At 44.7% G+C, this 72,089-nt stretch overlaps 1 protein-coding gene, 1 long non-coding RNA gene and 3 other non-coding genes across 7 annotated transcripts; 4 read left to right on the plus strand and 1 right to left on the minus strand.

The window, feature by feature from the left end:
• The first annotated feature begins 29,585 nt into the window (after positions 1–29,585).
• On the plus strand, positions 29,586–29,671 carry LOC127297700 (small nucleolar RNA Z195/SNORD33/SNORD32 family). The gene has a single exon (XR_011744482.1). It is a non-coding gene; the product is annotated as a small nucleolar RNA Z195/SNORD33/SNORD32 family (small nucleolar RNA).
• Positions 29,672–29,729: 58 nt separating this feature from the next.
• Positions 29,730–29,817, plus strand: LOC127297704 (small nucleolar RNA Z196/R39/R59 family). Its single transcript, XR_007849395.1, has one exon. It is a non-coding gene; the product is annotated as a small nucleolar RNA Z196/R39/R59 family (small nucleolar RNA).
• A 35-nt stretch (positions 29,818–29,852) lies between these two features.
• Positions 29,853–29,998, plus strand: LOC127297779 (small nucleolar RNA F1/F2/snoR5a). Its single transcript, XR_007849468.1, has one exon. It is a non-coding gene; the product is annotated as a small nucleolar RNA F1/F2/snoR5a (small nucleolar RNA).
• Positions 29,999–33,536: 3,538 nt separating this feature from the next.
• Positions 33,537–36,038, minus strand: LOC127293710 (uncharacterized). 2 transcript variants are annotated; one of them, XM_051323351.1, is made up of 10 exons: positions 35,783–36,038; positions 35,638–35,712; positions 35,474–35,532; positions 35,257–35,392; positions 35,051–35,147; positions 34,901–34,967; positions 34,652–34,750; positions 34,357–34,446; positions 34,098–34,252; positions 33,537–33,945 (listed from the first exon to the last, which is right to left on the minus strand). In XM_051323351.1, exons 1-10 carry the CDS (start codon positions 36,036–36,038, stop codon positions 33,735–33,737), a joined length of 1,245 nt encoding a protein of 414 aa, XP_051179311.1. In that variant the 3' UTR covers positions 33,537–33,734. The 2 variants fall into 2 exon arrangements, with proteins under 2 accessions (XP_051179311.1, XP_051179310.1); XM_051323350.1 differs by having other exon boundaries at positions 35,257–35,532.
• On the plus strand, positions 34,345–36,734 carry LOC127293711 (uncharacterized). 2 transcript variants are annotated; one of them, XR_007846059.2, is made up of 3 exons: positions 34,345–34,465; positions 34,703–34,841; positions 34,923–36,734. It is a non-coding gene; the product is annotated as an uncharacterized lncRNA (long non-coding RNA). The 2 variants fall into 2 exon arrangements; XR_011742764.1 differs by lacking the exon at positions 34,345–34,465 and adding an exon at positions 34,513–34,625.
• Positions 36,735–72,089: the final 35,355 nt, after the last annotated feature.

A 72,089-nucleotide genomic window follows, 5' to 3' on the forward strand; every position in this document is an offset into this window, starting at 1 on the left:
GGTCTGCGCCTCGATTATTCCTTCGCAAGAGTTCCTTATGGTGTTCCACCGGGCCAGATAATCCCGGTATGTTTCGTTCGGGCGCTGCAGACACAGAGCAAGTTGCTGCGGCCTGTTTGGCCTCTGATAGGTACTGCTGAAATTGCTCACAAAAGCCTCCTCAAAATCCAGCCAGCCATTTATGCTTCCTACCGGCAAGTTGTTTAGCCAGATTCTTGCCGGTCCAACCAGAAACGACGGTATGATCCTTACAGCCCAACGCCGGTTTCCTCCTCCGGCTACGGTTCCTCCGCCTCCTGCGACGTATACCGCGGTCACGTAATCCGCGAGCCAATCTTCCGGCTTCGTAGTGCCATCGTATGTTTTTGTGTCGCGGGGCAACGTGAAGTTGCGAACCGGTGGCTTTTCTCTCATGATTCTTGGGCCAAAGCACTTTGGACCTGGAGGACCTTCCTCCTCGATCATTTCCGACAAGTATACTCTGTCCAGACGGTGCCTCGCATCCCATTCCGGTAAGTATCTCTCTCCCAAGCGTTCTCCCAGAGGGTTCCGGTATGCTGCCGGTCGGTTAGAATCAGCTTCATCGTAACGTTCTGGTGCCGCGGCCCTTGCCTGCCGGTACCTTGGTGGAGGCATCTCCTCCTCATCATCATCATACGCTGCTCTTGCAGCCGGATAGTTTTGCCCGGCTTCATGTCCACCGGCATGATTGTTTCCGGCATAGCCTCTGGCGTAGCCTCGCTCTGCCCCTTGGCTTTTTCTACCGGCATCGTGTTGCCCGGCTTTCTGCTTACCGGCAAGGACCGGATCATACACAGTCATCTGCCGTGCGTTCACTTCTTTTTCTCTTCTCCTGTCCGGGTGGGGGGACGAAGCCTGCCCATGGGACTTGCTACCGGCATTCTTTGTTAAACGCGCGGATTTTGAGGCCGCGGCCTTGTTCAGCTTAGCCAGCTGCTCAGCGTTCTGCTGCTCGATGGTTTCCAACAGCTCTCTAACACGCTCTTGTTGCCTTGCCAGAGCCTCTCCGGTAAGCGAGTCACACAGATCTACAGCGGCCTTAGCAGCTTTTATGGTTTTATCCGGGCTACTGTACTTAGGCTTTTCCACGATGCTAACAGATGCAGAGGCACTCTTGCCGGTAAGAATCTCTTTGCGCAAATCTTGATCTAGGTTGCGAGCTTTTAGCCGGTTTTCCGGCATCCTAGCAGCATGCGCGCTAACAGAAGCAAAGCCATGGGCAGCGTTGTACTCACGTAGGGTTAGGTTCAGCTCACGCTGCGCCCGGAGAATGTCCTTGCCGCTCTCGAGCACCTTTTGGCGCTGCGCCTCCAGCTCCGCCTGAGCCGCTGTCGGATCGACGTTCTGTGCGATGGGGGTGGCGAGGACGTTCATTGCCGCCTGGAGCGGCGTTTCCGGTGGCGCGGATGATGCTCCCGCTGCGCCTGCGTCGCGCTCCAGCGGTGGCTTAGCCGCACGGGTCGAAACCGCGCGACCAGCACCTTCAGCCGCAACCTCCTTTCCTGCACCAGCCACACCGGTCATCATTACCTCGACGCTACCGGCGGCGCGACCAGCACAGAGCCATCTTGGCGGGTCCGGTGCCACCAGCACCGGCGAAAGGCGCTGGCGCACAGGGACGGTGCCGAAGTAGATGCGGTGGCTGCCAAACTCGATGATGCGGCCGTTCTTGGGGAAGACGCCGCCGTTGGCGAAGCAGCCCGCGTTGTCGTTGATGAAGTCCATGGAGTAGAAGCTCTGCACAAGCGCAGACACCGTCCGCTCGCCGGCGAACTCGAGGAGGCCCGCCCGAATGTGTACTCCAGCATGCGCCACTTCACGCCCCACGGTGGGCGCCAACTGTCGTCGTGGTGAACAGACAGATGCCATAGGATGGCTTAAGTTGGGGCCGAATGGACGTATGAGGATTCGGGGGAGGGTTTGCGATTAGATGGGAAGAACTTCCGGATGCTTTCCTCAAGAACACAACCAAAGGCCGGTATGCAAGAAGAGAGACAAGAGGAAGAACTCTTTACTAGATCGCTAGCTTTATTGAACTCAACATGGTTACAAGTTTCTCAGTACACGGATCTCTCTATGGTCTCGTTGCCTCCTCGTCAAGAAGGGCTGCCCCCTCTCCTTATATAGGGGAGAGGGTGGCTTACACTGGAAGAAACCCTAATGGCATCTTTGACTAGACAAACTACTTTACAAAGCTACTTTAATCATAGATGACACCGGAGTCCTCTTTAATCAGAGGCGCTGACGTCCTCCGGCTTCTTTGACCGTCACCCTTCTCTTTATCGTCAGCCCTTGGTCAAAAGTCACTTTGCTTAGCTCATCTTTGTCCTCTAGCTCTGGGGAGAATCTTTGACCAGTCCTACCAACAGGCTCTCCTTACCGGTATCTTCTTTACCGGGTTCCGGTATACCCCTCTTGGGAATACCGGCTTAGCTCCACTTAGCTAAACTCTTATCCTCAGGTTCCGGTATAAACATTAAACCGGTATCTTGATGGCACAGGCCATCCGGTTTGGCATGCCTTTGGCATACCGGGGGTTATCCCCCCAACAAGTCTGGTTGTAACTCGAGCTCATCAGGTGATATTGGTTCATCTGGGGTCTTCAAACACTTTCTGAGTTGCGACACATGGAATACATTGTGAACTTGTGCTAGCCTTCCCGGTAGATCCAATTCAAAGGCTAAACCTCGATTCTGACTCAGTATCTTGAAAGGTCCGATATATCTAGGACTGAGTTTTCCTTTTACTCCAAACCTCTGGAGTCCTTTCATCGGGCTCACCTTAAGGTATACCATGTCTCCAACTTGTGGCTCCCATGTTCTTCTCTTCTGATCTGCGTGACTCTTTTGCCGGCTCTGGGCTATCTTCAGTCTATCTCTTATAATGTCAATGATTTGTTGTTTTTCCTTGACATAATCAGGGTTAAACTCCTTGCTTGCTCCAGCTTCATACCAACATATCGGTGATCTACACTTTCTTCCATAGAGAGCTTCAAATGGTGCCATCTTGATGATGCTTTGATAACTATTATTGTATGAAAACTCTGCTAGTGGTAAGTGCTCCTCCCATGATCCTCCAAAGTCTAGGGCACAAGCCCTAAGCATATCCTCTAAGATCTGGTTGGTTCTCTCGGTTTGTCCACCTGTCTGGGGATGATAAGCGGTACTATAGTCTAACTTGGATCCTAAAGCTTCGTGTAGTTGCTTCCAGAATGCTGATGTGAACACGGATCCTCGATCCGATACTATCTTCTTAGGCACTCCATGCTTACTCACGATCTCTTTGATGTAAAGATCGATAAGTTTCTCTCCTTTATCCTGCTGGTTTACCGCTAAAAAGTGTGCACTTTTCGTCAACCGGTCCACGATTACCCATATCATGTCCTTCTTTTTGTTAGTCATGGGTAGTCCGGTGATGAAATCCATCCCTATTTCTTCCCATTTCCACTCTGGAATAGGTAAAGGTTGTAACTTCCCTGCCGGACTCTGGTGTTCAGCCTTCACTCTCTAGCAGGTATGGCATTCTGCCACATATTGTGCTATCTCCCTCTTCATGTTATTCCACCAGAATAGTTCTTTTAAGTCCATGTACATCTTTGTACTTCCCGGATGTATGGAATATGGTGTTTGATGAGCTTCCCGGAGTATTACTTCCTTAATTTCAGCAATATCCGGAACGCAAATCCTTCTCTGGAACCATAATGATCCAGATTCTCCGCGGTGAAATTCTGATGGTCTTCCCTCATCTATTCTTCTCATCTCCTCCACGATGAATGGATCGTCCATTTGACCCATCATTATCTCATTCTTCAGGTTGACATTCAACTCATCGGCTACTTGCAACGCCGATAATCCTTCATGGGCTTCCTTCTCCCAAAGTTGTATTTGGGCTTGGCTTATTTCCTTCCTCAACTCCGGTGATATTTCTTGTTCTAGTCCTCCGGTGCTCTTCCTACTCAGGGCATCTGCTACAACATTAGCCTTCCCTGGAGTGTAATTGATTGTCAGGTCATAATCCTTAATCAATTCTAGCCATCTTTTCTGTCTCATGTTGAGTTCCTTCTGAGTGAAGAAATATTTGAGGCTTTTATGATCTGTATAGAGCTTACACTTGGCTCCATAGAGAAAATGTCTCCAAGTTTTGAGTGCAAATACAACTGCTGCTAATTCCAAGTCATGTGTTGGATAGTTCACTTCATGAGGTCTGAGTTGCCTCGATCCATAAGATATCACTTTCCGATCTTGCATGAGTACACAACCCAATCCATGTTTGGATGCGTCACAGTACACGGTGTAGTCCTTGCCAACTTCTGGAACTGCTAACACCGGTGTTGTGGTAAGTTTCTCTTTTAGAGTCTGGAAACTTTTCTCACACTCATCAGACCATACAAATGGTGTATTCTTCCTTAACAGCTTCGTCATTGGTCCTGCTATTTTGGAGAATCCTTCAATGAACCTCCGGTAATATCCTGCCATTCCGAGGAATCCTCGGATTTCCTTGACAGTCTTGGGTGCTTCCCATTCTAGAACTGCTGCTACCTTACTCGGGTTGACAGCGATTCCATCTTTGCTAATGACATGACCAAGAAATTCCACTTGATCTAGCCAAAATTCACACTTACTAAGTTTGGCATAAAGTTGATGTTCCCTTAGTGTTTGCAACACTAACCTCAAATGTTCGGCATGTTCTGCCTTGTTCTTGGAATATATCAGAATATCATCGATAAATACGATGACAAACTTGTCTAGATATGGCATGAAGATCTTATTCATGAGATTCATGAATATTGCTGGGGCATTGGTTAATCCAAATGGCACTACAAGATATTCATGATGTCCATATCTTGAAACAAAGGCAGTTTTCGGAACGTCTTCCTTCTTGATCTTTATCTGGTGATAACCGGATCTTAGATCAATCTTGGAAAAGACTCCCGCTCCTCTAACTTGATCAAATAGATCTTGTATTCTTGGAAGTGGATACTTGTTCTTGATTGTGACGTTGTTCAGATTCATGTAGTCTCCGCACATCCTTCTTCCTCCATCCCTTTTATCTACGAAGATCATAGGTGATCCCCATGGTGAAACACTTTCTTGAATGAATCCTTTCTGTTCCAAATCATCCAGTTCCTCCTTAAGTTCTTTCAACTCCTTGGGCCCCATCTTGTATGGTGCCTTAGCAATTGGAGTTGTTCCTGGGATTAGGTCGATAGTGAATTCTATCTCCCTATCTGGTGGCATACCAGGTAATTCCGCAGGAAATACATCCTGGAATTCATTTACTACAGGTATATCCTCTAACTTCACCTCTTTCATACTGTTTAGCTGTAGCTCAACTTCGATCTGGGTATGTTTGTCTCCTTGGTAGAGCATTCTACTTCCATCGGGGCTTTTCAAAGACACCGTCTTGCTCACACAGTCGATCAATGCTCCATTAGCTTCCAACCAGTTCATACCAAGAATGACATCAATGTCCTTCATTGGTAGAATGAACAGGTCCGCGTCAAACGCGCACTTATTGATCATGATGACTTGTTTTTGTTTGGTATGGGTTACTACTATCGTTCCCCCCGCAGAAAGTATGGTTATGGGTGTATCTAACTTAGTGCAACTAATCCCATGTTTGATGATGAATTGTTGAGAAATGAATGATGTAGTTGCACCAGTATCAAAAAGTACTTTGCCAGGATGAGTGAGTATCTGGAGCGTACCTATCACCGCCTGATCGGAGTTGACCACCTCCTCCAGACTAGTGCAGTTCAGCTTGCCGAAGGGCTTCTTATTCTTCCAGCTCCCTCCGGTGTTTCCTCGATTTCCTCCTCCTCCAGATTGACCTCCTCCAGTGTTTCTCTTGGGACAGTCCTTCAGCATGTGCCCCTCCTGGCGACAACCAAAGCATATAATCTTTGGCTTCTTACAATCTTTCGCGACATGTCCTTTGAATCCACAGGAATGGCATATAATCTGATTTGCAGACTGATATCCTTGGTTCCTCCTCTGGTTGTTGTTGTTATTGTTGTTGTACCGTGGCTTGAAACTCAAGCTGGTATTGGGCTTGTTACTAACAAACCTCTTAGGCTCAAACTTGGCCTTCTTCCTCTTCTCTTCTTGCAGTTGTTTGAAGTCATCCTCAAGAGTGATGGCTGCATCCACCAACTCTTGGAATTCCGTTGCTCTCATCATACGTAGATGTACCTTGAACTGGGGACTTAACCCCTTCAGAAACCTCTTCTTTTTCTTGTCCTCGGTGTTGACTTCTTCAACAGCGTACCGGGACAGTTTAGAGAACTCCCTGACATAGGTCAGGATTGCCTTGTCCTTCTGCTCGAGACTTTCAAATTCTCGACGCTTCAGCTCCACTATACTTTCAGGGACATTAGATTCCCTGAAATTCCTTGCGAACTCCTCCCAGGTGAATACCTTTCCCGCCGGATAAACGGCTACAATATTATCCAACCATGGTGCGGCGGGTCCACACAACAGATGTGTAGCATAACGGACCTTCTCCTGGTCATTACATCCAACGGTATTGAGCTTTCGCTCAGTATCCATAAGCCAATCTTCCGCGTCCATCGGCTCGGGCGCGTATGCAAAAGATATGGGCTTGGTGTTCTGGAAGTCTGCTAAGGTGACTCCCTGATTCTCGGGTCTCTCTACCCGGTTCTACTGCAGCAAATCTTGGAAGAATTTGTTCTGCTGCTCCAGTGTTACACGCCGTCTCTCCTCTACCAGCTGCATGTACTGAATAAAATTTTGCTGCGTCATGGGTGGTGGTGGTGGTGGAAACTTATTCCTGGCTGCTTCGTCAGCCTCCTCCTTTTGTTTTGCTTCGCGCTCCATGCGTTGCGCTTCGGTCTCCTCTCCTAACGCTCCCGACATAACCCCCTAGTTCTGCAACACAAGATGGTACTCATAGTTACTCCATGCGCAAGTTTTCTGAGCTCAACATTGTGCACAGAACTAGTCACGCAATGGAAATCAAGAAGCAAATCCAAATCATACAAAACATATACCATATATATTTACATACTTAAGTAGTCTTATTACAATACTCAAGTCGATGTGAGTATGCAAACTCACTTATTAAAGTATATATACAAATTTCTACAAAATATTACACTCTACAATACATGTGGTACTTGTGTATTGTAGCTTGACTTCTCTTGGTAGACTCTAGTCGATCTTCACTCCCGATACATTCCAGGCTTCCATCCGGTCGAACGTGTCGTTCTCCTTACAAAACCTGGAACATAAGGTCTCCCCGTTGGCTGATAGTCGGAATCCGATGATGATCCTAGGGCGAAATCAGTGTTCACAAACTGATCATTCAGTGCATCGTAATCCACCCAACAGGTGTACTCCCCTGTACCTACACCATAGGTATTTCCTATATTCGTATCCGACCCAACCTGTGTCGGATACCCTCCAACTTCCTCCTCATTCCACGGATAACTCTGGTGCTGGGACGTGGCATCTTCATTCATCTCCCCATCATAATACGCTGTGGTACTATGAGTTCCAGTATCCGATCCCCAACGCCAACCCCTGGAATTCTCGATAGGAGTCTGGTGTCTACGGGAGCTTCTATTCTTGTAGACAGTGTTGGGCCTCCAAGAGAAGAGGTTTGTAGAACAGCAGCAAGTTTCCCTTAAGTGGATACCCAAGGTTTATCGAACTCAGGGAGGAAGAGGTCAAAGATATCCCTCTCATGCAACCCTGCAACCACAAAGCAAGAAGTCTCTTGTGTCCCCAACACACCTAATAGGTGCACTAGTTCGGCGAAGAGATAGTGAAATACAGGTGGTATGAATAAGTAGTAGCAACGGCACCAGAAAAGTGTTTTGCCCAGGACAGTAAACAAGCGGCGATAATGCAAAGAGTAACGCAAAGAAACAAAGAAACAAGCAGCGATAGCAGTATTTAGGAACAAGGCCTAGGGATTACACTTTCACTAGTGGACACTCAAAACATTGATCACATAACAGAATAGATAAATGCATACTCTACACTTTTGTTGGATGATGAACACATTGCGTAGGATTACACGAACCCTCAATGCCGGAGTTAACAAGCTCCACAATAATGCTCATATTTTAGTAACCTTTAGTGTAAGATAAATCAAAAGAATAAACCAAGTACTAGCATAGCATGCACACTGTCACCTTCATGCATATGTAGGAGGAATAGATCACATCAATATTATCATAGCAATAGTTAACTTCGCAATCTACAAGAGATCATGATCATAGCATAAACCAAGTACTAACACGGTGCACACACTGTCACCTTTGCACACGTGCAGGAGGAATAAAACTACTTTAATAACATTGCTAGAGTAGCACATAGATAAATTGTGATACAAGCACATTGCAATCATAAAGAGATATAAATAAGCACCTCACTATGCCATTCAACAGTGAATAAGTATTCTGTGAAATATAGCCTAAGAGACCCACACGGTGCACACACTGTCACCTTTACACACGTGGGACAAGGAGTCTCCGGAGATCACATAAGTAAAACTCACTTGACTAGCATAATGACATCTAGATTACAAGCATCATCATATGAATCTCAATCATGTAAGGCAGCTCATGAGATTATTGTATTGAAGCACATAGGAGAGAGATGAACCACATAGCTACCGGTACAGCCCCGAGCCTTGATGGATAACTACTCCCTCCTCATGGGAGCAGCAGCGGTGATGAAGATGGCGGTGGAGATGGCAGCGGTGTCGATGGAGAAGCCTTCCGGGGGCACTTCCCCGCTCCGGCAGGGTGCCGGAACAGAGACTCCTGTCCCCCAGATCTTGGCTTCGCGATGGCGGCGGCTCTGGAAGGTTTTCCGTATCGTGGTTCTTCGTATCAGGGTTTTCGCGACAGAGGCTTTATATAGGCGAAGAGGCGGCGCAGGAGGGTCGAAGGGGTGGCCACACCATAGGCTGGTGCGGCCAGGGCCCAGGCCGCGCCACCCTATCATCTGGGGCCCACAGGGCCCCCCTCTGGCGGCTCTCGGGTGTTCTGGATGCTTCCGGTGAAAATAGGGACCTGGGTCTTGATTTCGTCCGATTCCGAGAATATTTCGTTACTAGGATTTCTGAAACCAAAAACAGCAGAAAACAGGAACTGGCACTTCGGCATCTTGTTAATAGGTTAGTTCCAGAAAATGCACAAATATGACATAAAGTGTGCATAAAACATGTAGGTATCATCAATAATGTGGCATGGAACACAAGAAATTATCGATACGTCGGAGACGTATCAGAGTCTCGGAACGCTGGTTGTTTCCGGATTCCTCTCCGCCTTCGTATCCCCCATAGGAAGTACCCAGATAGTTCCCAGGTGTAACAGGTGTAGGTTCACGTGCAAGTGGATCAATACTGATGTAGTCACCAGCTGAATAAACTGGTGTGTGCACCACATTCTCCATAGGTTCTTTCCCCCTACTCTCCTCCTTGGGTTCAGTGAATTCCTCAAGCATTGTATCAATTGCTCCTATCAGATGATGATTCAACTGAAAGAGTAATGATATGAAGTTACGGCTATTGTCCATGTATTTGGCTGCTTCGGCTGGTTTGCTTTTGGCATATTTGAAATGGTTCAACATGGGATCATTGTCCTCCTCCATATGAGGAATGTGTGTAAATTCGGAACCCATAAGCTCTTTCGTCTTATGCTCCCGAATATCGGTTATGGCTCTCATAACAGCTATATGGTAAGCTGTGTTGGTTGTCCTTGCTTCCCCAGCTGGCATGACTACGCTCATTCCCAAAGATTCGGGAAGTCGCAGTCCTACCCTGCACTTGGCCAATACCGGACCATCATAGAACATGTATTTCTTTACTGGAATCTGGGGATCGCACCCAAATTCCAGTAACATGGCTCGTAGGATATCTGCAAGTCCTCCTTGGTACTCGTTCAGTGTGGAATCCATAACTTTCACGTTTCTTCCCGGTCGTGAACTTGCCATGTTGGCTGTAGAAATAGAAAGATTTATAAGATTAGTAATAATCCATCATAATAGAGATAATAAAGAATTATCGCACTAAAAGATATGATTGTTGTATTCTCAATTGAATATACACCATATTTTTAGAGAATTCTTTATTAGTCCTATTTGAATCCTAACGTTTGGTCCCATTTACTAGGTTCCAACCTAAGGTCAAAGCTTTTGCTCTGATACCAACTGTGGTGACCCTGCATACCACTGCATGTTGTAGTATGCCAGTCGTTGATATAACATTCACGAAGTACCATTCCGCAAATATTACACCCCTCAGAGTAGTACAACAGAACATAGCAGGGTCCATAACTCATTCATTGATTATTACAACTATCATACACATGTCATCTTGGAGCTCCTCTTGGGTCCTAAGAGGAATACTCCTGGGTTCGAGGTGAACCCAACTTAACTTACAATACAAGAGTCTCATTAAACTAAACATTTATTTCATCGAGCAGCTAAATACTAAGAGTTCGGGCTGCTCGGTTACTACTATTATCGGATATCTCTAGGCTTGATCTCCTCCGGAAGCCTCCCCGGATCCGTAGACGATGATGTAGTCTACTCCTTCAACACCTCCTGAGAGGTCTGGTTCCTCGTAGCCAATGATCTCGGCTCCTTCATTGTTGTCGTAGTCCTCTTCCAGATGATTCAGACAATCTAAGCATGGGATTTAAGAGTGGTATGAGTACGAGCGTACTCAACAAGTTCATTATAGATAAGAGGTGTTTAATGCACTAGCTACGATATTAGACCAGAAAGTCTAATATCAATGCAAGTTTTGATAAACATTTCTTCAAGAGATTTCTTTTATTTCAAAGAGCTATGTCCGTCAGCCTTCACCGGTTTACTAGAACTTCATGGAGCTCCTTTCCGGCCGCGTTTGCAGTTCCTTATCCCGGAACAGGGAGTGACAGGTCACAGTTCTTTACACTCTGCAGAGGTGTGTTGCTTTACCCATAAGAGATCTTAACCTTGGTGCCAACCGGGCAGCTTTCCCGTCCACACTTCCTTCGGTGTGAGGCCCGGTATAAGGTCTAGCCAATCATGTTCCTCCGCTACCTCACACACCCACCCTTTGTTGCATACCCCGACCCTGGGTCCTCGTCGGTCCTCTTATACCAATTAAGGATGGACCCCGACCACGACAACAGTTTGGGACTCGTTAACCAAACTCCTTCGCCGGTAGCTGCAACCCATCATAGACCACTTACCGTGGGGAATTAGAATGGGATCCCCACCCCACCGCTTGCCCAACCTGGGTCAAGTGTCTACGGTAAGCGCATCCGTTGATGTACGAGAGGTGGAAACACTTTTGACTACTCCGTCCCACTCCAGATCTTATGGTTAACACGGGTATTACGACACAAGAATCACTGGCGACATTTGTTGTTTAATCCTAGATGGATATTAACCCTTGCAATGGAACCTCCACCATATCAACACAATCCATGGTTCCATTGCCCACCACATAGTCATATTCATAGTTATGAAAGTAGTGGTTTTGGTTTTTATGCAATAGTGATAACCATAATACTTTGCAAGTAATTTGCTAGAAATACTCAAATGACATGAGCAAGTGATGAACTTGCCTGAACACTGCAAAGTTTTGCAGTTGGAAGGTGTGGACTGACCCTTGTCCTCTGGTTCTGAAAAATAGTATCATTGTCTGATAAGGGCAATGGTTAAAGAAGCAATTATGCATGATTCCATTTTTAGGGTTTGTTCCCCCCTTCCGATGTCGTTATTATTTCATGTAAGAGGTTAATACTAAGAGTAATTTAGGGATACTTGATTTAAAGTAAAATACAACCTTGAAATGTTGTCAAGGTGTTTTTAAAGTCCAAATGCATTAATGGACTTATTTTCATTATTGAAAATAATATGTGTGATTTCAATCATTATTTAAATCATCAAATTAAGACTTATTCTTCTTTGTCTTCAAAAATTCTCTTTGATATTTTATTTAAATAGAGAATTTTATGCTGATTAATTTTCATATTTTTACTTATTTTTTTAGAGCTGTATTTTATTTTCTAAAATTCTTGGAAATTCTCATGTAAATGGGTATTTTGGAAATGTCCAAAATACCCCTCGGGCCCACCTGTCAGGCGGCCGAGCTGGTTAGGTTGGACCAGCCCACTGGGCTCGGTCCAACCGACCCAGTCGCGTCGTTTTCTCGCTGTGTCCTAACCCTAATTCCCCTTTCGGCTCCCGTGACGCCGAAATCGCCTCCGCCGTCGCCGCCTTAATCTGGCCGTCTCCGGCCATCGCCAGCGACGAGATGGTGCGGATCTGGACCGCCTCTCGACGGCCGACATGGTGGTCCGCGTCGATCTGACGCTTGCGTCCTCGTTCGCTCGCCATCGACTCTCCCGTGCGCCTGGCTTGTGGCGTCCGCCGCCACCGCGCGTTGGAGATGTCGTGGACCTTCCTCCTGGCGCTCCCCTGGGCGCGTGGTGCTGCGCTGGGTTGCTGTGGTGGTCGCCGTGGCTTGGCTTGGCCAGGCCTGGTGCCGTCGTGTGCACAGGCGTGCGCCGCCATGGCCGCCGTGGTCGTGTCGACCACCTCCTCCCCGGTATGTGCTCCTCCTTCTCCTCTGCTACCTGTTCTACCTCTTCTCCTTCCTCTGGATGCCCTGGCATCCACCTGATTGTGCTGCTACTTCTACACCTATGTGCTCTGCTGCTGTGCTTGCTGTGAATGCGTGTATGCTGCTGTGCTCTCCGCTGTTGCCATGGATCCTAGCTGATGTGATATGCTGCTGCCATGCGTATGCTGCTGTTGTGCATATGCTGCTTCTGTGTGTGCTGCTCTTCCCTATATCTTGCTGTTGTAACTCTCGAGCTCTTGCTCAAGAGAAAATTGTGATGCTTATGCTCTATTAAATTGTTCCTGCTGTTGCTATGTGGATCCTGCCTCTCCTGTGTGTGCATTTCCTTGCCCCTGGCTTGATCATGATGCATGATCCTTACATTATGCAAGTGCCAGTGCCCTGGGTGTGATGTGTATAGGGCTGTGAATCTTGGAAATGCTCAATTGAGCATGGCTGTTGACTAAATAACACCATCCCTTAATGGTGTGCTTCTGGATACAATTGTATTTAATTTTTATTATCTGTGATGCAATTATTTATGAGATGTGGCTATATAGTTGATCTGGTTAAATGTGTGGTTGCTAGGCTTGGCTCTAGCATGTCTTAGCATGCTCTAGCAAGCTTCTGATGATCATATGATCATCAGTTGCTTGTAAAAGCTGATGTGTTACGACTGTGCCTCTCTACTGCTCATCTTTGTGTCTGTGTGACACCAAAATCTGTACTGATGCATGCTTTTGCTTGCTCAAGCAGTTGCTGATGCTTGCAATGATCCATTGGATCAGCTGCAAGGCTCTGGTGCTTTGATTACTTGTATGATTCACTTATCTGTATTACCTGGATTTGCTAAAATGGATAAGTGATGTGATCTGCCTTGCAGTGATGATCATATTAATTAAATTAACTAGGGCTAGTTGGATGACAACCATTGGTTGGTACCCTAGCCCTCTACTGAGCCCTACTGGGTGATGATGTGGTGGCTTAAGGTTTTGGTTATGGGTTGAGGTGGCCCTGGCAGCTCCTTGATGCTGTCATGGGTACCTCCCCCTCCTTTGTGGCTTGTTGTGGCTTTGTGAATATATCTCTGGGCAATCCATGTTGAATTTCCAGTGCTCTTGGTTGTTGACAAACTAGAATAGGCACAAGTGCCTATCTACCTGATGGTTAGCAAACCATGTAGTGCTAGGTGAGTTGGGTAGGCTAGCTGTGAATCTTTTCCTTGCTGGATGCTTTAGTTTACCACAGTGTTAATACAGTGGGTTTGACCATTTCTTCCCTGGGATGATTTCTTTTGGCTTAATTCCCTCTTTGCCAGCATCAAATGGTTTGATCACCAAATGATGATGCACACAGGGTAACCATACCCTCTGGCTTGTGTATATTTATGCACATGCTTATTTATGAGCAAAACAGAGTTTTGCTCAGGTTGATCTTGTTTATACCTCACTCCAGCTCCTAGATGATTTGTTGATGTAGAGGTTTTGCTTCTGTGATGATCTTGTGGTTGGTTTACTTGCCCTGCTCCTCCTGGTGATCTGGTGGGGCTTGATTCGATCTTTGTGGTGAGTTAGCAGATTGAACAACGATGCATTTGTTCTTGTGTTCTTGTGTTCTTACCAGTGAAGCCTGTCGATGGCTGAATCAAATGGCTAGGGTTTGGCTTGGAAAAGCTTTTATATGCCCAGCCATTGCATCTCTGATCGACAGCTTGGCCTGGTCATCTTGGTGACTCTCCCTGGCTGTGTATGTGCTGGTGGACATGCACACTGCCTTGTGAGCTGCCTGTGTGGTTCCTGGTTGGAACTTGGTCCATTTGGTGGATCAGCTCGGCTGATCTTGATCATATCCTCTCAACTTCTCATTTTATTGCTAACCTGCCAAGTGGCAATGCCACTTGGCATAACACTTGTCTTTGGTCTTTGTTTGTGTGATTACAGGGATCAACAATTGATAAAAATGAACATGGATTTCATCAAATCCAAGATCAAGTGAAGATGATCTTGTAGTATTTAGACTAGGTCATTACTTGTACTTTTCTTTTTATTCTCTTTTATTTATCAATTTCCCAATTCTTGTAATGTGTTGTAATATTCATTTATTTCCATTATGAATATTGTAATGACAATGTAAATTGTGTGATGATCAATAAAGCTCAAAGTTTTCTCTAATGAGCTTTACTTTACTTTAATTGCTTATATTGTTTATAATTTATATTTTACTTAATGAATTTCCTCACAATTCAATATTTAGGGTAATTGTTTAATATTTGAATTTGGAATTCAAATTCATCATTGGTTTGAATTCAACCATGTCACTTTATTTAGAATTCAATCATGCAAACTCTCCCCTCTCTTCTCGAAACCCTAAACTAGTGGAGTGAGTTGCAAGTTTGTCGCACTCTCGAAACCCTAACCCCGTAAGGTGTCGAGAGAGAAACTTGTCCCCCTTCGATGCAGTTTTTGTTTAAAAGCGCGAAATTTCCCCAGAATTTACTATGCAATGCACATCCCTTTCTAAAATCTACCCCTCGATCGTCTCTAAACCTGGGACATTACAACTTATTACCTTGACCTCCCGATGGGAGTATATGAAGAGTTATATTATAACTTGAAATATACTCAATTTGACTCCTTCAGTTTCATCGGGTACGCAACCAGCGTTCCTGATGGGAGTAGCCCCCGAAGCTACATCCAAGTACTTGTACTTGGATGTAGGCTCACCTTTTTACCATCTTGTTGCTATATTGTCAACTTTCCTCTTTTTTTCATCTTTATCGGGTGGGCGACCAGCGCTCCCGATGGGAGTAGCCCCCGAGGCTACAGTCGAGTATTTATACTTGACTATAGGCTCACCTTTTTCTGTTTGAATCAATCTCCATATCAAACTTCCTATAAAAATTAGCCCCCGAGCACTTGAACAAAAACTTGTATTTGATCAAAGGCTCTCGAAGTTATTTTGTCTGCATCATTAATACTCCTCTGTCGCTAATTTTCAAAGAACTGCAGTCGAAATTTCCCTTACAGTGACATCAGCGCTGACGATGGCCATGAACGTTGTATTGGGAAGGTGCGGGTTCTGTCCTGTCATTGACCTGTGGGTCCCTAATACTGCGTCGCTTGACACGTTACGCAAGTGGGGGCACATGTCCTCCGCTTTTCCTGTCACGCGCGCTGTAGCGCCTGTTTAGTTACCTCACAGTAAAAAGACCCTTGTGCCCCTGTAGACACGTGTAAGGCATCGAATCCATTTCCTTTCCATGTAACGGTGCGATGAATCAATTCTTTCCTATAAACCATCTTCTTCTCCCTTACTCTTTCCCCTTCGCTGCGCCGTTGAAATCTCCTCTCTCTCCTTCGCCATTGCCATCCTCAAGCTCTGCTCACTTGTGCCGCCAAGCACTCTCCTTCTCCACCAAAGCTCGCTTCATGCCTCCGCGCACGAGGCTAGCCAAACACTCTGCCCCAAAAACCAACGCTGCCATGGATGATGTGGAGATCTCCGGATGGGAGAGATCCAAACTCTCCAACCAGGACAAGAGGGGCCTCAAGAAGCTTGGCCTATTGAAGAAGGAGAACTCCCTCATCTTCCCCGGCGACGAGAGCGCTCCAAAGCCTCGAATCAGATATCGGGTAACCTTCATTGACCATCTTATCCGGAGTCCTTCCACCCCCGTCCATGAATTTCTTCGTGGACTTCTGTTTGTTTATGGGATTCAGCTGCACCAGCTGACCCCAAATTCCATCCTCCATATCTCCCTTTTTATCACCCTCTGCAAATGCTTCTCGGGACCCATTCCCATTGGGGCCTGTGGAAGCCTATCTTCTATCTTCGGCGCAACAACTCTCGCAGCGTTATCTATAATGTAGGCGGCGTGTGCATTTGTGTCCGACCCGGCGTAGATTATTTTGATGTCAAGTTTCCCGATTCCGTCCAAGGATGGCGCAAGAGGTGGTTGTACATCAAAGACGTATATGTCGGCAACCAGGAGTACGACATTGCTCCTTTTGACGGTGCCACGAAAATCATCAAACGCCGGTCTTGGGACGCCGAAGCTTCTACCGAAGAAAAAACGGTTACCGAGGCTCCGATGAAACACATCCACCAACTCCAGAATACCCATGGTAAAGAGCTGTCGGGTATTCAGATTACCGCTTACTTCTTAGGATCAAGGTGCAGCCTCTGCAGGCTCGCAAAAATCCCCTTTGGATGTATGCTGGCGAGTGTTGTTGGCGTGGTAGTGGTTAACACACGCCCGTTGGGAACCCCAAGAGGAAGGTGTGATGCGTACAACAGCGAGTTTTCCCTCAGTATGAAACCAAGGTTATCGAACCAGTAGGAGTCAAGGAACACGTGAAGGTTGTTGGTGACGGAGTGTAGTGCGGCGCAACACCAGGGATTCTGGCGCCAACGTGGAACCTGCACAACACAATCAAAGTACTTTGCCCCAACGTAACAGTGAGGTTGTCAATCTCACCGGCTTGCTGTAAACAAAGGATTAGATGTATAGTGTGGATGATGATGTTTTTTTTGCGAAGAACAGTAAAGAACAAGTATTGTAGTAGATTGTATTTCAGATGTAAAGAATGGACCGGGGTCCACAGTTCACTAGTGGTGTCTCTCCCATAAGATAAATAGCATGTTGGGTGAACAAATTACAGTTGGGCAATTGACAAATAAAGAAGGCATAAGAATGCACATACATATATCATGATGAGTACTATGAGATTTAATCAGGGCATTACGACAAAGTACATAGACCGCTATCCAGCATGCATCTATGCCTTAAAATTCCACCTTCAGGTTATCATCCGAACCCCTTCCAGTATTAAGTTGCAAACAACAGACAATTGCATTAAGTATGGTGCGTAATGTAATCAACACAAATATCCTTAGACAAAGCATTGATGTTTTATCCCTAGTGGCAACAGCACATCCAGAACCTTAGAACTTTTTGTCACTGTCCCAGATTCAATGGAGGCATGAACCCACTATCGAGCATAAATGCTCCCTCTTGGAGTCACAAGTATCAACTTGGCCAGAGCCTCTACTAGCAACCGAGAGCATGCAAGAACATAAACAACATATATGATAGATTGATAATAAACTTGACATAGTATTCAATATTCATCGGATCCCAACAAACACAACATGTAGCATTACAAATAGATGATCTTGATCATGATAGGCAGCTCACAAGATCTAACATGATAGCACAATGAGGAGAAGACAACCATCTAGCTACTGCTATGGACCCATAGTCCAGGGGTGAACTACTCACACATCGATCCGGAGGCGATCATGGCGATGAAGAGCCCTCCGGGAGATGATTCCCCTCTCCGGCAGGGTGCCGGAGGCGATCTCCTGAATCCCCCGAGATGGGATTGGCAGCGGCGGCGTCTCTGGAAGGTTTTCCGTATCGTGGCTCTCGGTACTGGGGGTTTCGCGATGGAGACTTTAAGTAGGCGGAAGGGTAGGTTTAGGGGCGGCACGAGGGCCCCACACGCCAGGGCCGCGCAGCCAAGGCCTGGGCCGCGCCGCCCTGTTGTGTCGGTGCCTCGTCGCCCCACTTCGTTTCCCTTTCGGTCTTCTGGAAGCTTTGTGAAAAAATAAGACCTTGGGCGTTGATTTCGTCCAATTCCGAGAATATTTCCTTTGTAGGATTTCTGAAACCAAAAACAGCAGAAAACAACAACTGGCTCTTCGGCATCTCGTCAATAGGTTAGTGCCGGAAAATGCATAATAATGACATATAATGTGTATAAAACATGTGAGTATCATCATAAAAGTAGCATGGAACATAAGAAATTATAGATACGTTTGAGACATATCAGCGAGGATGACGTCGATCGCATTTCCAAGGACCTTGTTGTGAAGGACTTGGAAAAACGTTTTTCTTCACTGAGCAAGAAATATGAGGTTCCAACCTCTTGTCGGGTGGAGCCATACAGCGGCAGCCACCCCCTTCCCAAGGTAAATGATATTTCCTTCGAGTTGCTCTTTGCTTTTTTTTCGACTGCCTTATTTTTATTTTATATTTTGCATATTCATCTATAAACTTGTCCCTGCAGAATCACCAAGTCCTGACTTCTCTTCCTCCCCTTCCCGAAGGCGGACAGGTAGAGGAGCGAGCCATTGTCCACGATGACCCGCCAGAATCTGCTCACATCGAGAGCAAAGTCGCCGCATCAAACAAATCCGCGGCTTCCTCCGAAAAAGAGACTGACTCAGAGGCTTCTGAATCAGTGCGCTCTCCTTCTTACGCTGCTTCTCCAAAGGACAAAAGGAAAAGGGGTGAAGTCGAAGATTCCGGCACCTCCAAACCCAGTGGGTCACCTGTCGAGGAAACTTCCCCTGAGGAGGAGGGCGGCTTCTGCCCTTACGACGATGCTATCATTAGCTCGTAAGTTAAGCTGTTTCTCATGTTTGCATATTTCTTGTCAATATTCTCACGTTTCTTTCTTGACAGTGGCGAAGAAGAAGAGCCCGCTGCTAATATGACGGCTCCAACGAGCACGTCGAATACCTTGGTTCTTTCTGAAGCACGCCGTGCTACTGAAGAACCTTCATCTCGTCGCCAACAAGATGTGGAAGCATCGACTCCTCTCGCCAACCCCCGAGCTCCTTCGCCGAAAAGACCAAGGATTGAACTTGCCGAGAGCTACGACTATTTGGCTGGAAGTTCGATGACTCCTCCCTTGGATGACGTAAGTACTCCTGCAGCTATTTTTATTTTGTCAGTATCATTTTTTGTACCATTTGTCGAGTTTTCCCTTCTGGACCTGTGTCTCGACTTTACTTTTGTAGCCTCTGATGAAACATTTCATCAATCTTGGTACCCAATTTATTGGGTATCGTGATACTGTCGAAGGTTTGAAAGGTAAACCTTGCTTTCTGCGGATAAGATATTTTTGTTTTTCCTCGGCTAAACTGTGTTGTATTTTGACTTCATCATCTCTTTCCTTCAGAGGCTCTCGGCAAAGCCAACAAACACCCTGATGATCTTGCTATTAAGCTTGAGCAAAGCGAAAAGGTTCGAGAGAAAGCTGAGCAAGACGCTGCATCTATTGGAGATCTTCGCAAGAGGCTCCATCATGCTAAGAATACTTTAAGCGAGAAGAAGACCCAACAGATTGCGCGTGAAGAGGCCACCATAGGTCGCTTAGAATCTCAGAACCGGCGCTTTGTTAATAAGTTCCTTGATCTTACTTTCTAAGCTTCTTCTAAGATTGACTCTCTGCATATTTTGATGAACTCGAATTTTGCTCCAGCAGGAAAAATGGGCGAAGATTTTACCCTTCACGAAGCTGAGGAGGATCATCTTCTCGACTCCCTCTCAATCCTCGAGCTTCATGGGGATCTGGCGCGCAGCAGCATTGCCGATGCGCGGGCCCCGTTCACGCGCCTCTTCCCTTACTTCTTCCCTAAGCAAACACAACCAAGTACTTTCTCTGAGCTTGCCAGGCACTTCCTTCCCCAGGAGGATCTTGGATTGGCTTTTCGGCAGGAAAACTTAAAGGTTGGAGTCGAAGGAACCATAGCCTTGGTTGCCGAAAGTCACCAAAATGTCGACTAGGCGAAAGCTGGTGAAATGAAGGGAATAAACAAGGAGAACTAGAAGTCCTTGGTGAAGGCTGCCAAGCCGCACTCGAAGAAAATTATCTCCTTCGTGGGCTACAAACCAGCTGCTTCCTCTAGTACCGCCAAGCCGGAGGTCAAGTAGACCAACTTTCCCCTCCGTTCTTTTCTCTCTTTTGGTAATTGTCGATGTCCTTATAATGTGCGACTACCTTTGTCGACTCACTAGGAGTCGACCTTTTGTAATGGATCCCCACTTATGTAAATATTTCGACTTATGAATGAAAAAGAAAGGAATCCTTGTTTAGTAATTGATGTCGACCTTTTCTTTCTTCCAGTTGGTGTTTGATAATTACTCTAAGACTGCTGGACCATCAGCTGCTTCCCCTGCTACGTCTCGCTCTAAACGGATATCTGACAACGTTTCCTTGGACAATTCTTCATGTCTTAACTCAAATCAACTAGAATTAGCTGAACTTCGACAGCAACTCCAAGCCATGAAGATACAATCCATTATTGCCATGGATAAATCCCACAAATCATCCGAGCGGGAGAAGATAGCTCTGCAGCAGGCTCAAGAAGCCTTAGAGTTGAAAGAAACTGCGGTTGCCGAGGCCCTACAGGCAACCTCTCGAGAAAATTATATGCTTGAACTACTGACTGACGCAAGTCTAGATATGGCGGGTAAGTTTCGCCCTTTGTGTTCTCCTTTTATGTATCCGTGTATGATTTTGCAATCTTCATTGTATTTCCTGATATGGTTAGGCTCCTTCTTGGATGCTACTGCCGAGGATCAGCGTTTTGATGCAAGATCCTAGGTTCTTATTCGACTTGCTCAGCAAAACAACGCCAGCTTTTGGTCCACTCCGGACAGACCCGACAAATTGTACGATTCCACGATCGTGCTGCTCAGGTTCGGGAGTATCTAGAGTTCTGCACAACTACTCTAGCCATGGTTTATAGCGCATGTTTCCTCGGAATCTTTAACCCAAAACCCTTCCTGAATTGATGGACAAATTCAAGAGCGTTCATCGAGTCCATGGATTTGTGAAGGCCCAATTAATGGCTGGTGCCAGGTTCTCCTTAATTATGTTGCAAATCTTCTATCCGAAGTTAGACGTGTCCAACGTTGTTGATCTTTGCCACTCTCGATTAAGAAAAAGGAGAAGGAACGTCGACAAGATCAATGAAGCGGTAACGCCTGTAGGTGAAAAACTGATTGAAGACCTTCCTCGGATGGACGCAAATTTCTTCACTGAATGCTACTATGCTGATTCCATGGGTGCTCCTGCGGAAGGTGACAGGGTGAACATAGATGACCTGATAGGAGATGATTGAAGGTTTTTTCCTTCTGTCGAGTTTTTCCTGTAATAAAGAAATATCTTATATATTGCGTGAGCTATGTATATTGCGAGAACTATGTATACTTATTTTTCCTCCTGTAGCCCCCCGAGTGTTTTGATAGGCATATGTATATTTACTGCTTGCGAGGTGTTGTAACCAAGGCAAATAATTTGTGTGTTATATATTGTAAAGATTGAGTCTATTTTGATGAATCTGCGAGTTGCAAGCCCTCGAGCCTGACGAAGAAAATACATATCATCAATATTTTTACTATATTGCAGCACCACGAGCCCGCCTCATTAAAAACCTTTCAGCCCCAATCGGTGTCCTGAAAGGAAAAGAGTGCGTCTGAAAACTCGCGAGCCTTTCACTACATTGTATGTTTACATGCATCTCTATTCTGACTTCTAAGCATAAAAATGCCGAAGCTACGCCACGTTCCATGGATTTGGCTCTGCAACCCCTGTCTTCTTGTCCTTTATTCTGTACGCTCCTCCTACGATCACCTCCGTGACGATGTACGGTCCTACCCACGGTGACTCGATTTTTTCATGGCTATCTTGGGTAAGCCAAAGAACTAGGTCACCAACTTGGAAAGACCTTGGAAGCAAACATCGACTATGGTAGTTTTTCAGGTCCTGCTGGTACTTGGCAACTCTTGACAGCACCTCATCTCTAGCTTCGTCGAGTGCATCGACATCATCCTCTAGTGCCTTTCTCGAATTTTATTCATCATATTCCGCCACTCTCAGAGAATTGTGTTCTATTTCTATCGGGAGCACCGCCTGAGCTCCATGGACCAGGAAGAACGAAGTTTCATATGTTGTTGTATTAGGTGTTGTCCGTATGCTCCATAACATGCTAGGCAAATCTTCTGGCCAAGTATGTCGAGCTTTCTCTAGAGGTGTTAGCAGTCGTTTCTTGATACCATTGCAAATGATGTCGTTTGCTTTCTGGACTTGATCATTGGTTTGCGGGTGCGCAACTGATGCAAAGTGTGGTTTGATGCCTACCTCTGTGCAATATGCCGTGAATTCCTTGGAAGTGAAATTGTTGCCATTGTCCGTGACAATGTTGTGAGGGACACCAAATAGATATGCCCTTGATGAAGCTTACCACCGATGCTGCATCTGCCGAAGTTACTGGTACTGCCTCAATCCATTTAGTAAACTTGTCGACAGCCACGAGCATATACACATATCCTCATGGCCAAGCTTTATGTAATTTCCCTACCATGTCGAGACCCCATTGTGCGAAAGGCCACGACAAAGGTATTGGCATCAGCTCTGCTGCTGGAGAATGAGGTTTTGCCGCAAATCTTTGGCACACATCGCAAGTGCGAACTATCTCTTTTGCATCTTATACTGTGGTTAGCCAATAAAACCCTGCCCTGAAAACCTTGGCTGCTATTGCTCGGCTGCTTGCGTGGTGCCCGCATATTCCCTCGTGCACATCCTTCAATATGACTCTTCCTTCTTCGGGTGTAACGCATCACTGCAATACTCCTGATATACTTCGCTTGTACAACTCTCCCTTGACCACGGTAAATGCTTTAGATCGTCGAATAACTCGCCTTGCTTCTACCGAATCTTCGGGCATCTCTTTCCTTAGGATATATGCTACGTAAACTTGCATCCAAGGAACTTGCACCATCAAAACCTCGTGTATTCTTCTTCCTCCGATGTGTTTGCCTCTAAATCTGCCGGAGCCCCCGAGTCCTTCTCAGAATTCTCTTTCTTCTTTGGCTTTTTTGGTGCTTTCTTCGCCTTAGTTGATCTTTCACTTATGTCTTCCCAGAATACGCCAGGTGGTATTGCTAAACATTGTGACCCGATATTTGCCAAAACATCGGATTCATCATTGCTGAGTTTGCTGATGTGATTCACTTCACATCCATCAAAGAGTTTCTCGAGTTCATTGTATACCTCCTTGTATGCTATCATGCTATCATTGACTACATCGCATTGGTTCATCACCTGTTGAGCCACCAATTGGGAGTCGCCAAAGATTTTCAGTCGAGTTACTCCACACGCTTTCGTCATCTTCATCCCGTGTATGAGCGCCTCATACTCCGCCTCATTATTGGATGCGTTGGGGAACGTCATCCGCAGTACGTATTTCATCTTATTTCCTTGGGGTGACACTAATATCACTCCTGCTCCAGCTCCTTCTACTCTCTTGGGCCCGTCGAAGTTCGTGGTCCAAGTCCTCGACAAATCTAGGGGTCATGTATTTTGCAGCTCCATCCACTCTGTGACGAAATCTGGCAGGATTTGAGACTTTATTGCTTTCCGTTTTTCGTATGTGATGTCCCGAGGGGAAAGCTCAATTCCCCAAAGGGAGACACGACATGTAGCTTCTGGATTGTTCAAGATGTTTGATAAAGGCACCTCATTGACCACTATTGTCGGATGTGCCGAAAAATAGTGTCGCAATTTTCTTGCGATTGTAAACACCCCATACACTAACTTCTGATACTGCGGGTACCACTGTTTTGAAGGCGATAAAACTTCACTGATGAAATATACCAGCCTCTGGACTCCATGAAGTTTCCCTTCTTCTTCTCTTTCTACCACAAGTACCGTGCTGACCACCTGAGGTGTGGCCACGATATATAACAGGAGAGGTTCTTTTTCCTTGAGCGCCACCAGTATTGGTGGTGTCGAGATTGTACGCTTGAGGTGCTCAAAAGCCCTATATGCTTCTTCGTTCCACTCGAACTTTTATCCTTGTTTGATGAGCGCATAAAAGGGTAGAGCTTTTTCTCCTAGCCTGGCGACGAATCTGCTGAGAGCTGTGACACGCCCTGTCAGCTGTTGTATCTCTTTGAGCTTTGTTGGCTTCCTCATCGTTATGATGGCCTAAATTTTTTCCGGGTTAGCCTCGATTCCTCTTGCTGACACCAAGTATCTAATTGACAAGGTATTAACTTGTCAATGCCTACAAGTTGTAGACTAGGGTTTTCATGGAAGTATAGGGCAAGTAGTTCTCGAGGGTTTCAGCCGGAAAAGTAGGGTTATGTTGACAATGACATCGATCCTTTCTTCGTCCCTCGACTCCCCCTTATATAAGAGGCGGAGCCGAGGGTTTCCTATTACACAAGTTATAAATTCCGGGAGACTCTTTGAGTTCGACCCGTAAAGTTACAAATTTCTTTATTCCTAATCTATCTCTTCTTGCCATAGTCAATGCTTTAATAGGATTCTGGGATTCGTATTCTTCGGGTTATGGGCCTTCAGTAAGCCCTGGGTACCATCTTCGGCAGGCCCATTGGGGATGCCTATTTCACCACCGAAGGTGATTCCGACAGCGTTTCCACCCTCCGATCTGCGCCGACGGTGGCCTGCTGACTCTCTGTTTCTGTGTTTTTGATCTACATCGACGTAGCCTCGACGAAACCCACCAGGGTCGTATATATAGTTGTTTTTAGGAAAAAACAAGTCGGTTCTCGAAAAGATGAGGCGAAACGGACGTTCGAGGGCCGACAGAGGCCAAGTGGCGCGCCCAAAGGGGAGGGTGCGTGATACGTTGCAAACGTATCTATAATTTTTGATGCTCCATGCTTGTTTTACACCAATTGCTATATGTTTTTTTACACTTCATTGCACTTTTATACATTTTCGGAACTAATGTATTGACAAGACGCCACAGTGTCAGTTCCCTGTTTTCTGCTGTTTTGTTTTTCACAAAGTTGTACAAGAAATATTCTCGGAATTGGACGAAACAAAAGCTGAAGTTCCTATTTTGTTGAAACAAAGATGGAGACCACAGGGCAGACGAATGAGGGCCTGGAGGCGGCCAGACCAGGCCTAGGCGCGACCGAGGCCCTAGCCGCGCCTAGGGGTGGTCTGGGGCCACCTAGCCTCCACCGACCTCGCCCTTCCGCCTATAAGAAGCCTCCCGACGCGTGAACCCTAAATCAATAAGCCTCCATCCACGAAAAGTTCCGTAGCTCCACCGTCGTCGTAGACAAGTTTCGGGGGACAGAAGTCTCTGTTCCGGCACCCTATCGGGACGGGGAATTTCCCCCGGAGCCATCTCCATCGACTCCACTGCCATCTTCATCGCCTTTGCTGAATCCCACGATGAGGAGTGAGTAGTTCTCCCCCGAGGCTGAGGGCTTTACCGGTAGTTATGTGGTCTATCTATCTCTCCATGTATGATCGTTATGTGATCATGAGCTTTGTAATCTAATTGAATAAGTAGATGTTATTCTTCAACTATTGTGCTACTCAAGTAGTTTTATTATGTGATCTCCGGGGACACCTTGTCCAACGGTGTAAAGGTGACAGTGTGCACACCGTATTTGTTTTTTAAGCTTAATTTACATAAATACTTATGAATTGTGGTGTCTAGTTAGTACCATCTTTGTATGCTCAAGGTGATAGTGTGTGGCGTCCATAGATTGGGAATGCGAACTTTAAGGAGTGCTTATGCATCCCTACGCAGTGAATTTGTGTTTATTATCAAACCGGAGAGTGGTTAAGAGTAGCGTAGTGAAGTGATAATATATATGTATTAAACTATAGTATCATTGTTGAGAGTGTCCACTAGTGAAAGTATGATCCCTAGGCCTTGTTTCCAAATATTGAAACACCGTTTACAACCAGTTCTGCTACATGTTTGCTTGCTGCTATTTTTTATTTCAGATTGCAATTACCACTCATAATCATCCATATTACTTGCATTTCACTATCTCTTCATCGAACTAGTGCACCTATACACCTGACAAGTGTATTGGGTGTGTTGGGGACACAAAAGACTTCTTGTATCATAATTGCAGGGTTGCTTGAGAGGGATATCTTTGACCTCTATCTCCCTAAGTTCGATAAACTTTGGGTGATCCACTTAAGGGAAACTTGTTGCTATTCTACAAACATCTACACTTGGAGGCCCAACACTGTCTACAAGAATAGAAGCGTGCGTAGAGTGCGCCACCCCCTCTTTTTCCCAGCCTGTTAACCTCCTAGTGGCCCACTTTAGCTCATTTTGTTCGTCTCGAAAATTCCTAAGCATGGCCCCTGACCTTGCCCTTTTTGGAGTCACGTAGCTCGTGTAATGTCAAAAACACTAAAAAGTGGCGTTTTCTACCAGATATAATTAGAACCGTAGGAGGGAAGATTGTTTATATAATCTTCTAAAACATCATAAAACATGAGAATAACATTATATAAGATGCAAATATGTAGTAATATGCTGCAATAAAGTGCAAAGTTCATGTATGCATTTTACATGCATCACACATCTATAAGTACTAGCATGTTTTATTCCAATCAGTTAGCCGTTATGGATTTGCATATTAATGATTCTAATCAACAAGTCTATAAGGCTGCAATCGAGTATGTTAATTCTGGTAAAAACACAACTAATGATCAGGGTGCTAACGCGGGAAATCTCGGTCTAGGACCATTGGCTTCACCGATGAATCCTTTGCCGAGTCAAAATTGGCAAATAGTTGTTAATCCGCCTTATGTAGAAGTAGAACCTATAAGGAGCATCTCGTATTTATGCTTTGGCCAAGTATTTGCTTGTAACTCCAAGAGGGAGTATTTATGCTCGATAGTGGGTTCATGCCTCTAGTAATCTGGAAGAGTGACAATAACTTCTAAGATTGTAGATGTGCTGTTGCTACTAGGGAGAAAACAATAATTCTTTGTCTAAGGATAATTCTATTGTTTACTTTACACATATTGCTTAATACGATAATCTGTTGCTTGCAACTTAATACTGAAAGGGGTTCGGATGATAACCGGAAGGTGGATTATTAGTCATAGACGCAGTTGGATTATGGTCTATGTATTATGTTGTAATGCCCAAATGAATCTCATGGTAATTATCTTGTCATGTATGGTCTTTATTCTGTCAATTGCACAACTGTAATTCGTTCGTCCAGCATGTTATTTATCGTTATGGAGAGACACCTCTAGTGAACTATGGATCCCGATCGTTTATTTTACACTGATAAAATCATCATGTTCTGTTTACTTACTGCAAGCACTATTCTCTTTAATTCCACTGCAAACAAACATCTCTTTCCACACTATACGGTTAATTATTTGTTTCCAGCAAAATCGGTGAGATTGACAACCTCACTGTAAGTTGGGGCAAAGTATTTTGGTTGTGTTGTGTGCATGTTCCACGTTGCTGCTGACACCGATAGTGTGTCCTGCCACAAGTCAGCTAGCAACACCTTTAGAAGTCACTCATTTCTCCTACTAGTCGATTAAATCTTGGTTTCTTACTGAGGGAAAACTTGCTATTGTGCTCATCATACCTTCCTCTTGGGGTTCCCCAACGGTGTGCAATCTACGCTCATCAATCTCTTTGTGCTCGTGTTCTTTGTCTCGCTCACAGATCAAGCTTGTCGTGCTCTGCGCCCCCGTTGAACCAAAAAGGGGAGCTCCATTCCCCTGTGTCGTAATCTACGACACGATATCTGGCGCGCTAGGTAGGGGCGCAAGCAAGTCATGTTTCATCGGGCCTCTTGGTCAACCACAAGCATGTATCGACTCCACCGATTCGGACGAATTGTTGCCACCTCAGAGCGGGAAGGCTACCCGCTCCGGGGCTCGCCGAACCCTAGATTTCGCTATCCCCCCACAAGCTAGGGAAGCGGGTAAAGGGTCACCCATCAGCGGTGGTGCCGGGTGTCGTCCTTCAGGGGCACCCTATCTACCGCACCCCATGGAGACTCCGCTCGGGAATATTTTTGCCTAGAGGGCGACGCCTAGCACCTCATCTACATATTGGTGCAACTCATCCCTAGATTGAGATGTCATCGCTGACAAAGATAGCTCCTATCCGACAAATCCCACCTTCGTCACATCGAGCCTAGCATCTCATCTACATACTGGTGCATCTCATCCTAGATTGAGATGTCATCTACAAAAACCAGCAACAAAAATCTCTTACTCACTCTCCATTCATCACTGCGAATAGAGATGTATCAATGAAAAATACACTATGACAGGGATACAACACATACACAAGAATACAAACACACGGGCACTGCTTTCATCATCCAACAATCAACTAACCAGCTCGTCGTTCACCATTTAACCATGTCGCTGCTGGCTCCCTGGGTCTGCAGATGCGGCCGGTGGTGGTCTAGCGGGGCGGGGCGGGGCCGAGGTGGTGCGTTTGCCGACACCTAGGGCTACAGATGGTGACTCATACTTCCCCTCCACGTGCCTCCGCCTCCACGAGCTCAACAACAAAACGCCCCATCCCGCGCCATCCTCATCCCACCGCGACGAAGAGCTCCTTCTCGTCAGAGCTCAGATACTCACCACTAACCCCTCTTCCCGACCTCCATCCACCACCCCTCTCTTGTCCTCTCTTTCTCTCCGCCCAACAGGATAATATGTGACAGGAAATCGAAATAGACATCGACATGAAAAAACCCAGTCCAAACAACCCTGGGACAAGGAGATGAGGAACACAAATAAAAACCGGGACAACTCGCGTGCATTGACGTATCGATAGCACACATCGTTGCGTGCGAGCGGAGGGTGACAAATTAGACTGACAACGAAAGTAATCAGTCGATAGATAAGTAGCAAAAATCTTATCAAGTTGGTTTTAACACTCCTTACAAGTGTCCAAGTTAAACTACTTATTTGTTGGTAGTATCCCACTCATCCTCATCGCGTCATCACGTGCCATGGCCACTACGAACACCCTTTTTGCACACAATTTTTTTCTAACTTCGAACCAATATGGCGTGGTAGTTGTCCAAGATATTACCCTGTTTTTTTTTTTTGAGCTTACCCTGGTTTTTTTAGATGACGATATTACCCTGTCCCTGGTTGCACATCGTTCGTGAGTCGGAACAGTGCGGTCCAAGCCCGGCCCACCAAGCCCGTCACCTGTCTGGCGAGGTGCCCGTGCAATGTGTAATACAGTACAACCCTAGACGCCGCCTATATAAATCGAACAATCCACCGTTCCACATCCGAAGCCGTCTCTCCGAAAGAAGAACAGGGATTCTTCCTCTCCATTTTTCTACTATTTTCCATTGTTGTTTTCTTGTCTAGTTGTTATTTCTGTGGGGTTGAAATGAGGAAAAACCTATCCATAACCAAATCTCTGCATCTCCAGATGATGAGAAACAACATGCACTACCATCTGATCTCCCCCACCCCCTTCGTTTCCTCCCCTCTCTGTTTGCTGGATTCGCTTTTTTATTCGTTGGTTGCAATCGGTGATGAAGTCGTTTAATTGTGCTGAGTTCCTCTGTGATTATCTCAACAACAATCACCATCTTTCGGCTGAGAGATTGCAATATGTTTATGCTCCATTCTTTAATGTTTAGATTGATATGCCATGAGGTATCTGATGCTTGGTCTATTTTACTGGCCTTGTTTCTCGTTGGATTGGCAGACAGCGAGCAGGGAACGGGTTTTTGCGACACTGGCTGCTCCCATACCAGGAGCTTCCTGTTACTATACCCCCGTTTACATTTATCACATAATTTCATCTTTATTTGTCATCCATACCACGGGCACGAATTCCTCAGACAAAAAGGTTTCTGGATCGATTCTGGAAAGAATCCTTTGTTTACAATGTTTAAGATGTCCTATTCCACCAAATATTTGCAGATCTGATTTAAAACCAAGCATAAGTATGCAGGATATCATGATACTGTTCTATAATCTTGTTGACTTGATGGCAACTTTGGATGTACCAAAACTTGTAAAAAAATAAATATAACGAGTAGCAAAATTTATTTTTTCGGAAATTGCTTATCCTGTTCTGCGCTGATAACTTTTGTTATCATCCAGAGGGAGTTTTCTTCCGTATACACACGTCAGGCCTCTTCCGTCCTGCATCTTCAGGGTTTACTGAAGTTGCTGTGTTCTGCATCACAAATTTCAGACTATAAAGCCATTTCGTACAATGGAAAAGGTGTATAGCAAACATCGCTGAATGTCTCTGAACCAGACATGGATCATCTTGGGAAGGCTTCCTGATTTAATCAGGGAAAGGCTTGATGGCACTTCTGACTTCTCCCATGGGAAAGAGCTGGGAGCCACCAATTGAAATATTACAAACTGAACTGACAAGATATTTGACGTACTATGATTGAAAGACAGCCAATGTTATTTAGGAAGATGGTTGCGTTTTTATTGCTACAAATCGACCAACTGCATTGTCTGCTAGAGGTGAACCTTTTAGTTTTCGCAGCAATGTTTAGTGCAACATCAATTAAGTTATCTGCATGTATAGTGCCCAACTGGTTTGCTATGACCAAAATATACAAGCTTCAAAGAACAATATGTCCCTCGCAAAAAAAAAGGATGATATGTCATATATAATGTAGAGAATTTTGCTTCTGGTGCAAAAACTGTAATGTGGTATAGATATTTCAATTGAATATTTTCTAATACAACAATGACATTCATTGATGTTTCAAAATCTTAAAAATCACTTTATTGCACAAGTTTTGGCGTTCTTGTATCTTCATTGGTGCTTACTGCCTCTGAGTAGAGGCTGCCCACCGCCTTGTCGTTGAGCATCTAGATTGGTCCAACCATCCAACACCACATGATTCACAAGGGATATGCCCTTGTTGTCGATACGGTCCAGGAGTTTGCCGATGCCAGGCCACAATGACGTCTAGGTTACAAGGGTTGCCTTGAAATTCAAGGTAGTTGTTGGTGTTATTGAAATTTTGGTCTTGCCGACCGAAGATCTCCTCACTAGAGTATGCCATTGTCATTAGAGGGAATGCTGCCACTACCATCCTATGAAGAGTCACATTCTCACCAGTACCGCCATAAATAGGTCATAGTAGGCGCACCGTAAAAGCGAAACAACCTTATCTGGTATCAAAATTTTAGTTATTTCGAAAAAGGTAGAGAGATTTTTTTTGAACAACTTCTATTACGCAGAGCAAGACCGCCTTATTAAAACCCTTCCAGTCCCCTTCCTCCTCGTTCACCATTGCCTCCCCACTATCGAAAAAGGTAGAGAGATAGTTTACACCACCTCATGCTCTTCCCCTTCCTCCTCGTTCACCATTGCCTCCCAACGGAACGCTGCATCACCATTTAAATCTCAGAAGCCCACCACGAGCCCTGCCATCCGCCACGACCATCCCCGCTGCCCTAGTCATGCGTTGTTCCCCTTCCAATATCCTCGAGGTTTCTTTCTCCTATCACAACCACAAGTGGAGGACGCATGTTGGATCGCTGATAGTGGGGGCGCAAGTAGTTGCAAGGGGGCACCATCATTGCTTCAAGACAATGGCACTAACACTTTGAAGGTGTCTGCAATGATGGTACATTCTCTTACCTTGATGTTGCGAGGCCAACAGACTGGGCACTGCAAGGGGCAACCACTCGTGCTTCAAGGAGGCCGGCGCTGATGTTGTAAAGCGCCATCATAGATGCACCAAGAGGGGAAGACAAACTAGATACATTGAACCTTCGATGGAGCTCACAGGAACTTCACCTTGCTTCTAGTTATAGATGATTTTGGATGTAAGTTGCAAAGGTTCTATAATGTGAAATTTCTAATGTTGGATTTATTAATTTTTATTGGTGCAAGCGTTCATGATTATTGTTGCAAATGATTCTAAAATCCGCTCCCAATTAATTTCATGGTGATTTCCCAATGTTGAAACTATTAATATATTTTGTTGGAAATGGTGGCGATCATTGATGCAAATGACTATGTTGATGCAAATGGCGTGCATCCGTTGTGTCTCAAATTGGAGTATGTGGTGGTGAGCACACACATGCATTGCAGTGAGTGCGGCGGAGGTGTGGAGGCGAGTACGGCGAGGGTGCTATAAATGAATGATAGGGCCGGTGCGTGCAATTACAGCAGTGTTTTCTTAGGCATCTTCGCGTGGGGAACCGACACATCCATTTAAGTCGCCAAACCACTTCCGAATGTATCCAAGGTGTCTCGTGAAAGCACGAACCGCCACTATGCCGCTAACAGGATGGCCCCACACTCAAAATACTACGTGACATGAGGATCCGGCACGCCCATCCAGTTCCATGAGCGTTGGGGCCAGCACGGAGTCACTGACGCTTGTATTTTGCTCCAAATTGTGCCTTCACATTATTGGGCTCGTCTATGTTTGTCCAAAATGTGACCAACACTACAATTAAAATACTGGAAGCGCTATTGAGGCTATTGAGGCTGTCGGTGGAGAAGGTCTCGTAGATGCATCTTATAAGAGGCAGGGGATCCATACCTCCCACCTACAATCCTTTTTTTATCTGGTGATTTTATTTCCGGCAGAAAATTGGTACTAGAAGAAAAGAAATACTTAGCTGTGACACTAGATGGGCTGCTTATTGTTTCTTTAATTGGGCTGTGAGGTACCTGCAGGCCTACTGTGTGATAGATGGTTCGTCCAAAGCGGCCCAATCAGCTTCACCGCCTGGACACCGAGGTCGGTCGCCGGCGGCGGCTCGGCGCGACGCCGCGCCCATCCTGCTGTCCCAGGTCGCCGTGCAAGATGTATCTCCGGTTCTTCTACCACGTGTCCGGTGAATCACACGCCGAACGAGAGAGAGAGAGAGAGAGGCGACCGGGAGGAGATGGACGGAGTGGGTGGTGGGGACTACCACTCCGACGCCGACAACCTCCTCTTCCTCATTGCTCAGGCGCCTCCTCTTCCTCATGGCTCATGGCTTCGACATCGCCAACCTCCTGCCAAACCCGAAGGCTCGTTCATTCCTCTACCCTCCGCCACCGGCGCCGAGAAGTAAGCCGCCCCACTTGCATTCCTTTTGTGCCTGTACCCGATTACTCACAAACCTGATCGAAGGAGGATACGGCAATCGCTGTTGCTTCAGATAGATTCTTATGGTCGCGGGGCATGATGTTGCAGAAACAATCTGTTGTTTAGCAACGGCAAGTTTTGGCGATGCTTGAAGTGGGCCATGAATTTGCTGCTACTGCATATTGGGGATATCCTGCATATTGTCGACAGCTATCTTGCAATTGCATAATGTCGAATTAATCCTGGCCAACCAGTTGAATTTCGAGCTAGAACGTTATTCCGTTCTGTGATTGGACTTTTCAGAGTGTATGGTTCCAAATAGAGTGTATGAATGTATGTTTCAGGTCACCATTCGATTTGATTCACAAATTAATCATCCATCCATCCATCCAAGGTACATGTCCGATTAATTACTATATCTAGCGAATAAAAGACTTGCATACATGCATGCCCATAGCTAGTCATTTACAGAAGCAGCGTCTGTGCGAGGAAGCCGATAGTCCTCCGGCTTGAGAGCCACTGCGAAGTCCGGCAGCTCTGGCGCCGCCGTCTCATGAGTCGTCCTGTCGATGTTGCTGTAGAGGTCCTTGTTGATGCGGACTTTGCAGGAGGAGTCCTTGTGGATCTTGTCGTATAGGTACTTCATCGATCCCCACAACACTGGGCTCCTGCAGCAAAATTCAGCAACAACATCAAAACATACATACAGATAGATGGCTAGCATCAATCTCACAAGATAAATTAATACTGATCATATATAGAAGGTCTTGTCTCACGATGTGTGCATGAATGAAAGCATGGTGATGGATTTACAGATTACTTTGAAACAGGGGATGCGGCATGGAACTCCTCGCTGGCGGCTCGGCTCTCCTTCAGGAACTCCTCCGCGGACTGCAGTGCCGCCACGGCCTCCCGGTGAGACTTCTCGCTGTTGCCCTCGTCCAGGATCAGCCCATGGTAGTAGTACGCCGCGGCCTGCATGATAGTATTACCTTTTTTTGTTAAGTCATCAGAAATTCAGTCATTTTATTATCGTTTCAGACATCAGAGATATGAAAAAAGAAGGTCTGCATATATACTTTTGCTTCCATGTGCTTCCACTTGACGAAGAGTCTGTGCTTCTCGCCCCAGCCGTCGAGCAGGGGTAGGTCCGCAATGCTTTCATGTGCCTGCAGATGAAATCAACAGGTTTGTGCATATTATGATTTTTTTCTATAATTTTTTTTAATGAAACTAAATATTCTTATGTGAGGATGAAGAGTATAGATATCTGCACATTGCATACATAAGCAGAACTCTGGCATTTATATATGATTTGATTGTACAAATACAAGGAAAAGAACAATAGGTAAAATGAATCTCAATGATACCTACCTGCTGCCAGCACTTGACCATCTCACATGCCAGCCTCCTTTTTACTGCCAGGGTGGCCTTTGGGCTGTCGATCGCCAGCCCAAGTTGAACATCGATCGCCTGGCAAACACACACATAGCATGATTGATGAACCAACCGAGAAGCCGACATATCAACTGCATGCCAACTTACTTGCACCATGATGAATCATGTGATCTCTCCGAACTACTTACAGTCCAACAAGTAGAAGAAACACAAAAGCATCGTTACCTGACCAAGGGCTTGCATGCAGGTAGCTTTCAGGACACCTTCAGACAAGTCCACAGGAAGACCTTTCCTACACGAAACGGCAGTCAGGTAGTGAACAATAACTGAGAGAAAAAACCGGAACCATGGAACAGCGTTGCTCCTCATGACTACCTCTTTTCAGGCGACATCCTGGGAAGAACATGCTGCATGGCGCACTCTAGGTGCCCGGCCGCCTTGAGGAATATCTCCACTGAAGCTCGCTTGTTCTCTAAAAAGTACACACATTCAGAATTGTAGCTGATATATTCGCAGCACAGAAGCAGCACAGCAGCAGTGAGGTTCAATTGAGTTTGTTAATACATAGTCGAAATACGGACCTTCAGATACTTTGGTGTGGTACCCCTCGAGTGATGTCTTGGGAAGGAGCAGCGAATTTGCTTGCGATAAACGCAACATCGCCATCATGTGCAGCACTGACAGCACCTCGTACCAGGCACTGGTTAATGCCGTTTCCTGCCACCACAAAGACAGATTACTGAAGAAAATGCAAAATGTATAGACATGATTGGATAGTAGGGTGGATGCAGTGCAGACCTCTGCATCATCTTCCTGGTTCATCCATGAGTACTGTATCTTATCTTCCAACTGGCTCCCTGTAAAGAGTTCAGCATGCCGGGTACAGAATTTGTCTCAACTTATTCAAGTACGTATCTCAATCATGGATCAAGCGGTAGAGATTTAAAATGTTGAGTTATTACCATCTTTTGTCATTCCTAGAACAACTGGCAAGTACTCCTCCAGAGCCTGCACAAGATCAGCTGACGTGGAGCCACCTGCAAGCACCAAAATTCAGACTGTCAGTCACCGGTTTCAGAAAAACACTTAGCTGCTGATCAGGCGAACCATGCTGTGTGATGGCGCGTCTCCGGGGCCTGGTCACGGCCAGCGCCTCGCGAGCGGCCATGGCCGCGATCCGGCCCCTCGACGACGCCAGACGCTCGGTGAGCCTCCTCGGCAGGCTGTCGGTGAGCGGTGGCGGAGGCAGCTCCAAGGGCTCGGGGACCCGCAACCCGGGCACAAACACGGCCACCTCGCCGATGCTCGCCGGTCGCCTCCTAATGGCACTGGCGTCATCCGGCTTGGAGCTGAAGCACCCCATTGAACGATATACCCTGCACAATCTGCAGCAGCTTTAATGTCTGAGTGGTTGATCATCAGATGGACTGGATACAGGAACTGATTCAGAGATGGGAATTTCACTGAACCGAGAGCACAACGAAGATGGATGTCACCTTGATCTTCCGGTAAGAGGTCACTGACTGTAACGTATGAGCTCGAGCTGCAAAGACCAACGGTGTGACGAATTCAGGGGAAGGTGAAATGGAAGATGGAAAGTGAAGCTGCTAAGTGGCCGTGATTTTGGTCAATTGGATGCCAGCAAGCAGAGAGAGCTCAATTATGTTGCTCACGAGGTTCACATCCACGTCCACAACCACACCCAACAGCCAAAGTGGCTGCGAGATCACGAGCATGGTGATCACTACCGCGTCAATGTATGATCTCGCAACTAGTTAATGTCTGACTTGTGTACTTATTCTCCTTCTTTTCCGTGGATTCGTTCATGAAAAACTCAACTTCTCACCTTTCCCTTAAGCTGTTGAGCCGTGTGCTCTGCGGGATGTTGGTTGCTCTCTGTTAAGGCTAGCTTGGTACTGTAATATGGTTACTTGCAAAACTCGATTCTTTTCTTTATTTTTCTTTTTCTTCTTCTTCTTTTGGAACCTGTTTTCCTGGTGGGCATGTTCTGGGATTTGTTGTTCCTTTATCCTTTGATAGTGGAACCTGGAGCTTTATGCTTCGTATGTGGAAAAAATACTTCTGACCTTTCCACCTTTCTGTGTCCAAAAACTCCAAATACAGATGAGGAAGCTAGCATGCTGAACTTCAACTTAGCTTTGTTTTAGAGGGCTGCTATAAAAATCAAATACTAGATAATTTTCAGTCCTGAAAAAAATACGGTTCCATATATACATAAACAGCACTATCCTCCGTTCCAGATTAACCGTCGTAGATTTGTCTTGCGGATAAATGCAGTTCATAATGAATTTTGTACGCTACAGTTTCCTCTGCTATTTGAATAGATCCCTCGCTTATGTTACCCCACAAATTCAAGAGTCTTCTTCCATACCTTGATCTCCTACCAATTATCATTCAACGACGGAACCAATGAAACCTAGCGAAAAATGAAACAAGATCGAACCAATTACCTACATATATAGTCTAAAAAGTCTATTCTGGAACTTCCTTTGACCAAGAAAATAAGAGAATATTTTTGGTACTTCGTGTTTGAGTAGTGGATCGAGGATTTTCCTTTGGTGGGAAAGGCTCGAGGAGAATACGGTGGCTTTAATGTCATATTGGAGTGCTTTATGCCTCCTGAAAGAACATTTCATGATCTCTAGGGCTTTGCGTGTTTGATAACAACATCGGTGACAATCTAACTATGTGCTAAGTGTGTGACAGATAAATAGAAAGTATAGTATCACGACTGACAATATCGATCCCCGAAAACGGTTCGCACCCCCGCGTCGCCTCCTCCTGGCGACCGGGGGGACGAAACCCTAGCCCGCCGCCTCCCCCAACCACAAATCTCCTCCTCGCCGTCCCCGGAGATGTCGCCGGTCAAAGGCCGCAACGCCGGTGAAAGGGGCGGCGGGGATTAAAGCTCTCGGCTCCTGGCGCGGCGATCGGGGGAGGAACGCCGTGCAAGGCGTGCTGGTGCCGGCGCGCCCGAACGGGAGGCGACCCTGCTCCGATCTGCTCATCCGGAGCGGCCGGGGCCAGGGCGTGGTCGACCGACGTCCGTTCTGGTGGGGGCTTGGGCACCGGAGGCGGCGGCCTCTGCGAGGTGAGGGCGGCGCGGGCCCTGGCGGCGGGGGCGCTGGCTGGTGCTGAAGACCGTCTCCATGGTCGCGCGAGTGGCATGGAGGTGGTGGAGGGAGCTCACGGCGCGGTCAGATCTGAAGTCGGCGGCCGGCGGCTGCGCAGCACCCACCCCAAGGCCATGGAGCCTGGCGTCCTCGCCGGATCCGCGTGCTCTGTTGGGGTGGCAGGGTCGAGGGCTCTGGCCGGGAGAGATCCTTGGCCGGTGGGGCGGCCACGGCGTCGGCGACGTCTCGGACGCTGTCATCCTTCTTGGAGGCGATGCGGAGGTACATCCTCCTTCCCCCCACCCTCCCCGTGTTCCCGGGTGAAAACCTTAGATCAACGGATTGGGCGGCGGCCGCTCCGGCGTCGTTCTTCTCCTTGGAGATGTCGCCTTGGGACGACGGGAGGTGGGCGTTCTACGTGTGTTGCTTGGTCTGCTGGTGGCGGTGTTTGTCGTGTCTTCTTCGGCGAGCTCTATCTGGAAGCTGAAGTCTTTTGGGGTGGCGGTGAGGTAGCCGGTGGCGATGCTCGTTGTTCTTTGCGTGCGGTGATCTTGTCTGGCGATGGTCCTTGGCACCCTGCCCAGGTGCTCATGCGTGCTCTAGGGTGAGCTGCTCCGCCTGCTGATGGTTCGACGCCCTACGATCCAGGGCGAGAAGGTTGGGGCCTTCTTCGGAGGTGGAGGCGGATGGCAGGCAGGCTGCGTTGCGTCAAGACTTGATGTCGGCAGGGCTCTCCGGTGGTGAGCTGCACGGCATTGCTTCTCCTAAGCTTTGCCTCCCCCTTTAGATGATGACATCGAGATCAAGTTGCGTTCTTTGTTATTTTTAGTGTGTTTGGTCATCGATGTTTGTAAGCTGTTTTCAGCACCTTGTAACTCTGCCGTTGTGGCTTTATTAATTTAAAGCTGGGCCTTTGGCCTTATGTTTAAAAAATATCGATCCCCTCAAAAAGGCGAAAAGAGTGGGCAGTTTTCTTCCTGTGGCCGGCATTGCCGATGGTTGAAGGCCGGCACTGCCGGTGGACGCACCCCGACACTGCCGGTGGATGCACCCCGGCACTGCCGGTGGATGCACCCCGACACTGCCGGTGGTTGCAGCACGGCACTTCCGGCCACCCCTGTCGACCAGTTGTGACCTATTTTCCAGGGTCGGCTTTGCCGCCGTTTTAGGGCTGACACTACCGCTGAAGACGTCCCAACGGGCAGATTTGGTGGAGGGGTATATAAGGAACCCTTCTCCCACCTCAGTAAGTTGCTCAAACCCTCAAGACTGGTTCCACCATTGCTGAGCCACCAAGAACACTAAAATCGTCAGATCTCCCTCAACCACCCAAATCTCTTGAGCTTTGGAGAGTCGAAGGAGAAGACCCCGATCTACATCTTCACCAAAGCGATTTGCATTTCCCCCTCATTTTGTTGAGAGCCCCCTTGCTAGTGTTCCTCTTTTTTTTGAAACTTTCTACTGTGGGGGAGCCCCCACAGCCTCACTTTATTAAACCCAACCACAAAACAAAAGAGTTACAATATATACAAAACAAGGGAAAAAGAAACAGACTATATACAGAAGGAACCTAAGGAAGAGACTTTAGCCATATTGATAAAAGATCTACATCAACAGCTTTCACTCTACGCATAAGCATGGTGATATCATGAAAAAACCCTGCCTTCCAACCTCTGAAAGTCGGCCTGATATGCTCAAAAATGCATGCATTTCTTTGCTTCCAAATGTTCCAACATGCAATGATCACAACTTCAACAAAGCATGGCCCCTAGAAACATTTCTTAGCACTAAAGAGTGATGCAAGTGTATCTCCTGGCAGCCAAGGGATTTGCAAATAATTCCAAACTCGTGTGCTGTACATGCAGTTAAAGAAGAGGTGTCTCCAATCTTTTGGAAACCCTAGTTGTTTGTGGTTGATTTGTTCTTGTTGTTGTTGTGTTGTTACAGATATTGGGAGCCCCCAATTCAGTTGTGGATGTGTGCCCCAAGAACCTTGTAAAGGCCCGATTTCCGCCTCGAGGAAATCCCTTAGTGGAAGTGGGCTAGGCCTTTGTGGCGTTGCTCACAGGAGATCTGAGTGAAGCCTTCGTGGCGTTGGTCTGGCTTTCGTAGCGACCACACTCCTTCAAACATAGACGTACTTCCTGTCAAAGGGAAGGAACTACGGGAATCATCTCTGTGTCTCCGCGTGCTCCACTCTCAGTTACCTCTATCCTTATTAGCTTCCCTATATATTGTCTTGCTATATATTGTCTAGTAGTTGATCTTGTCATATAGATAAATTCACATAGTTGCATATCTAGAGAATTTACCTTTGTGTCAATCCTAAATCGAAAAAGAACTAAAAATTGGTTAGCACCTATTCACACCCCCTCTAGGTGCGGCATACGATCCTTTCAATTGGTATGAGAGCCTCGGCTCTTATTTCGGGCTTAACCGCCTAAGAGTATGCCGGACGATGATGTTATGGAAGGGGCCGCGAAGTTGGTCTCCATGGAAGATCTCAAGTTGATGGAAACATATTTGAGGTATTCCATGGAAGCTCAAATGGAAAGCATGAAGAAAATAATTTCCGAGATTTTGACGCCGGTTCCCCCCGTCATCCCCGTCATAGAGGAAAGGGACAAGGGTGCGTTAGAAAAGGGAGATGCTTTGGGCTCACCTTCTTCTAGCCCACTCTTGGATGGTGATCACTTAAATAAAGTTAACACTCCCAAGGTTTCTCCTAGAGCTAGTGAAGAAGTGAGCTACAATGCATTCTCTCCACCTTTCCGCCCTCCCGACATCCCGGTTCCCCATCCTCATATAAACACTAGAGGCGACCCACCCAAGTTTGATGATCAAGATTTTAGTACATGGCAATTTGAGTTTTTCTCTCATGTTTGGAGTGCCTCCAATGAACTTTGGAGAATCATCTTGGAAGGTTACAAGCCTTACAACCCCGACAAGTTGACTAGAAGAGAAGAGGTTGATAACCAACTCAACTCCATTGCCTTGAACATGATTCAAACTAGTGTGGGGACAAAGGACCTGACCCTTGTTCGGAAATTCACAACCGCTAAGGAATCTTGGGAGGGTTTGGCCATAAGCTTCATGGGAAGTGAAAGCATGAAGAGAAACAAGTATAGTGCTCTTCAGAACCAAGCCGAAGGATTCATGAGGTTGCCAGATGAAGATCATCAAGAGATGTATAGAAGGCTTATCATCATTGCCGGTGCTTTTCGGAATGTGGGTTCCCAACATATTGATGACTTTTGGATCAAGGACAAGTATATTGATTGCATGATGCCTTTTGATCCCATTGGTTTCAAAAGTCTCCTTGGGAGAGAAAGCTATCCTTCTCTCACCTCCCAAGAAGTGGTGCATGAGTTTCAAGCTCTCAAGGTGGCCAAACAAAACTCTCAAGATTCTCACAATCGTGCTATTGGAATGACAAGAGGTACAAACCTTGCCTTGACGGTCAATACCGTGGAAGAAGTGAACACTCAAGAACCATATAGGACATCTTGGAGCATGTCCTATCCGGAAGATTTAGAATACCACTACAATGACCACATGGCATTCCATGCAAAAACCTTTTGGGTTGACCTAGCCAAAGCAAATGATGACAACATCAAGAGAAACAACTCAAGTGGGTTCAAGAGCTAGGGCCCAAGATCAAGGTCTTGCTACAATTATGGTGACAAGCGCCATTTCATCGCCGAATGCCCCTATGAGAATAGAGAATCTCATGGTGGAAGACTCATACCCAAGGACAAGAGCAAAGATTCAAAGGCCCCCAACAAGAAGTTCTACAACAAGAGTAAGAAGAACAATAGGCCAACAAGTATTGTGCTAATGACTAAGGAAGAATATTCTTCCGATGACAATGAAAGTGGTAGTGATGAAAAAGAGACCTCAAGGGAAGTGTCCGCCATTACCACCACCAATATTCCGTCTTCATCCCTCTTTGAATCCACCAATGAGAACCCTCACGTCAAGAATTCACATTGCTTCATGGAAAGGTCCTCCTTGGACACTTCTATTGTGCTATCAACTCAATAAGAATACACATCCGAGGATGATGATGATGATGATGATGATGATGATGATGAAGATGAAACGTCCAATGATTTGGTTGCCCTTGCTTCCCTCTCCACCAACTCTTCATCACCAATTGAATCCCCCAATGAGGATATTCACATGAAGGAAGAAAGTTGCCTCATGGCTAAATCTTCTGAGGTATCATTCCCCAACCCCTCCATGCCTATCATGTCAAATGCTCTAGGGGTTGATCATGCTAGCTTAAAAATGAAACAAGAAATACTTGATTTCGATGAATTCATTCTTAACTTGCAAGGTGACACTAAAAAGCATGGTTCGGCTCTCATGGTTCGTCTAGCTCAACTAGATGATACCCTTGATAAAAATGTCAAATAGAAAGAGAGGATTCTCTAGAAATAGCCGCTCTAAAAAATGCCCTTGAGGAAGGACAAGAAACTATAGCTTCTTTTGAAGAGAGGCTAGAAACTCTTGAAGAGCCTCAAGATGAAATTTCTAAGCTTACCAAAGAAAGAGATCTTGTTAGGGCTAAGGTAAAAGTGCTTAAGAAGGAAAAGGCCAAATTAGGTGTTGATCATGAGAAACTTGTGAAGGATCTAGATGAACTAGACAAGGCTCACAAAGCCTTGAAGAGTGAACACTCTCTCCTCTCCAAGTCTAATGAGCAACTTCAAATTAGGCTTGCTAAATATGATGTGCCTAGCTCCTCTACCCCTTCTTGTGATCATGCAAATATTGTTGAAGAAAATGCTAGGTGAAAGATGAACTTGCTAAGGCCTCCTCTCCCCAAAGTAAGTTATATTTGGATGACCTTTTGAGTAAGCAAAGGTCAAACAATGGGAAGGAGGGTCTTGGCTATAATGCCAAGGCAAAGAAGGCAAACAAGAAGAAGGCCAAGCCCGCACAAGAAAAGAAGAAAGTGGTCATTAATGGTGATGCCCCAAAGGCTAAAACCTTTGATGATGATAATGCGGGAATTGCTAACCCTTACTATGTCTTATTTAAAGATTATTATGGTGACGTTTATGCAAAGTATGTTGGCCCTTATGATGGTTATATTTCTTGGTCTATTTGGGTCACAAAGACCCTTGTTGCTAACAAAAGAGGACCCATTGAAAAATGGGTACCTAAATCCAAGAATTGATCGCATGTACGTAGGACTATGCCGCCGGAGGTTAAAAATGGGTGCTTGATAGTGGATGCACAAGTCATATGACCGACGACAAGAATCATCAAGGATTTGAGGCCTAACTTTCATGAAATCACCGTCTCCTTTGGCGATAATTCAACATCCGAGGTACTGGGTTTTGGCAAGGTTGTGGTTGCACACAACATTACAGTGTGGATGTCATGCTTGTCAAAACCCTTGGTTACAATTTATTATCCGTTCCCGCCCTTGGCAAGATGGGTTTTGCCGTCTTTATTGATAATGATATTGTGGTCCTCTTGTGGAGAAAGACTCTAAAAGTCGCTTTTGTTGGGTATCGCTAAAATAACTTGTATGTTGTGGTGGACTTCTCGGGGGCCACCACGTCAAGTGCAATGTGCCTATTCGGAAAGGCGAATGTGGGTTGGTTGTGGCATCGCCGCTTGGCCCATGTCAACATGAGAACTTTGCAAAGTCTTCACAAGGGGAACCATATTGTGGGTCTAATGGACAATGTTTCCTTTGCCAAAGATCGTATTTGTAGGGCTTGTGTTGAAGGCAAAATGCATGACTCTCCGCACCCAAGCAAGACCATTATCTCTTCCAAGACGATCTTGGAGCTCCTTCATGTGGATCTCTTTGGTGTTACCTCTAATGCAAGTCTTGGTGCGAAGAAACATTGCTTGGTGATTGTTGACGACTATTCAAGATATACTTGGGTCTACTTTCTCAAGAAGAAAGATGAGACTCAACAAATCTTCATTGACTTTGCCACCGAGGTGCAACGATAACAAAACCTCCCTATATTGGAAATAAGAAGTGACAACGGCTCTGAGTTCAAGAACTACAGACTCAATGATTTTCTTAGTGATGAGGGGATAAAACATCAATATTCCGCTACATACACCCGTGAACAAAATGGTGTTGCGGAGAGGAAGAACCGGACTTTTATGGATATGGCAAGATCTATGATGGCGGAGTACAAATCCCGCTATAATTTTTGGGCCGAAGCCATCTCCAACGCTTGCCACTCTTCTAACCGGCTCTATCTCCGTAAGGGCTTGAACAAGACTCCATATAAAATACTCATTGGGAACAAGCCTAATGTCTCATACTTCAAGGTGTTCGGGTGTAAGTGTTTCTACAAAATCAAAGGAGTTCGTTTAACTAAATTTGCTCCTAAAGCTTTGGAGGGTATATTTGTTGGTTATGGTGCCGAATATCACACTTATAGAGTCTTTGATGTATCCTCCATGATTATAATCGAATCTTGTAGTGTGAAGTTCGAGGAAAATGATGGCTCCCAAGTGGGGCAAGTTGATGTTTGTGCAGGTGATGAAATACCTCAAGATGCCATAGTAAGAATGGGTGTGGGATTTTTCCGCCCCATTGAGGGACACGGTGTGGCGTCTCGGGAAGGACTATGCTCTACTACGGTGGAGCCCTCATCTTCACAACATCAACAAACTCCATCTCTTGAAGCTAATGATGCACCAACCCAAGAACAAGAACAAGACCCTCCCTCTAGTGTGCAAGATCAAGGACAAGATCAACCAAGAATTCATGATGGATCTGATGAGTATCCATCCAATATTCTCCTCTCACCGAATATTGTCCAAGATCAAGCACATGATGTTGAGCACTCTCAAGAAATTGAGGAAGCTCAAGTTGAAGGTCAAGACGGGGACCCAAACGATCAAGTTGATCAAGTGATCTCTCTAAGGACTACCAAGTCCAAGGAAGAGATTGAGGCCCGTCGTGTTGCTAGAAGAGCTAAAACTTTGGAACGTCTTGACCACAATCATGACAAGGTTCTTGGTGATGTAAGAGAAAAAGTATTAACAAGAATAAAATTGGCTAACTTTAGCAACCATCATGCTTATATCTCCTTAGTGGAATCAAAGAAAGTATTTGAAGCTCTTGAAGATCCGGATTGGTTGGAAGCTATGCACGATGAACTCAACAACTTCAAGCGCAACAAAGTATGGTATTTAGTAGAGAAGCCAAAGGGGTGCCGCAATGTTATAGGCACTAAATGGATATTCAAGAACAAGCAAGATGAATTTGGAAATGTTGTGAGGAATAAGGCAAGATTGGTGGCTCAAGGTTTCTCTCAAATTGAAGGAATTGACTTTGGAGAAACTTATGCTCCCGTGGTTCGCCTTGAGTCCATCCGTATCCTTCTTGCATATGCATCACATCATAATTTTAAGTTACAACAAATGGATGTGAAAAGTGATTTTCTTATGGTCCTTTGCATGAAGAGGTTTATGTTAAACAACCCCCAGGGTTTGAGGACCCTGACTTTCCTAACCACGTCTATAAGCTTGATAAAGCACTTTATGGTCTCAAACAAGCTCCTAGAGCTTAGTACGAGCACCTTAAAGAATTATTGATAGACCATGGGTTTGATGTTGGGCTAATCGATCCCACTCTTTTTACTAAGAGGGTCAATGCGGAGCTTTTCGTTTGCCAATTATATGTTGATGATATTATCTTTGGCTCTACTAACAAAGCTTTCAATGATGAATTTTCAAAGCTTATGACCGATAGGTTTGAGATGTCTATGATGGGAGAGATGAGGTTCTTTCTTGGTTTTGAGATCAAGCAATTGAGAGAAGGGATTTTCATCAATCAAGCAAAATATCTCCAAGACATGCTCAAGAGGTTCAAGGTGATGGAGATGAAGGGTGTAGCCACTCCAATGGTTACTAAATGTCATCTTGCACTAGATCCCAATGGTTAAGAGGTGGATCAAAAGGTATATCGCTCCATGATTTGATCCTTGCTTTACCTTTGTGCATCTAGACCGGACATAGTGTTGAGTGTTGGTGTGTGTGAAAGGTATCAAGCTTCTCCTAAGGTGAGCCACATGATGGCTCTCAAAAGAATATTTTGATATTTGGTTGATACCCCAAGATATGGTCTTTGGTATCCTAAAGGCTCAAGTTTTTATCTCAATGGATACACCGATGCGGATTGGGCGGGAGACAAGGATGATAGGAAATCAACCTCCGGGGCTTGCCAATTCCTTGGTGTGTTGGTCTTCCAAGAAGCAAAATTGTATATCTATCTCCACCGCCGAAGCCGAATATGTTGCCGCCACAAGTGGGTGCACTCAATTGTTATGGATGAGGCAAACTTTAAAGGAATACGGTGTCACTTGTGACAAAGTGCCTCTTTTATGTGACAATGAAAGTGCCATCAAGATTGCTTATAATCCGGTGCAACATTCAAGAACGAAGCATATTGAGATACATAATCATTTTACTAGGGATCATGTTGCCCGTGGTGATATTGAGCTATGCTATGTTCCAACCAAAGATCAACTTGCCGATATATTCATGAAGCCTCTTGATGTAGCAAGGTTTTGCTATTTGAGGAATGAACTAAATATCATTGATTTGAGGAGTATAGCTTGACCATCTTGCAAACACACCTTCTTCTCAAAACTCTATTTGGTTTAGATGTGGGCATGGAAATAGGGGGAGTGCGGTTTAAAGTATTGAGCTATCCCTCCCCCCATAATGCCGATAGTAAGAAATCATTCTCTTTATATCATGTGTTGATATGTGAGCTTCAGTGACGAGTATTGGTTTTGGGCCCAAGATATATCTTTGCAGTGCCATACCATGACACTCATACATCTTCTTTGTGGAGAGTTGGTGTTATTTGGATCTTAATGGTTTTCATTTGACTCTTATATGTTCTTATGGGAAATCACTCGTTTTTTGTCTTTATTTGCTATGTTTGCAAAAATGAGTGATAATGTACCACCATCAGTATGATCATTCTATCCTAAGCCCCACCTTACCTAACAAATCATCCCACTCTTAGTGCACTTTTTTCTGAAAAACATTCGAAGGGTTTTGGGCCTGGGGTATGTCGGTCGGCACTGCCGGTGGTGGCACCCCGGCACTGCCGGTGGTGACACTCCGGCACTGCCGGTCATGTTTCGGCGGCACTGCCGCTGGGCTGGTGGGGTCAAAGTGATGGGTGCTGGGAAAATTAGGTCAACCGCCATGTTCTTTCCCCATGCCCCTCTCCTCCCACTCGTCGCCCAACCGCCGCCGACGCTGCCCCAACCCAAATCGCCGCTGTTCCGAGCCCTCCCTCGACCTCTGGTCGGCAGGGCTTGGGCCGGCCACCCTCCTCCATGGCCTCCTGAAGGAGATATGCCCTAGAGGCAATAATAAAGTGGTTATTATTTATATCTCTATGTTTATGATAAATGTTTATATGTCATGCTATAATTGTATTAACCGAAACATTAGTACATGTGTGATATGTAGACAACAAAGAAGTCCCTAGTATGCCTCTTAAACTAGCTTGTTGATTAATGGATGATTAGTTTCATAATCATGAACATTGGATGTTATTAATAACAAGGTTATATCATTATATGAATGATGTAATGGACACACCCAATTAAGATCTCGTCATTAAGTTATTTGCTATAAGCTTTCAATACATAGTTACCTAGTCCTTATGACCATGAGATCATGTAAATCACTTATACCGGAAAGGTACTTTGATTACATCAAACGCCACTGCGTAAATGGGTGGTTATAAAGGTGGGATTAAGTATCCGGAAAGTATGAGTTGAGGCATATGGATCAACAGTGGGATTTGTCCATCCCGATGACGGATAGATATACTCTGGGCCCTCTCGGTGGAATGTCGTCTAATGTATTGCAAGATATGAATAAGTTCATAAGAGACCACATACCACAGTACGAGTAAAGAGTACTTGTTAGGAGACGAGGTTGAACAAGGTATGGAGTGATACCGAAGATCAAACCTCGGACAAGTAAAATATCGCGTGACAAAGGGAATTGGTATTGTATGTGAATGGTTCATTCGATCACTAAAGTCATCGTTGAATATGTGGGAGCCATTATGGATCTCCAGATCCCGCTATTGGTTATTGGTCGGAGTGAGTACTCAACCATGTCCGCATAGTTCACGAATCGTAGGGTGACACACTTAAAGTTGGATGTTGAAATGGTAGTACTTGAATATGGAATGGAGTTCGAATATTTGTTCGGAGTCCCGGATGAGATCCCGGACATCACGAGGAGTTCCGGAATGGTCCGGAGAATAAGATTCATATATAGGATGTCATTTTATGTGAATTAAAATGTCGCGGAAGGTTCTATGGAAGGTTCTAGAAGGTTCTAGAAAAGTCCGGAAGAAACCACCAAGGAAGGTGGAGTCCACATGGGACTCCACCTCCATGGCCGGCCAACCCTAGTGGGGGAGGAGTCCCAAGTGGACTCCCCCTTAGGGGGCCGGCCACCCCCCCATATGGGAGGTGGAACTCCCACCTTTGGTGGGAGTCCTAGCTTGGCTAGGTTTCCCCTCCTTATGGAAGGTTTTTGGTTCGGGTCTTATTCGAAGACTTGGATACCAACACTTGGGGTTCCACCTATATAATGAGGGGCATAGGGGAGGGGGTCGGCCACACCAAAGCCACAAGTTGGCCGCACCCCCTTGAGGTCGGCCACCCCCTCCCAAACCCTAGCCGCCCCCCTCTCCTCCATATCTCCTGCGTAGCTTTAGCGAAGCTCCGCCGGAGTTCTCCACCGCCACCGACACCACGCCGTCGTGCTGTCGGATTCAAGAGGAGCTACTACTTCCGCTTCCCGCTGGAACGGGGAGGTGGACGTCGTCTTCATCAACAACCGAACGTGTTACCGAGTACGGAGGTGCTGCCCGTTCGTGGCGCCGGAACCGATCGTGATCAAGATCTTCTACGCGCTTTTGCAAGCGGCAAGTGAACGTCTACCGCAGCAACAAGAGCCTCATCTTGTAGGCTTTGGAATCTCTTCAAGGGTGAGATTCGATACCCCTCGTTGCTACCGTCTTCTAGATTGCATCTTGGCTTGGATTGCGTGTTCGAGGTAGGAAAATTTTTGTTTTCTATGCAACGTTATCCTACAGTGGTATCAGAGCCGTGTCTATGCATAGATGGTTGCACGAGTAGAACACAATGGTTTTGTGGGCGTTGATGCTCTTGTTATCTTTAGTTGAGTACTTTGCATCTTTATGGCATAGTGGGATGAAGCGGCTCGGACTAACTTTACATGACCGCGTTCATGAAACTTGTTCCTCGTTCGACATGCAACTTGTATTGCATAAGAGGCTTTGCGGGTGTCTGTCTCTCCTACTATAGTAAAGATTCAATTTACTCTTCTATTGACAACATTAGTATCAACGTTGTGGTTCATGTTCGTAGGTAGATTAGATCTCTCTCGAAAACCCTAAACCACGTAAAATATGCAAACCAAATTAGAGACGTCTAACTTGTTTTTGCAGGGTTTGGTGATGTGATATGGCCATAATGTGATGATGAATATGTATGAGATGATCATTATTGTATTGTGGCAACCGGCAGGAGCCTTATGGTTGTCTTTAAATTTCATGTTGAGTAGTATTTCAAAGTAGTTGTAATAGTTGCTACATGGAGGACAATCATGAAGACGGCGCCATTGACCTTGACGCTACGCCGACGATGATGGAGATCATGCCCGAAGATGATGGAGATCATGTCCGTGCTTTGGAGATTAAGATCAAAGGCGCAAAGACCAAAGGGCCATATCATATCACATATGAACTGCATGTGATGTTAATCCTTTTATGCATCTTATTTTGCTTAGATCGCGACGGTAGCATTATAAGATGATCCCTCACTAAAATCTCAAGATAATAAAGTGTTCATCCTTAGTAGCACCGTTGCCAAGACTTGTCGTTTCGAAGCATCTCGTGATGATCGGGTGTGATAGAATCAACAAGTGCATACAACGGGTGCAAGCCAGTTTTTGCACATGCGGATACTAAGGTGGCCTTGACGAGCCTAGCATGTACAGACATGGTCTTGGAACACGTGATACCGAAAGGTAGAGCATGAATCATATGGTTGATATGATGAACACTTTGAGTGTTCGCCATTGAAATCACACCTTGTCTCGTGATGATCGGACATAGGTGCGGTGGATTTGGTTCGTGTGATCACTAAGACAATGCGAGGGATATTGTTTTGAGTGGGAGTTCACCTAGATTTTTAATTATGTTGAATTAAAATTTGAACTCAATTTGTCATAAACTTAGTCTAAACTATTGCAAATATATGTTGTAGAGATGGCGTCCCCAATCAATTTTAACCAGTTCCTAGAGAAAGAAAAGCTTAAGAGCAACGGTAGCAACTTCACCGACTGGTTCCGTCATGTGAGGATCTTCCTCTCTGGCGGAAATCTGCAATATGTGCTTGATGCACCGCTAGGTTACCCTCCTGCAGAAACTGAAACCGATGAAGTAAAATCTGTTTACGAGACTCGGAAAACTCGGTACTCTCAAGTTCAGTGTGCCATCATGTGCAGTCTGGAATCCGATCTTCAAAAACGTTTTGAGCACCACGATCCTCATGAGTTGATGAATGAGCTGAAAGCTATATTCGAGACTCATGCGGCCGTGGAATGCTATGAAGCATCGAAACATTTTTTCAGCTGTATGATGGAAGAAGGCAGCTCCGTTAGTGAGCACATGCTCGCCATGACCGGGCATGCGAAGAAACTCAGTGACTTGGGAATAGTGATTCCTAACAGATCGGGATTAATCGTGTCCTTCAATCATCGCCACCAAGTTACAAGAACTTTGTGATGAACTACAATATGCAGAACATTAACAAGGAGTTACCTGAACTCTTTGGCATGCTAAAAGCTGCTGAGATTGAGATCAAGAAAGAGCACCAAGTGTTGATGGTCAACAAGACCACCAGTTTCAAGAAACAGGGCAAGTCTAAGGGAAAATTCAAGAAGGGTGGCAAGAAAGCTGCCACGCCTCCTATGAAACCTAAGAACGGCCCTAAGCACGATCTTGAGTGCTATTATCGCAAGGAGAAGGGACAACTGGAAGCGTAATTGCTCCAAGTATCCGGCTGAACTGAAGAGCGGCCTTGTCAAGAATAAGAAAGAAGGTATATCTGATATACATGTTATAGATGTTTATCTCACTGGTTCTCGTTCTAGTACCTGGGTATTTGATACTGGTTCGGTTGCTCATATCTATAACTCGAAACAGGAACTAAAGAATAAACGAAGACTACTGAAAGATGAAGTGACGATGCGCGTTGGAAATGGATCCAAAGTCGATGTGATCGCTGTCGGCACACTTCCTCTACATCTACCTTCGGGATTAGTTTTAAGCCTAAATAATTGTTATTTTGTACCCACGTTGAGCATGAACATTATATCTGGATCTTGTTTAATGCAAGACGGTTATTCATTCAAGTCTGAGAATAATGGTTGTTCTATTTTTATGAATAATATCTTTTATGGTCGAGCACCACAAAAGAATGGTTTATTTCTGTTAGATCTCGATAGTAGTGATACACATATACATAACATTGATGCTAAGCGAATTAAATTGAATGATAATTCTACTTATATGTGGCACTGTCGTCTTGGTCATATTGGAGTGAAACGCATGAAGAAACTCCATACTGATGGATTACTTGAATCACTTGACTTTGAGTCACTTGATAGATGCGAAGCATGTCTGATGGGAAAAACGACTAAGACTCCATTTTCTGGTATGATGGAGCGAGCTACTGACTTATTGGAAATCATACATACCGATGTGTGCGGACCAATGAGCGTAGCATCGCGCGGTGGTTATCGTTATGTTCTAACCTTCACAGATGATCTGAGTAGATATGGGTATATCTATTTCATGAAACATAAATCCGAAACTTTCGAGAAGTTTAAGGAATTCCAAAGTGAAGTAGAAAATCAACGTAACAAGAAGATCAAATTTCTACGATCTGATCGTGGAGGTGAATATCTGAGTTATGAGTTTGGCATGCATTTAAAGAAATGCGGAATACTTTCACAATTGACACCGTCGGGAACACCTCAACGTAATGGTGTGTCCGAACGTCGTAATCGAACTCTCTTAGATATGGTTCGTTCTATGATGTCTCTTACTGATTTGTCGTTATCATTTTGGAGTTATGCATTAGAGACAGCCGCATTCACTTTAAATAGAGCACCATCAAAATCCGTAGAAACGACACCGTATGAATTATGGTTTAATAAGAAACCTAAGCTGTCGTTCCTGAAAGTTTGGGGTTGCGAAGCCTATGTAAAGAAGTTACAACCGGACAAGCTAGAACCCAAAGCGGAGAAATGCATCTTCATAGGATACCCTAAGGAAACTATAGGGTATACTTTCTATCACAAATCCGAAGGCAAAATCTTTGTTGCTAAGAACGGAACCTTTCTTGAGAAAGAATTTCTCACTAAAGAAGTGACTGGAAGAAAAGTAGAACTCGATGAGATTGATGAATCTATACTCGTTGATCGAGTAGCGCGATCTGGAAGTTGTACCTGTACCGCCTACACCAGCAACAGAGGAAGCTAATGATAATGATCATGAAACTTCGAACAAGGAAACTACTGAACCTCGCAGATCGACAAGGGAACGTACCACTCCTGATTGGTATGATCCTTGTCTAAATTTCATGATTGTGGATAACAATGATGAGGACCCTTCGACGTATGAAGAAGCGATGATGAGCCCAGATTCCAACAAATGGAAAGAAGCCATGAAATCCGAAATGGGATCCATGTATGATAACAAAGTATGGACTTTGGTAGACTTACCTGATAGCCGAAAGGCTGTCGAGAATAAATGGATCTTCAAGAGAAAAACAGATGCTGATGGTAATATTACTGTCTATAAAGCTCGACTTGTCGCAAAAAGGTTTCCGACAAATTCAAGGAGTTGACTACGATGAGACTTTCTCACCTGTAGCGAAGCTAAAATCTGTGAGGATTTTGTTAGCAATAGCTGCATTTTTCGATTATGAGATTTGGTAGATGGATGTCAAAACGGCGTTCCTTAATGGAGACATTGAGGAAGAGTTGTATATGGTACAACCCAAAGGTTTTGTCGATCCTAAAAATGCTGACAAAGTATGAAACTTCAGCGTTCAATCTATGGACTGAAGCAAGCATCGAGAAGTTGGAACCGACGCTTTGATAAGGTGATCAAAGACTTCGGGTTTATACAGTGTCATGGAGAGGCCTGTATTTACAAGAAAGTGAGTGGGAGCTCTGTAGCATTCCTGATATTATATGTAGATGACATATTATTGATCGGGAATAATATAGAACTATTAAGCAGTGTTAAAGGTTATTTGAATAATAGTTTTTCAATGAAAGACCTTGGTGAAGCATCATATATATTAGGCATCAAGATTTATAGAGATAGATCAAGACGCCTAATAGGGCTATCACAGAGTACATATCTGGACAAGATTCTAAAGAAGTTTAGAATGGACGAAAGTAAGAAAGGGTTCTTACCTATGTTACCAGGCAAAGTCTTGAGTAAGACTCAAGGACCGGCTACGGCAGAAGAAAGAGAAAGGATGAGTAATATCCCCTATGCCTCGGCAATAGGATCTATCATGTATGCCATGCTATGTACTAGACCGGATATAGCACATGTTGTTAGTTTGACTAGCAGATATCAAAGTGATCCAGGAATGGAACACTGGACAGCGGTCAAGAATATCCTGGAGTACTTAAAAAGAACTAAGGATATGTTTCTTTGTTATGGAGGTGACCAAGAGCTCGTTGTAAATGGTTACATTGATGCAAGTTGGAACACTGATCCTGATGACTCTAAGTCACAGTCTGGTTACGTGTTTATATTGAATGGTGCTGCAGTAAGCTGGGCAAGCTCGAAGCAGTGCACGGTGGCGAAGTCTTCAACATAATCAGAGTACATAGCGGCTTCAGAGGCTTCATCAGAAGCGGTATGGATGAAGAGGTTCATTGTAGAGCTCGGTGTGGTTCCTAGTGCATTGGACCCATTGATCATTTACTGTGATAACATGGGTGCCATCGCCAATGCACAAGAGCCAAGGTCACACAAGAGGCTGAAGCATATCAAGCTGCGTTACCACTCGATTCGCGAGTACATCGAAGATGGAGAAGTAAAGATTTGCAAAGTACACACTGATATGAATGTAGAAGATCCGTTGACTAAAGCTCTCCCTAGGGCAAAGCATGACCAACACCAGAATGCCATGGGTGTTAGGTATATTACAATGTAATCTAGATTATTGACTCTAGTGCAAGTGGGAGACTGAAGGAGATATGCCCTAGAGGCAATAATAAAGTGGTTATTATTTATATCTCTATGTTTATGATAAATGTTTATATGTCATGCTATAATTGTATTAACCGAAACATTAGTACATGTGTGATATGTAGACAACAAAGAAGTCCCTAGTATGCCTCTTAAACTAGCTTGTTGATTAATGGATGATTAGTTTCATAATCATGAACATTGGATGTTATTAATAACAAGGTTATATCATTATATGAATGATGTAATGGACACCCAATTAAGCGTAGCATAAGATCTCGTCATTAAGTTATTTGCTATAAGCTTTCAATACATAGTTACCTAGTCCTTATGACCATGAGATCATGTAAATCACTTATACCGGAAAGGTACTTTGATTACATCAAACGCCACTGCGTAAATGGGTGGTTATAAAGGTGGGATTAAGTATCCGGAAAGTATGAGTTGAGGCATATGGATCAACAGTGGGATTTGTCCATCCCGATGACGGATAGATATACTCTGGGCCCTCTCGGTGGAATGTCGTCTAATGTCTTGCAAGCATATGAATAAGTTCATAAGAGACCACAAACCACAGTACGAGTAAAGAGTACTTATCAGGAGACGAGGTTGAACAAGGTATGGAGTGATACCGAAGATCGAACCTCGGACAAGTAAAATATCGCGTGACAAAGGGAATTGGTATTGTATGTGAATGGTTCATTCGATCACTAAAGTCATCGTTGAATATGTGGGAGCCATTATGGATCTCCAGATCCCGCTATTGGTTATTGGTCGGAGTGAGTACTCAACCATGTCCGCATAGTTCACGAACCGTAGGGTGACACACTTAAAGTTGGATGTTGAAATGGTAGTACTTGAATATGGAATGGAGTTCGAATATTTGTTCGGAGTCCCGGATGAGATCCCGGACATCACGAGGAGTTCCGGAATGGTCCGGAGAATAAGATTCATATATAGGATGTCATTTTATGTGAATTAAAATGTCGCGGAAGGTTCTATGGAAGGTTCTAGAAAAGTCCGGAAGAAACCACCAAGGAAGGTGGAGTCCACATGGGACTCCACCTCCATGGCCGGCCAACCCTAGTGGGGGAGGAGTCCCAAGTGGACTCCCCTTTAGGGGGCCGGCCACCCCCCCATATGGGAGGTGGAACTCCCACCTTTGGTGGGAGTCCTAGCTTGGCTAGGTTTTCCCTCCTTATGGAAGGTTTTTGGTTCGGGTCTTATTCGAAGACTTGGATACCAACACTTGGGGTTCCACCTATATAATGAGGGGCATAGGGGAGGGGGCCGGCCACACCAAAGCCACAAGTTGGCCGCACCCCCTTGAGGCCGGCCACCCCCTCCCAAACCCTAGCCGCCCCCCTCTCCTCCATATCTCCTGCGTAGCTTTAGCGAAGCTCCGCCGGAGTTCTCCACCGCCACCGACACCACGCCGTCGTGCTGTCGGATTCAAGAGGAGCTATTACTTCCGCTCCCCGCTGGAACGGGGAGGTGGACGTCGTCTTCATCAACAACCGAACGTGTGACCGAGTACGGAGGTGCTGCCCGTTCGTGGCGCCGGAACCGATCGTGATCAAGATCTTCTACGCGCTTTTGCAAGCGGCAAGTGAACGTCTACCACAGCAACAAGAGCCTCATCTTGTAGGCTTTGGAATCTCTTCAAGGGTGAGATTCGATACCCCCTCGTTGCTACCGTCTTCTAGATTGCATCTTGGCTTGGATTGCGTGTTCGAGGTAGGAAATTTTTTGTTTTCTATGCAACGTTATCCTACACCTCCTCCACGGTAAGCTTCTCCTCCTTCTCTCTCTCCCTCTCTAGGCTTGGTTGACTTTCCTAGAAGATAGATGGATGGTGGTTTTGCTCCGTAGTGATTACCATGGGTGTAGATGGGCCATTTCATCACTTTGATGAAAGTTTGAGACACAATGTGTGAGTCTTCAGTAGATCTGGCATCATTTTGGTTTGACCGGCACTGCCGGCCCGCTCAAGAGCGGCATCGCCGCCCATCTCCGATCGGCCCTGCCGACAATGCTGGTTCCAGATCTACCTTAGCCTCTGCATTTGTATCTCTAACAATTCATTTGTAATGCATTGTCTGTCTATTTTTCTTAAAATTAGTGTACTCTATCTTCATTTCCCTATGTCCCTTGTTGTCTCAGGTGCAGGTGGTTCACACCGTAAGGGAAACTCGGGCAAACGGGCTGTTCCGGGAGACTTTGAAGCTGAGATCTTACCGGTGAGGAAGGCATCTCGGCGGGAGAAGGGAATGGCTGAAACAGAACCTCGCCACCTCATTATCAAAAGGCTGCGCGGCACACCTATTGGCAAATGGCCTGATCATGAGTATGCTCGACTGCGTCAAACAAATGTCTATATCACACCTAAGGCCTCCAACTGTTCTGAGTTATTCTGGACTAAATATCAAGAGAAGATCTATTTGGATCTCTATGCTGAGGCTGCCTATCGTGTTGCTCCTATGCACCATATCAACTTTGCTCACATGGACAAGCATGCTCAGTATTTTGCAGAAGCTCAGGAGATTTGTGAGCACCTTGGACTCTTCCCTCTGATGGAGTCTCATCACCCTTACAATGTTGACGTCATCGGACAATTCTTTGCCACTGTGTATGTTGACAATGATGATGCCAAGATAATGACTTGGATGACCGAGGGTCGCATGTTGCATGGCATTTGGGGTCAGTTTGCAACTTGTCTTGGCTATCCAGTGCTTCATGACAACACAGAAGGATACTTCCGGGCTCACAATTGTCCAAAGCCTCTTGCCAAGTCTCTTTTGGCTTATCTCTATCTAGAAGGCGAAGTGGGTACATGGCTCTCAGAAGTTTCTCCGTCCAGTATATGACATCCTTCTTCGCATCTACAGAGAGGTTCTCAATCCCAATGTTGGTTGCGTTGATCAGATTTATGGATATCTTGGAAATCTTCTGTATCTCACCCACCAGCACAGTGGCACCGGCCTCCAGCTTGATGTGATGGATTATCTGTGGTAGGAGTTTTGGTCTTGCATCATGTCTCACAAGTCTCCGGTCTTTGCACCCTACTTCATGTGTTTAATTTGCTCTCGATGGGATAATGCGGTATGGTAATCTCCTTGATGATGTCAACTTTCTGCCTCACAAACACAAGGATCTCAAGGTGAAGTTTCACCCCTACCTCCTCAGCTCCCTGCTGATGATGATTCTACTGAAGAAGACTCAGATATGGAATATATCCCTCCTAGTGACAGTGGATGGTTTGCTCGTTTATGGCGTGTAACTGACACGCTCGTTGGGAACCCCAAGAGGAAGGTATGATGCGCACAGCAGCAAGTTTTCCCTCAGAAAGAAACCAAGGTTTATCGAACCAGGAGGAGCCAAGAAGCACGTTGAAGGTTGATGGCGGCGGGATGTAGTGCGGCACAACACCAGAGATTCCGGCGCCAACGTGGAACCTGCACAACACAACCAAAGTACTTTGCCCCAACGAAACAGTGAGGTTGTCAATCTCACCGGCTTGCTGTAACAAAGGATTAACCGTATTGTGTGGAAGATGATTGTTTGCAAGAAAATAGTAAAGAACAAGTATTGCAGCGGATTTGTATTTCAGTATAAAAGAATGGACCGGGGTCCACAGTTCACTAGAGGTGTCTCTCCCATAAGATAAAAGCATGTTGGGTGAACAAATTACAGTCGGGCAATTGACAAATAGAGAGAGCATAACAATGCACATACATGCCATGATAAGTATAGTGAGATTTAATTGGGCATTACGACAAAGTACATAGACCGCCATCCAACTGCATCTATGCCTAAAAAGTCCACCTTCAGGTTATCATCCGAACCCCTTCCAGTATTAAGTTGCAAAGCAACAGACAATTGCATTAAGTATGGTGCGTAATGTAATCAACAACTACATCCTTAGACATAGCATCAATGTTTTATCCCTAGTGGCAACATCACAACACAACCTTAGAACTTTCTGTCACTGTCCCAGGTATCAATGGAGGCATGAACCCACTATCGAGCATAAATACTCCCTCTTGGAGTTAAGAGCAAAAACTTGGCCAGAGCCTCTACTAATAACGGAGAGCATGCAAGATCATAAACAACACATAGGTAATAACTTGATAATTAACATAACATGGTATTCTCTATCAATCGGATCCCGACAAACACAACATATAGTATTACAGATAGATGATCTTGATCATGTTAGGCAGCTCACAAGATCCAACAATGAAGCACAATGAGGAGAAGACAACCATCTAGCTACTGCTATGGACCCATAGTCCAGGGGTGAACTACTCACTCATCACTCCGAGGCGACCATGGCGGTGAAGAGTCCTCCGGAGATGAATCCCCTCTCCGGCAGTGGTGCCGGAGGAGATCTCCGTAATCCCCGAGATGGGATTGGCGGCGGCGGCGTCTGCGGAAGGTTTTCCGTATCGTGGCTCTCGGTACTGGGGTTTTCGCGACGGAGGCTTTAAGTAGGCGGAAGGGCAACGCGGGGGGCCACACGAGGGCCCCACACCATAGGTCGGCGCGGCCAGGGCCTGGGCCGCGCCGCCCTATGGTGGAGGCGCCCCGTGGCCCCACTTCGACTCCTCTTCGGTCTTCCGGAAGCTTCTTGGCAAAATAGGACCCTGGGCGTTGATTTCGTCCAATTCCGAGAATATTTCGTTACTAGGATTTCTGAAACCAAAAACAGCAGAAACAAAGAATCGGCTCTTCGGCATCTTGTTAATAGGTTAGTTCCAGAAAATGCACGAATATGACATAAAGTGTGCATAAAACATGTAGATATCATCAATAATGTGGCATGGAACATAAGAAATTATCGATACGTCGGAGACGTATCAGCATCCCCAAGCTTAGTTCTGCTCGTCCCGAGCAGGTAAAACGATAACAAAGATAATTTCTGAAGTGACATGCCATCATGACCTTGATCATACTATTTGTAAACATATGTAATGAATGCAGCGATCAAAACAATTGTAATGACATGAGTAAACAAGTGAATCATAAAGCAAAGACTTTTCATGAATAGTACTTCAAGACAAGCATCAATAAGTCTTGCATAAGAGTTAACTCATAAAGCAATAAATCAAAGTAAAGGTATTGAAGCAACACAAAGGAAGATTAAGTTTCAGCGGTTGCTTTCAACTTGTAACATGTATATCTCATGGATAATTGTCAACATAGAGTAATATAACAAGTGCAATATGCAAGTATGTAGGAATCAATGCACAGTTCACACAAGTGTTTGCTTCTTGAGGTGGAGAGAGATAGGTGAACTGACTCAACATAAAAGTAAAAAAGAATGGTCCTTCAAAGAGGAAAGCATCGATTGCTATATTTGTGCTAGAGCTTTTATTTTGAAAACATGAAACAATTTTGTCAACGGTAGTAATAAAGGATATGAGTTATGATAATTATATCTTACAAGTTGCAAGCCTCATGCATAGTATACTAATAGTGCCCGCACCTTGTCCTAATTAGCTTGGACTACCGGATCATTGCAATACATATGTTTTAACCAAGTGTCACAATGGGGTACCTCCATGCCGCCTGTACAAAGGTCTAAGGAGAAAGCTCGCATTTTGGATTTCTCGCTTTTGATTATTCTCAACTTAGACATCCATACCGGGACAACATGGACAACAGATAATGGACTCCTCTTTAATGCATAAGCATGTGGCAACAATTATTATTCTCATATGAGATTGAGGATATATGTCCAAAACTGAAACTTCCACCATGAATCATGGCTTTAGTTAGCGGCCCAATGTTCTTCTCTAACAATATGCATGCTCCAACCATTAAGGTGCTAGATCTCTCTTACTTCAGACAAGACGGACATGCATAGCAACTCACATGATATTCAACAAAGAATAGTTGATGGCGTCCCCAGAAGCATGGTTATCGCACAACAAGCAACTTAATAAGAGATAAAGTGCATAAGTACATATTCAATACCACAATAGTTTTTAAGCTATTTGTCCCATGTGCTATATATTGCAAAGGTGAATGATGGAATTTTAAAGGTAGCACTCAAGCAATTTACTTTGGAATGGCGGATAAATACCATGTAGTAGGTAGGTATGGTGGACACAAATGGCATAGTGGTTGGCTCGAGGATTTTGGATGCATGAGAAGTATTCCCTCTCGATACAAGGTTTAGGCTAGCAAGGTTATTTGAAACAAACACAAGGATGAACGGTGCAGCTAAACTCACATAAAAGACATATTGTAAACATTATAAGACTCTACACCGTCTTCCTTGTTGTTCAAAACTCAATACTAGATATTATCTAGACTCTAGAGAAACCAAATATGCAAACCAAATTAGCAAGCTCTAAGTGTTTCTTCATTAATGGGTGCAAAGTATATGATGCAAGAGCTTAAAAATGAGCACAACAATTGCCAAGTATCAAATTATTCAAGACATTTTAGAGTTACTACATGTAGTATTTTCCAATTCCAACCATATAACAATTTAACGAAGAAGAAACTTCGCCATGAATACTATGAGTAGAGCCTAAGGACATACTTGTCCATATGCTACAGCGGAGCGTGTCTCTCTCCCACAAAGTGAATGCTAGGATCCATTTTATTCAAACAAAACAAAAACAAAAACAAACCGACGCTCCAAGCAAAGTGCATAAGATGTGGCCGAATAAAAATATAGTTTCAGGGGAGGAACCTGATAATGTTGTCGATGAAGAAGGGGATGCCTTGGGCATCCCCAAGCTTAGACGCTTGAGTCTTCTTAGAATATGCAGGGGTGAACCACCGGGGCATCCCCAAGCTTAGAGCTTTCACTCTCCTTGATCATATTGTATCATACTCCTCTCTTGATCCTTGAAAACTTCCTCCACACCAAACTCGAAACAACTCATTAGAGGGTTAGTGCACAATAAAAATTAACATGTTCAGAGGTGACACAATCATTCTTAACACTTCTGGACATTGCATAAAGCTACTGGACATTAATGGATCAAAGAAATTCATCCAACATAGCAAAAGAGGCAATGCGAAATAAAAGGCAGAATCTGTCAAAACAGAACAGTCCGTAAAGATGGATTTTATTAGGGCACCAGACTTGCTCAAATGAAAATGCCCAAATTGAATGAAAGTTGCGTACATATCTGATAATCACTCACGTAAATTGGCTTAATTTTCTGAGTTACCTACAGAGAATTAGACCCAGATTCGTGACAGCAAAGAAATCTGTTTCTGCGCAGTAATCCAAATCTAGTATTTACTTTACTATCAAAGACTTTACTTGGCACAACAAAATATAAAACTAAGATAAGGAGAGGTTTCTACAGTAGTAAACAACTTCCAAGACTCAAATATAAAACAAAAATACTGTAGTAAAAACATGGGTTGTCTCCCATAAGCGCTTTTCTTTAACGCCTTTCAGCTAGGCGCAGAAAGTGTATATCAAGTAACATCAAGAGACGAAGCATCAACATCATAATTTGTTCTAATAATAGAATCATAAGTTAACTTCATTCTCTTTCTAGGGAAGTGTTCCATACCTTTCTTGAGAGGAAATTGATATTTAATATTACCTTCCTTCATATCAATAGTAGCACCAACGGTTCGAAGAAAAGGTCTTCCCAATATAATGGGGCAAGATGCATTGCATTCAATATCCAAGACAAAAAAATCAATGGGGACAAGGTTATTGTTAACCATAATATGAACATTATCAACTCTCCCCAAAGGTTTCTTTTTAGCATTATCAGCGAGATTAACATCCAGATAACAGTTTTTCAATGGTGGCAAGTCAAGCATATCATAGACTTTCTTAGGCATAACAGAAATACTTGCACCAAGATCACATAAAGCATTACAATCAAAATCTTTGACCCTCATTTTAATGATGGGATCCCAACCATCTTCTAGCTTTCTAGGAATAGAAGTTTCAAGTTTTAGTTTCTCTTCTCTAGCTTTTATGAGAGCATTTGTAATATGTTTTGTGAAAGCCAAATTTATAGCACTAGCATTGGGACTCTTAGTAAGTTTTTGTAAGAACTTTATAACTTCAGAGATGTGGCAATCATAAAAATCTAAATCATTACAATCTAAAGCAATGAGATTATCATCCCCAAGGTTGGAAAAAATTTCAGCAGTTTTATCACATAGTTTCAAATAGTTTTAGCAGTTTCAGGTAATTTTGCGCGCTTTGCACTAGGAGTAGAAACATTGCCAACACCAATTATTTTACCATTGATGGTAGGAGGTGCAGCAACATGTGAATCATTAGCGTTGCTAGTGGTGGTAATAGTCCAAACTTTAGCTACATTACTCTTTTTAGCTAGTTTTTCATTTTCTTCTCTATCCCACCTAGCACGCAGTTCAGCCATTAATCTTATATTCTCATTAATTCTAACTTGGATGGCATTTGCTGTAGTAACAATTTTATTTTCAATATCCTCAGGTTTATTAGCCATTTTATTAATTAAAGAAGATTGTGACGCAGACATGTATGAGATTCGGTTTTCAGCATTTGCAAGTTTAGTTTGCAGCCCAGAAATCTCCATATTCAGATTTTCAAGTTGATTTCCTATATTCTTCAACAAGGTAGATTGTTCATTCATAGTTTTAGTAAACAATTTATTTTGCTCATATTGTGATTGCATAAAGCTCTTGGTGGATCTTTCAATTTCTAACATCTTTTCCTCATTAGGTGAAACATATCTACCGTAAGAGTTACCATTAGCAGAATATGGCCTAGAATTTTGAGCAACCAATGAAGCTAACGGAACATTATTAGGATCAACATTAGTCCTATTATTCACAAGCATAGACATAATAGCATCAATCTTATCATTCAAGGAAGAGGATTCTTCAACAGAATTTACCTTCTTACCTTGTGGAGCTCTTTCCGTGTGCCATTCAGAGTAATTAATCATCATATTATCAAGGAGCTTTGTTGCTTCACCAAGAGTGATGGACATAAAGGTACCTCCAGCAGCTGAATCCAATAAATTCCGCGAAGAAAAATTTAGTCCTGCATAGAAGGTTTGGATGATCATCCAAGTAGTCAGTCCATGGGTTGGGCAATTTTGAACGAAAGATTTCATTCTTTCCCAAGCTTGAGCAACATGTTCATTATCCAATTGTTTAAAATTCATTATGCTACTTCTCAAAGATATAATTTTAGCAGGGGGATAATATCTACCAATAAAAGCATCCTTGCATTTAGTCCAGGAATCAATACTATTCTTAGGCAGAGATAGCAACCAATCTTTAGCTCTTCCTCTTAATGAGAAAGGAAACAATTTCAATTTAATAATATCACCATCTACATCCTTATACTTTTGCATTTCACATAGTTCAACAAAATTATTGAGATGGGCAGCAGCATCATCAGAACTAACACCAGAAAATTGCTCTCGCATAACAAGATTCAGTAAAGCAGGTTTAATTTCAAAGAATTCTGCTGTAGTAGCAGGTGGGGCAATAGGTGTGCATAGGAAATCATTATTATTTGTGGTTGTGAAGTCACACAACTTAGTATTTTCAAGGGTGGCCATTTTAGCAGTAGTAAATAAAACAAACTAGATAAAGTAAATGCAAGTAACTAATTTTTTTTGTTTTTGATATAGCAAACAAGACAGCAAATAAAGTAAAGCTAGCAACTAATTTTTTGTGTGTTTTGATATAATGCAGCAAACAAAGTAGTAAATAAAGTAAAGCAAGACAAAAACAAAGTAAAGAGATTGAGAAGTGGAGACTCCCCTTGCAGCGTGTCTTGATCTCCCCAGCAACGGCGCCAGAAAAAGAGCTTGATGGCGTGTAACTCACACGTTCGTTGGGAACCCCAAGAGGAAGGTATGATGCGCACAGCAGCAAGTTTTCCTCGTAAAGAAACCAAGGTTTATCGAACCAGGAGGAGCCAAGAAGCACGTTGAAGGTTGATGGCGGCGGGATGTAGTGCGGCGCAACACCAGAGATTCCGGCGCCAACGTGGAACCTGCACAACACAACCAAAGTACTTTGCCCCAACGAAACAGTGAGGTTGTCAATCTCACCGGCTTGCTGTAACAAAGGATTAACTGTATTGTGTGGAAGATGATTGTTTGCAAGAAAACAGTAAAGAACAAGTATTGCAGCAGATTTGTATTTCAGTATAAAAGAATGGACCGGGGTCCACAGTTCACTAGAGGTGTCTCTCCCATAAGATAAAAGCATGTTGGGTGAACAAATTACAGTCGGGCAATTGACAAATAGAGAGAGCATAACAATGCACATACATGCCATGATAAGTATAGTGAGATTTAATTGGGCATTACGACAAAGTACATAGACCGCCATCCAACTGCATCTATGCCTAAAAAGTCCACCTTCAGGTTATCATCCAAACCCCTTCCAGTATTAAGTTGCAAAGCAACAGACAATTGCATTAAGTATGGTGCGTAATGTAATCAACAACTACATCCTTAGACATAGCATCAATGTTTTATCCCTAGTGGCAGCACCGCAACAGAACCTTAGAACTTTCATCATCGTCCTGTATCAATGGAGGCATGAACCCACTATCGAGCATAAATACTCCCTCTTGGAGTTAAGAGCAAAAACTTGGCCAGAGCCTCTACTAATAACGGAGAGCATGCAAGATCATAAACAACACATAGGTAATAACTTGATAATTAACATAACATGGTATTCTCTATCCATCGGATCCCGACAAACACAACATATAGTATTACAGATAGATGATCTTGATCATGTTAGGCAGCTCACAAGATCCAACAATGAAGCACAATGAGGAGAAGACAACCATCTAGCTACTGCTATGGACCCATAGTCCAGGGGTGAACTACTCACTCATCACTCCGGAGGCGACCATGGCGGTGAAGAGTCCTCCGGGAGATGAATCCCCTCTCCGGCAGGGTGCCGGAGGAGATCTCCGTAATCCCCGAGATGGGATTGGCGGCGGCGGCGTCTCACGGAAGGTTTTCCGTATCGTGGCTCTCTCTTTGGGGTTTTCGCGACGGAGGCTTTAAGTAGGCGGAAGGGCAACGCGGGGGGCCACACGAGGGCCCCACACCATAGGTCGGCGCGGCCAGGGCCTGGGCCGCGCCGCCCTATGGTGGCGGCGCCTCGTGGCCCCACTTCGACTCCTCTTCGGTCTTCCGGAAGCTTCGTGGTAAAATTGGACCCTGGGCGTTGATTTCGTCCAATTCCGAGAATATTTCGTTACTAGGATTTCTGAAACCAAAAACAGCAGAAAACATCAACTGGCTCTTCGGCATCTTGTTAATAGGTTAGTTCCAGAAAATGCACGAATATGACATAAAGTGTGCATAAAACATGTAGATATCATCAATAATGTGGCATGGAACATAAGAAATTATCGATACGTCGGAGACGTATCACTCGTATTGAGGCCAAGCTTGCCAAGATGTTTTGTCTCAAGTCTGACATCAATAGGTGCCAATACCAAGCTCACAGGGAAAGTAAGATGAAGAGGAGGAACACCAAGCTCATTATGCGCAAACTGGATATTCCGGTTGAGAGTGGGTCAGAAGAGGTCATTACTCCTGAGGAAGAGTGGCTGTCAAAGCATGGCAATGTGACTGAGTTTGAGCAGCTTGGGCTACCCGGTCCTTCTCGCCGACAACGTCATGCTAGTGATGATGAAGACAGTGAGCCTGAGCCCACCGAGTCCGAAGACGACGACAAGACGGAAGAATCCTCCGACCATTCCGAAGATATCTGAGCTTCCATGAGACGTTGTAGCATCGCTTCTTTTCTCCTTTTTGGTGTTTCAATTCCAAAGGGGGAGACGAAGGTCTATTAGGACTTGCACGGGATTTTCTCGGGTTGAGGCACAAGCACATGCGTTTACCATTCCTTTAAAGCTTGTGTCCTCCTTTTTTCATTTGTGCTTATGTTGAACAATTTATCGTTTGTTTCTTGGTGTGTTTAAAACTCTGTTCTAAGTGTGGTGGGAAGACATATTAGTGTGAGACATATTATTATGGATTTCGGGATTCGATATGGTTCAGGTTGTCATTATGAAATGGTATGATCGGTATATATCTCAACTTGACTATTGATATATCTCAAATTGATGCATGGTATGATCATGAGACTTGGATTCAGAATTACACAGTTGAGTGTATCTTTATGGAAGGGTATGGTCTCTACATCTCAACTTTTATATCTTCCTACCTCCTATCTGCCATATGTGATATGTTAGCAAGAACTTTGTGATGAACTACAATATGCAGAACATTAACAAGGAGTTACCTGAACTCTTTGGCATGCTAAAAGCTGCTGAGATTGAGATCAAGAAAGAGCACCAAGTGTTGATGGTCAACAAGACCACCAGTTTCAAGAAACAGGGCAAGTCTAAGGGAAAATTCAAGAAGGGTGGCAAGAAAGCTGCCACGCCTCCTATGAAACCTAAGAACGGCCCTAAGCCTGATGCTGAGTGCTATTACTGCAAGGAGAAGGGACACTGGAAGCGTAATTGCTCCAAGTATCTGGCTGATCTGAAGAGCGGCCTTGTCAAGAAGAAGAAAGAAGGTATATCTGATATACATGTTATAGATGTTTATCTCACTGGTTCTCGTTCTAGTACCTGGGTATTTGATACTGGTTCGGTTGCTCATATCTGTAACTCGAAACAGGAACTAAAGAATAAACGAAGACTACTGAAAGATGAAGTGACGATGCGCGTTGGAAATGGATCCAAAGTCGATGTGATCGCTGTCGGCACACTTCCTCTACATCTACCTTCGGGATTAGTTTTAAGCCTAAATAATTGTTATTTTGTACCCACGTTGAGCATGAACATTATATCTGGATCTTGTTTAATGCAAGACGGTTATTCATTCAAGTCTGAGAATAATGGTTGTTCTATTTTTATGAATAATATCTTTTATGGTCGAGCACCACAAAAGAATGGTTTATTTCTGTTAGATCTCGATAGTAGTGATACACATATACATAACATTGATGCTAAGCGAATTAAATTGAATGATAATTCTACTTATATGTGGCAATCGCTGCCTTGGTCATATTGGAGTGAAACGCATGAAGAAACTCCATATCGATGGATTACTTGAATCACTTGACTTTGAGTCACTTGATAGATGCGAAGCATGTCCGATGGGAAAAACGACTAAGACTCCATTTTACGGTATAATGGAGCGAGCTACTGACTTATTGGAAATCATACATACCGATGTGTGCGGACCAATGAGCGTAGCATCGCGCGGTGGTTATCGTTATGTTCTAACCTTCACAGATGATCTGAGTAGATATGGGTATATCTATTTCATGAAACATAAATCCGAAACTTTCGAGAAGTTTAAGGAATTCCAAAGTGAAGTAGAAAATCAACGTAACAAGAAGATCAAATTTCTACGATCTGATCGTGGAGGTGAATATCTGAGTTATGAGTTTGGCATGCATTTAAAGAAATGCGGAATACTTTCACAATTGACACCGTCGGGAACACCTCAACGTAATGGTGTGTCCGAACGTCGTAATCGAACTCTCTTAGATATGGTTCGTTCTATGATGTCTCTTACTGATTTGTCGTTATCATTTTGGAGTTATGCATTAGAGACAGCCGCATTCACTTTAAATAGAGCACCATCAAAATCCGTAGAAACGACACCGTATGAATTATGGTTTAATAAGAAACCTAAGTCATCGTTCCTGAAAGTTTGGGGTTGCGAAGCCTATGTAAAGAAGTTACAACCGGACAAGCTAGAACCCAAAGCGAGAAATGCATCTTCATAGGATACCCTAAGGAAACTATAGGGTATACTTTCTATCACAAATCCGAAGGCAAAATCTTTGTTGCTAAGAACGGAACCTTTCTTGAGAAAGAATTTCTCACTAAAGAAGTGACTGGAAGAAAAGTAGAACTCGATGAGATTGATGAATCTATACTCGTTGATCGAGTAGCGCAAGACCGGAAGTTGTACACTGCCGCCTACACCAAAGAACAGAGGAAGCTAATGATAATGATCATGAAACTTCGAACAAGGAAACTACTGAACCTCGCAGATCGACAAGGGAACGTACCACTCCTGATTGGTATGATCCTTGTCTAAATTTCATGATTGTGGATAACAATGATGAGGACCCTTCGACGTATGAAGAAGCGATGATGAGCCCAGATTCCAACAAATGGCAAGAAGCCATGAAATCCGAAATGGGATCCATGTATGATAACAAAGTATGGACTTTGGTAGACTTACCTGATAGCCGAAAGGCTGTCGAGAATAAATGGATCTTCAAGAGAAAAACAGATGCTGATGGTAATATTACTGTCTATAAAGCTCGACTTGTCGCAAAAGGTTTCCGACAAATTCAAGGAGTTGACTACGATGAGACTTTCTCACCTGTAGCGAAGCTAAAATCTGTGAGGATTTTGTTAGCAATAGCTGCATTTTTCGATTATGAGATTTGGTAGATGGATGTCAAAACGGCGTTCCTTAATGGAGACATTGAGGAAGAGTTGTATATGGTACAACCCAAAGGTTTTGTCGATCCTAAAAATGCTGACAAAGTATGCAAACTTCAGCGTTCAATCTATGGACTGAAGCAAGCATCGAGAAGTTGGAACCGACGCTTTGATAAGGTGATCAAAGACTTCGGGTTTATACAGTGTCATGGAGAGGCCTGTATTTACAAGAAAGTGAGTGGGAGCTCTGTAGCATTCCTGATATTATATGTAGATGACATATTATTGATCGGGAATAATATAGAACTATTAAGCAGTGTTAAAGGTTATTTGAATAATAGTTTTTCAATGAAAGACCTTGGTGAAGCATCATATATATTAGGCATCAAGATTTATAGAGATAGATCAAGATGCCTAATAGGGCTATCACAGAGTACGTATCTGGACAAGATTCTAAAGAAGTTTAGAATGGACGAAAGTAAGAAAGGGTTCTTACCTATGTTACCAGGCAAAGTCTTGAGTAAGACTCAAGGACCGGCTACGACAGAAGAAAGAGAAAGGATGAGTAATATCCCCTATGCCTCGGCAGTAGGATCTATCATGTATGCCATGCTATGTACTAGACCGGATATAGCACATGCTGTTAGTTTGACTAGCAGATATCAAAGTGATCCAGGAATGGAACATCGGACAATGTCAAGAATATCCTCAAGTACTTAAAAAGAACTAAGGATATGTTTCTTTGTTATGGAGGTGACCAAGAGCTCGTTGTAAATGGTTACACTGATGCAAGTTGGAACACTGATCCTGATGACTCTAAGTCACAGTCTGGGTACGTGTTTATATTGAATGGTGCTGCGATGGTGGGCAAGCTCGAAGCAGTGCACGGTGGCGAAGTCTTCAACATAATCAGAGTACATAGCGGCTTCAAAGGCTTCATCAGAAGCGGTATGGATGAAGAGGTTCATTGTAGAGCTCGGTGTGGTTCCTAGTGCATTGGACCCATTGATCATTTACTGTGATAACATGGGTGCCATCGCCAATGCACAAGAGCCAAGGTCACACAAGAGGCTGAAGCATATCAAGCTGCGTTACCACTCGATTCGCGAGTACATCGAAGATGGAGAAGTAAAGATTTGCAAAGTACACACTGATATGAATGTAGAAGATCCGTTGACTAAAGCTCTCCCTAGGGCAAAGCATGACCAACACCAGAATGCCATGGGTGTTAGGTATATTACAATGTAATCTAGATTATTGACTCTAGTGCAAGTGGGAGACTGAAGGAGATATGCCCTAGAGGCAATAATAAAGTGGTTATTATTTATATCTCTATGTTTATGATAAATGTTTATATGTCATGCTATAATTGTATTAACCGACACATTAGTACATGTGTGATATGTAGACAACAAAGAAGTCCCTAGTATGCCTCTTAAACTAGCTTGTTGATTAATGGATGATTAGTTTCATAATCATGAACATTGGATGTTATTAATAACAAGGTTATATCATTATATGAATGATGTAATGGACACACCCAATTAAGCGTAGCATAAGATCTCGTCATTAAGTTATTTGCTATAAGCTTTCAATACATAGTTACCTAGTCCTTATGACCATGAGATCATGTAAATCACTTATACCGGAAAGGTACTTTGATTACATCAAACGCCACCGCGTAAATGGGTGGTTATAAAGGTGGGATTAAGTATCCGGAAAGTATGAGTTGAGGCATATGGATCAACAGTGGGATTTGTCCATCCCGATGACGGATAGATATACTCTGGCCCCTCTCGGTGGAATGTCGTCTAATGTCTTGCAAGCATATGAATAAGTTCATAAGAGACCACATACCACAGTACGAGTAAAGAGTACTTATCAGGAGACGAGGTTGAACAAGGTATGGAGTGATACCGAAGATCAAACCTCGGACAAGTAAAATATCGCGTGACAAAGGGAATTGGTATTGTATGTGAATGGTTCATTCGATCACTAAAGTCATCGTTGAATATGTGGGAGCCATTATGGATCTCCAGATCCCGCTATTGGTTATTGGTCGGAGTGAGTACTCAACCATGTCCGCATAGTTCACGAACCGTAGGGTGACACACTTAAAGTTGGATGTTGAAATGGTAGTACTTGAATATGGAATGGAGTTCGAATATTTGTTCGGAGTCCCGGATGAGATCCCGGACATCACGAGGAGTTCCGGAATGGTCCGGAGAATAAGATTCATATATAGGATGTCATTTTATGTGAATTAAAATGTCGCGGAAGGTTCTATGGAAGGTTCTAGAAAAGTCCGGAAGAAACCACCAAGGAAGGTGGAGTCCACATGGGACTCCACCTCCATGGCCGGCCAACCCTAGTGGGGGAGGAGTCCCAAGTGGACTCCCCTTTAGGGGGCCGGCCACCCCCCCATATGGGAGGTGGAACTCCCACCTTTGGTGGGAGTCCTAGCTTGGCTAGGTTTTCCCTCCTTATGGAAGGTTTTTGGTTCGGGTCTTATTCGAAGACTTGGATACCAACACTTGGGGTTCCACCTATATAATGAGGGGCATAGGGGAGGGGGCCGGCCACACCAAAGCCACAAGTTGGCCGCACCCCCTTGAGGCCGGCCACCCCCTCCCAAACCCTAGCCGCCCCCCTCTCCTCCATATCTCCTGCGTAGCTTTAGCGAAGCTCCGCCGGAGTTCTCCACCGCCACCGACACCACGCCGTCGTGCTGTCGGATTCAAGAGGAGCTATTACTTCCGCTCCCCGCTGGAACGGGGAGGTGGACGTCGTCTTCATCAACAACCGAACGTGTGACCGAGTACGGAGGTGCTGCCCGTTCGTGGCGCCGGAACCGATCGTGATCAAGATCTTCTACGCGCTTTTGCAAGCGGCAAGTGAACGTCTACCGCAGCAACAAGAGCCTCATCTTGTAGGCTTTGGAATCTCTTCAAGGGTGAGATTCGATACCCCCTCGTTGCTACCGTCTTCTAGATTGCATCTTGGCTTGGATTGCGTGTTCGAGGTAGGAAATTTTTTGTTTTCTATGCAACGTTATCCTACACCTCCTCCACGGTAAGCTTCTCCTCCTTCTCTCTCTCCCTCTCTAGGCTTGGTTGACTTTCCTAGAAGATAGATGGATGGTGGTTTTGCTCCGTAGTGATTACCATGGGTGTAGATGGGCCATTTCATCACTTTGATGAAAGTTTGAGACACAATGTGTGAGTCTTCAGTAGATCTGGCATCATTTTGGTTTGACCGGCACTGCCGGCCGCTCAGCAGCGGCACTGCCGCCCATCTCCGATCGGCCCTGCCGACAATGCTGGTTCCAGATCTACCTTAGCCTCTGCATTTGTATCTCTAACAATTCATTTGTAATGCATTGTCTGTCTATTTTTCTTAAAATTAGTGTACTCTATCTTCATTTCCCTATGTCCCTTGTTGTCTCAGGTGCAGGTGGTTCACACCGTAAGGGAAACTCGGGCAAACGGGCTG

This window comes from Lolium perenne, chromosome 4 (genome assembly GCF_019359855.2).
Source record: "Lolium perenne isolate Kyuss_39 chromosome 4, Kyuss_2.0, whole genome shotgun sequence".
NCBI classification, from domain to species: Eukaryota; Viridiplantae; Streptophyta; class Magnoliopsida; order Poales; family Poaceae; genus Lolium; species Lolium perenne.

What these genes read in the sequence shown, in the direction of transcription:
- LOC127293710 (XM_051323350.1), bottom strand. Translation starts at nt 36,038, where the DNA reads ATGGGGTGCTTCAGCTCCAAGCCGGATGACGCCAGTGCCATTAGGAGG. An exon ending in CCACACCAAAGTATCTGAAG is followed by an intron (nt 35,148 to 35,256) that starts GTCCGTATTTCG and finishes TGTACTTTTTAG; the next exon opens with AGAACAAGCGAGCTTCAGTG. An exon ending in GCCGCATCCCCTGTTTCAAA is followed by an intron (nt 33,946 to 34,097) that starts GTAATCTGTAAA and finishes ATTTTGCTGCAG; the next exon opens with GAGCCCAGTGTTGTGGGGAT.